General features: G+C 45.0%; 2 pseudogenes across 2 annotated transcripts; one reads left to right on the forward strand and one right to left on the reverse strand.

The window, feature by feature from the left end:
• Window positions 1-22990: 22990 nt before the first annotated feature.
• Window positions 22991-32386, reverse strand: LOC147108301 (perilipin-3-like; annotated as a pseudogene). The gene is made up of 7 exons (XR_015080566.1): window positions 32308-32386; window positions 31288-31483; window positions 29805-29887; window positions 26781-27018; window positions 24926-25110; window positions 24367-24507; window positions 22991-23426 (listed from the first exon to the last, which is right to left on the reverse strand). The product of XR_015080566.1 is annotated as a perilipin-3-like (transcript).
• A 439-nt stretch (window positions 32387-32825) lies between these two features.
• LOC147108302 (perilipin-3-like) lies at window positions 32826-42288 on the forward strand (annotated as a pseudogene). Its single transcript, XR_015080564.1, has 7 exons — window positions 32826-32903; window positions 33726-33921; window positions 35300-35382; window positions 38187-38424; window positions 40094-40278; window positions 40702-40842; window positions 41781-42288. The product of XR_015080564.1 is annotated as a perilipin-3-like (transcript).
• Window positions 42289-72089: the final 29801 nt, after the last annotated feature.

Consider the following 72089-nt stretch of genomic DNA (forward strand, 5'->3'; position numbering starts at 1 on the left):
CATGATGTTCTTCAATCGAAGACTAAGATGCTGCTTGGATTTGGTTAAGCCAAACATCAGAAGAGATGTGGAGAACAGGCAGTTTCAGAATATGAATGAAAGGCCGACCAGGAGTTTTAAGATAGTGTAGTGTATGTACCTTTAAGAGGAACTATGTTTTTGAAGCCCCTGTATACTGTAGTACCAGTAGTGACCACTCGGATATATAAGCCTGTGTAGCATCTTGTGTTGTTAGTTCACCTCCAGACTTTGTTCAGTAAACACTTGTTAAATCAACTCCTGCATTCCGTGTCTCCATTAACACACGGATCTAACAGTGGCGACGAGTTAGAAACGAACTTACCTGCAATTCGGCAGCACCTCAAGGGGATCGATTCCTCAGACAAAGGTCTAAGCCAGAAGCAAGGAAAAAAAAAACTCAAAAACGAGGGCCAGGCTTGGTCTCCAGTCTGTGGTTTCCCCAGCTAAACGGGCTGGTGGCAGGTAGTGCACTGATCCTTCCTGGGCTGCGGTGGGCTAGAGCTCGATCGGGTGGCTCTGCAACGGGGCCGGGCAGCGAGTCGGGAAGCAGAATCAAAGAGAGAGAGAGAGGGTGGAGCACTCAGGGCGCATCCGGTGCTGCAAAGCAGTTCGGCGTTCGGACTGAGCAGAGGGAGGGGAAAGTCCCAGAGGGTCCGCTCCACGACGGGAACGGTTCTCCAAGTAACGGAGAAACTATTGAAGCGATATAAAAAAAGATAGAAATACCGCGAAAAGCTGCAGGTCGCAACAGGAACCGCAGAGAACAGCGTTGGCAGCAGCGGCAGCGGCGGGAAAGCGTGGGAGGCACCATCTTAACTCGGCGGGGAAGAAAGAAAAGCGCGGGAAGCGCCATTTTAGATTTTCAAGATGCCGAAGACTGGCAATATTACTGCTTTCGATAGTGATATAGAAGATTGGACCACATATGTGGAAAGAGTGGAGGTATATTGCAAGGCGAATGAAGTAGCGGATGATAAAAAGGCATCGGTACTTCTAAATCTGATGGGCACAAGGACATACGGGCTGTTACGAAACTTGATCACTCCAGCCAAACCGATGGACAAGAATTTTAAGGAGATTGTTGATACCTTACAGGAGCACTTAGACCCAACACCGCTGCTGATAGCGGAACGATTCAAATTCTTCAGGAGGAATCAGCACAAGAATGAAAGTAACGCTGATTACCTCACCGAATTACGAAAGCTGTCAAAGCACTGCCAATTCAGGGCAGGACTGGCAGATTCTCTACGAGACAAATTCGTCTGTGGTCTCCTAAGCGAAGGAACACAGAAAAGACTACTTTCTGAGAAAGATTTGACACTGGACAAGGCTTTCAGTGTAGCTGTATCATACGAAGCAGCAGCAAGAGGAGCTGCAGAGATACAGCAAAAGCCACAGATCTTCAGCACCCATGAAATGACACGGGGTTTTGAGAGATGTTATCGCTGCGGCAGATCCACCCATGACCAGAAGGACTGCTGGTTAAAGGACAAAGTATGCAGGCAATGCGGAAAGATGGGACACATTGCACGTGTATGCAGATCTGGAAAGAAATCCGCTGACAGTAAAAAGGTCAATAAGGAAAAGTACAGAAAGGTACAAATGATGACGGACAGTAGCTCCGAAGACCAGAAGAGCGATAGCGACTCTGGAAATAAGAGACTAAACTGTCTCAAATTACATAATGTAATTGCCAAAGAAGATTACCAGACCATTTGGGTTACCCTCACGATAGCAGGGTCCCCAGTCAAAATGGAGCTAGATACAGAATCAGCTCTGACCGTCATGAGTCGACGGGATTACGAGCGGCTATTTCCGCATATACCTTTGAAAGACACATCCATTGTCTTGAAGACATATACGGGGCAGAAAGTATACCCCAGAGGGAAAATAAGGGTGCCTGTTGTATACAACGGCAAGGAAATACAGAAGTTGTATTTATACGTTCTGCAAGATGGTGGTCCACCGTTGTTGGGACATGAATGGATCAGAAAGATACGTTTAGACTGGCACTCCATTCAGGCACTGACGGTGACCAGTAAGAAAAAAAATGGTGACGACGTCATACCTGGACGATGAAAAGAAATCTTGGCTAACGCCAAAGAAGTGTTTCAACAGGAACTAGGAACCCTGAAAGGCGCCACCGCCTCAATAAAAGTGGAAGATGTGGCAATTCCCAAGTTTTTTAAGGCAAGGCCGGTGCCATACGCAATTCGTCCAGCCGTCGAGGCAGAGCTGGAGAATTTGGAAAAAGCAGGCGTGTTATCCAAGGTAGATTGGAGCGAGTGGGCAACACCCATCATCCCGGTCATGAAGAAAACGTTGAATAATGATAAATCTGAAGAACAGAGAAAAGTTCGCATCTGTGGGGACTTCAAGGTGACTGTAAACCCGGTTCTTCACACGGTACAGTATCCTCTTCCGAGGATAGAAGATATTTTCGCCTCACTATCCGGAGGGAAACGTTTCACCAAAATTGACTTAGCACAGGTGTTAAGTCTGTGTGTTCTAGTTGTATTTAAGATTAATTACTGACACAGACTACAAGAATAACGTTTCAACAGGTCTTTACTAGTTGGAGGTCAGGGCTATACTAACAGCAATATCACTACACAGTACTTATATACCGGTGGTCACCACCGGTATTACGTATACAGCAGCCAGAGAAAGTGGTACATCTCTTAAGGTGGAACAGGCTTAAGTTCTCTTAAGGTGGAACAGGTTACATACACCACAATAGGCATATCTACAGATGGAGGTTGAGGAGGCCTCTAAAAAGTATCTCACGATAAACACACACAAAGGCCTGTACCAGTACAATCGACTGGTTTTCGGAGTGGCATCAGCTCCGGCTATCTGGCAAAGAGCTATGGAGCAAGTCCTGCAAGGGATTCCGGGGACTCAATGCTATCTAGACAACATCCTTGTAACAGGAGAAAATGACAACGAGCACCTTGCCAACTTGGAGCAGGTGCTCACGAGGCCGAGAGAACGGGGCCTACGAGCAAATCGCCCCAATGCAAATTTTTCAAGAAACAAATATCATATTGTGGCCATGTCATTAACGAAGAAGGGTTGCATAAGTCACCTGAAAAAATTGAAGCGGTCGTAAAGGCCCCAGCGCCTGAAAATGTCTCACAATTAAGGTCGTTCCTGGGATTAGTAAATTACTATTGATGTAAGAAAAAGGAGTCTTACACATCAAGTAACTTTAAAGTAAGCTTTAAGTAACTTATAAACACACTATATACAAGAGAGGTCTTTACCATGCCTCTGGTAGAAGCCTCTTACAATACTGAACAGTCCAGTATTTATACCAGTCCAACAGGAAGTGACATATGACAGGAAGTGAGGTATGTACACAGTTCATAGTTCATAGTTCACAGTTCACAGGAAGTGATGACATAACTTCCCGGAAGTTATTATTATTATCACATTCTTCCCTCCTGCAGGATTAGGAGGCTGTGGTCTACCTTTTGTTCCGCAGCCGCCGAACGAGGAAGAGTCGCACCCGTTTGGATTCCTGTCGTAGAGGGTCGCTGGTCCGCTTACATGCGGTTGGCCATTGGTCAGAGCCTGTGTGGCCTGGATTACCCTGTGAAGGGTCGGGGAGATCATGGCTTCGTGTACGAGCCCCAATAGGTTCAAAGTCGGACTGCCTCTGTTCAGAGGGAGGTGCAGAGCTGGTCTGTGGCGGATCAGTACTTTCATGCGCGGTACTGGGAGGGTCGCAACTTTGAGTACGGGGTTCTACCGGCACCAATCTAGTTGGTGTCCGATCAGGATCCTGGAGAGGGGTACCCGATAGGTCCCAAGAGTTTCCTGGTGAAATGCCATCACCCGATGTCCCACTAGGTCCTGGTGGGCAGGGAGCCAGATCCCGTAATGATACGGTAGATTCTCGGCCGTCGGAATATCGTATGTTTGCATAGGTGGGGTTGGCATCGGTTAGTTCGACCTCGTCTATGAGAGGGTCATTTTTAGACGTCCGAACGTATCTTTGGAGTAATACAGGTCCAGGAGTAGTTAGCCATGATGGGAGTGATGTCCCATGAGATGAGCGACGCTGGAATCCAAAGAACCGCTCATGAGGTGTAGTATTTGTGGCTGTAGAAAGCAGGGACCGTATAGAGTGCAATGCATCCGGAAGCACTGTTTCCCATTGCTGGTCTGGTAGGCCCCGAGATCTTAAAGCGAGACGTACGGAATTCCAGATGATACCGTTATACCTCTCTACCTGCCCATTTCCGATGGGATGGTATGGTGTTGTTTTGCTTGTAGCAATTCCCCGTTCTGAGAGGTAGTCCTTGAGTTCCCTTGACATAAAGGATGGACCCCAATCCGAGTGAATATAAGCCGGCATACCACAGAGAGAATATACCTGCTCAAGGCAGCAGATTACTGTGGACGCCAGCATATTGGAGCAGGGGAAGGCAAACGGAAAACGTGAATATTCGTCGATCATGGTGAGCAAATATGTGTTCCGAGTTGAAGAGGGCACTGGGCCCTTAAAATCAATGCTAAGTCGTTGCATCGGTTGGGTTGCATGTATGAGTATACCAGCTGAGGGGCGGAAGAGCTGAGGTTTTAATTCCGCACAAAGCCGGCATTCTGAGCATATTTTCTTTACATCTCCAGTGGAAAAAGGGAGATTCCGTGATCGTACGAAATGTAGCATGCGCGTAACGCCAGGATGACACAATCCATTGTGGACATCCATGAGAGTAGAGGATGACATAGTGGAGCAGAATGCCCGTGTGAGGGTGTCCGGGGCCACATTCTCCTTGCCAGGCCGATAGAGAATGGTATAACCAAAAGAGGCCAGTTCCATCCTCCAAAGTTGTATTTTATTATTCTTAATTTTGGTTCGTTTTCGATTATTGAGCATGAAGGCGACTGATCGTTGGTCCATGATCAATGTAAAGTGCTGGCGAGCTAGAAAATGGTTCCACTTCCGTACTGCCTCTATGATGGCTGTGGCTTCTTTCTCAACCGGAGGATAATGTAGCTCGGCACCTTGTAAGGTCCTGGACATAAATGCTACAGGACGACCTTCCTGATTCAGAGTAGCCGAGATCGCCACCTCCGAGGCATCACATTCAACCACGAAAGGGAGATTCTCATCGATGGAGTGAAGAGCCGCTTTCTCCAACTGTTTTTTGAGAAGGTTAAAGGCTGCAACAGCCGCTGCTCCCAGTGGAAATGATCTAGCATGCAGCAAGGGTTGGATTTTGTCCGAAAAATGAGGAATCCATTTAGCGTAGTATGCAAACAGACCGAGAGCCCGACATAAAGAAGCCGGATTCTTAGGTGACGGGAGCTCTTGGAGCGGGCGAAGTCTTTCTGGGTCTGGCTTAATGATACCATTGCCTACGCAGTAGCCAAGGATGTTGATGGTCGGTTGCGACTCAACAGATTTGGATTCATTCAGGGTCAAATTACGGCGATGGAGGGCATACCGAAATTTTTGGAGGTTGGCGTCGTGTTCCTGTTGATCGTGACCTGCAATGGTAATGTTGTCAAGATAGGGAAAAGTGTCCCTTAGGCTTTCCTGCTTAACCAGGCCATCCATTGCCCGTTGGAAGACAGCCACTCCATTAGTAACCCCGAATGGGAGGCGACGAAATTGGTACAGCCGTCCATTAGCCTCAAAGGCCGCGTACTGCTTATCTGAGACCTTCAAGGGTACCTGATGATAGGCACTTTTTAAATCGTAAGTTGAGAACACTTTGTATTCGGCCAGTTTATTAACCATATCATCAATGCGTGGCAATGGGTAGGCGTCCAAGTCGGTATATTGATTGATGGTTTGTGAATAATCAATGCATAGTCGCTGTTTGTGAGGTTTTAGAGGGTTCTTGACAATGACGACTTGAGCCCGCCAGGGCGACGAACATGGTTCGATGATATCCTCTGCTAGAAGTCGAGAGATTTCAGCCTCAATAAAAGATTGGTCTTCCTGATTAAAGCGCCGCGATTTCGTTATTATTGGTTTGCATCGAGGCGGAATACTGGCAAATAATGAGGGTTCATCAAGTGAAGCTGCTGACAATGCACAAAACGGTAATTTAGACGGTATATTAGAAATAGTAAGTCCGGGTTTGGATCCACCGAACTCAATGGTGAGTTTCTTATGCTGTTTTTGGAAGTCCAGCCCTAAGAGGAGATCACTACATAAGTCCTTGAGCACCGAAAGTCGGGTGGAGGGATACATACGACCATGAAGTGTCACATCAACAACACAAAAGCCGGAGATTCTGGTATTAAGTGATGACTGAGCCATCGCAATTGCCTGGTCCGATGGGAAGACATGTAGTTTCAATTTCGCAACAATCTGTTCCTTAATGAAATTATCAGTACTTCCTGAGTCAATTAAGGCATCTAAGGTATGCCCTTTAATTGAAACTTTTGTAGCTGCATGAGACAGGTTCTGTGGGCAAGCAGCTGTAATTGGTGTCGTTGCACAGAGAGTGGCTAAAACTCTCGGTGTGCTTCTTCGGGAGAGAGCTCGAGAGGAAGCTTGATAGGTCCTAGCTGGAGCATCTTGATAGGCCCTAATTGGGGCAGTTCGGTAGGCCTTAGCTGGATTGGCCCTCGTAGAGGCCCTTGATAGGCAAACTTTAGCAAAAAGTGTCCATTTTTTTGCAATAACTGCAGATTGCATTGCGAGCAGGGCAGGTTTTCCTAGGGTGAAAAGCATCTCCACAAAAGAAGCATTTCTTCCTAGATTGCCAAGAGGCTGCTAAAGTGGGGTCATCCTCCTCTTCTTCATCAGAATTATTAGAATTAGATTCCCCCATGATAGGGTTCACCTGAGACCGCTTGAATTATCTGGTTGCAGTTACAGCAGCAGATCGAGATCTGGGCAGCTGATAGAGGTCTGCATTTCTCTTTGCCAAATCCAGAGAACAAGCTAGGTCAAAAGCTTTTTGTAGCTCAAGTGTTTTACTTTCTAGTAGACGCTGGCATATAAATGGTGAGGCAATCCCGCAGATGAAAGCATCACGAATCATTTCTTCGCGGTACAGCTCAGCTGAGGCTGCCTGAAAGTTACAATCTATGCTGAGCCTGCGAAGTTCTTGAAGGAATTCGTTAATCGATTCCCCTGGCCCTTGTTGGGCTGTGGCCAGTAGATGTCTAGCATAGACCTCATTTGGAGTTTTGGCATACAGTTTCTTAAGTGCCCGAATCACCTCATCGTAATTATCCCATTCATCAACATATTCGAACACTTTTGGGGTCACATAGTTGATAAGTATCCTCAATCTAGTAGGAGCATCCGCTTCACATTCATCCAGAAAATTCTCAAAAGTACGGTACCAATGCTTCCATACCCTGCCAGCTGCTGGTGTATTCGGGTCCAAGTCCAGACGAATAGGTCTAAGGATTCTCTCCATGATGGGTGGTTCCCTGGATCCTTAACTCCGAGTTTGTCCGAAGGTCTAGTATTTGTGAGTGTAAATACTAAGTTACTTAAATTGATGTAAGAAAAAGGAATCTTACACATCAAGTAACTTTAAAGTAAGCTTTCAGTAACTTATAAACACACTATACACAAGAGAGGTCTTTACCATGCCTCTGGTAGAAGCCTCTTACAATACTGAACAGTCCAGTATTTATACCAGTCCAACAGGAAGTGACATATGACAGGAAGTGAGGTATGTACACAGTTCATAGTTCATAGTTCACAGTTCACAGTTCACAGGAAGTGGTGACATAACTTCCCGGAAGTTATTATTATCATCACAACTATCATAAACTTTTACCAAACTTGTCGACGGTTCTGCACCCGCTTAACGCACTGCTACAAACAGGAGTAGTTTGGAAATGGAGCGAAGACTGTAAACGTGCCTTCCATAAATGCAAAGGTTTGATCACGTCCAGGGAAGTGTTGGCTCATTGCAACCCATCACTGCCAATCGGACTGGCGTGCGATGCATCCCCTTACAGCGTGGGAGGGGTATTATCGCATAGATTCCCTGATGACTCGGAGCGGCCGATAGCTTTTGCGTCACGCTCATTGAACTCAGCTGAGCGTAACTATGCCCAGATCGACAGGGAGGCACTCAGCCTGGTGTGGGGGGTGAAGAAATTCAACCATTACCTACACGGACAAAAGTTTACCTTGTTGACTAACCATCAACCCCTCGTCTCCATATTCAACCCTAAAAAGGGCGTTCCCATTATGACAGCGCAAAGGCTGCAGAGGTGATCCCTTTTCCTAGGGGCGCACCAATATGACATAGAGTACAAAGGAACAAAACAGCATGGGAATGCTGACGGGTTATCGCGCCTACCGTTGTCAACGATGGAAGAGGCGCCTACAGTGGACCCAGTGGAGATATTCCACTCGACCATAGTGGAATGTCTACCGGTGACAAATTCTACCATTGAAAAGGAAACGCGAAATGACCCGACTCTCTCACGAGTCTACGATTTAATGGTGAAGGGATGGCCAGCACATGGCGAACCACTGTTGCCAGCATTCTCGCAAAGAAGAGAACAGCTGTCAGTGTGCCGAGGAACCTTGATGTGTGGATCCAGAGTGGTGATTCCACCCAAACTCAAGGATAGAGTGCTAAAGGAGCTTCACGAGGGGCATCTGGGTGGAGTGAAAATGAAGAAGTTAGCCAGAGCGTTTGTGTGGTGGCCAGGTATCGATGGAGACATCGAAGAAATGACCAAGAGCTGTCTAGGATGCCAGAAGGTCCAAAACGCCCCACCACAAGCCCCTCTACATCCATGGGAGTGGCCCTCATCTCCATGGCAAAGGGTACATATCGACTTTGCTGGTCCATTTATGGACTCAATGTTCTTAATCGCGGTGGATGCACACTCCAAGTGGCCGGAGGTAATAAAGATGTCCTCCACCACCACGGAAAAAACCATCACTGTATTAAGGACCATATTCGCCAGGAATGGGCTGCCTGAACAGATCTGTTCTGATAATGGACCGCAATTTGTATCTGAAGAATTCAGGAAGTTCTTAAAAAACAATGGGGTTAAGCACTACACGTCCGCCCCATACCATCCCGCCACCAATGGATTGGCTGAAAGGTTTGTCCAGACCTTCAAGAAGGCCATAAAGGCCATGGGTAATGAAGACATAAATCTACAACATAAGGTAGATAACTTCTTGTTTGCGTACAGGAATGCAACACATGTGGTTACAAACCAAACCCCCGCCATGATATTTTTCAATAGAAGACTAAGATGCCGGCTGGATTTGGTCAAGCCAAACGTCAGAAGGGACGTAGAGAACCGGCAATTTCAAAGCATGAATGAAAGGCCAACTAGAACCTTCCAGATAGGTCAACCAGCTTTGGCCCGGGACTACCGTACCGAGAAATGGCAGCCTGGAACTATTTGCACACGACTAGGACCGCTGATGTATACCGTGGACATTGGAGAAAGCATAATAAGGCGCCATGCTGACCAGATCATAGAGTCATCCGAAAAAGGACAACCTACACCACAACTCTATACGCCTAGTGATGAAACAGAGATACCCATAGTATCTACCTCCGATCCGGTGATACTGGAACCAGATAAACCCGACACTAGCATTGAAGCCGAATCGATCTTGCCAAAAGAACCTACTACACCACCGAGGCGTTATCCGGACCGAGTCAGGAAGCCTCCAGAGAGACTGAATTTGTAATTGATTAACTTCAGCAAATGTGTATATTATTGTTCTTGTAAAAATGTTATTTAATGATTACTTAAAATGTTATGTACTATTTATCTAAAAGGGGAGGAATTGTAGTGTATGTACCTTTAAGAGGAACTATGTTTTTGAAGCCCCTGTATACTGTAGTACCAGTAGTGACCACTCGGATATATAAGCCTGTGTAGCGTCTTGTGCTGTTAGTTCACCTCCAGACTTTGTTCAGTAAACACTTGTTACATCAACTCCTGCATTCCGTGTCTCCATTAACACACGGATCTAACAGATAGGTCAACCAGTTTTGGCCCGGGACTACCGCACAGAGAAATGGCAGCCAGGAACGATCTGCACACGGCAAGGACCTCTAATGTATACTGTGGACGTTGGAGAGAGCATTGTAAGATGCCATGCTGACCAGATTCTAGAGTCACTGGAAAACATCAAATCCACACCACGATCCGATACACCTGGTGATGAAACCGAAGTACCAATTGCATCTACCTCCGAATCGGTGATATTGGAAGCAGACGAACCAAACAACGACGTTGATCCCGAATCAATTTTGCCAGAAGAACCTGATACCCCAAAGAGGCGTTATCCAGACAGAATCAGGAAGCCTCCTCAAAGACTGAACTTATAATTGCTTAACTTCAGCTAATGTATCTAGCAACTGTAATTGTAAATATGTTATTTAATTATTAATCGAATGTTATGCACTGTTTAGCTAAAAGGGGAGGAATTGTAGTGTATGTACTTTGCAGAAGGAACTATATTCTGCAGCCCCTGTATACTGCAGTACCAGTAGTGACCACCCCTGTATATAAGCCTGCGTATTAACTTTGCATAGTAGTTCCAGTTTTGTCTCCACTCAGTAAACACCTGTTGTAACCAGCTCCTGCAGTCCGTGTCTCAATTACACACGGACATAATACCTACTATCTGGACTACAAAGGTGGAGGAAGCCCTCAAAAGTTAATTACTTGGAAGATTTATTGCATTTGACCCAAGTTAATAGGGAAAGCTGGCCAGCAAAAAAACCTCCAACTGGGTTAGAGCAAAAACTAGCACAACTTTTGATTAGATACCGAACTTACTGTATATCCTGACACTTGGGAAACAAGTTTATTGGAAAGGAAGTGTGAAAAGTGAAGCATTCTGCCTATGATGAGTCATTGTATTAATATCTCGATGTCACTGCATATTGGGTTAAAAGCCAAGCTCACACAAAGTGGCCGAGCTTGCTTTGAAAAAGTAGACCCAGAATGTGATGCATGAGAGATGGAGCAACCAGTCACTTCAAATTGAAGGATAGGGTAAAAATAGATAAACAGGAGGTACTTAAAAGGTTGGCAGTCTTCATTGTAGAAATGCCAGTCGGGCCAGATGGAATGCATCCTAGGTTACTGAGGAAGTAAGAATTGAAATTACGGAGGCTCTGGCCACAACCTTCCAATCCTCCTTGGACAGGGGGGTGGTTCCAGAGGACTGGAAGATTGCAAATATTACATCCCTGTTTAAAAATGGAAAGAGGGATAAGCCCGGCAACTACAGGCCAGTCAGACTAACATCGGTGGTGGTGAGATAACAACCCAGGACAAAATTTATTGGCATTTGGAAAAGTATGAGCTAATAAATGAAAGTCAGCATGGATTTGTTAAAGGCAAATCATGTTTGACTAACTTGATCAAGTTCTTTGAAAAAGTAACGGAAAGGTTTGATGAGGTGAAGGGCTAATTACAAGTCCTATCCCTTTTCGGGCTACCCCAAATCAGGCGTATTCCCCAGACATTCACCTTCAACTGAAGTTAGAGATAGCCGAATTGTATAAGATGTTTAAATGGGTCTAAAGGTTCAGGCTATCTCTCCCTAAAGGAAAGGAATGACTGAATATGTTACCGTCCTCCGGATAGCACTTTTAATAAGTTTAACTGGACAGTAACCTTCCGGATATTATGAGGGTCCGGAATACCCCCCAGAATTCTGCAACTCCTTACAAAAGAGTGTACAGAAATTGAGTTCGCGAGATTGATACAGAAATACTCTGTGAGACAATTCAAAACTATATAGATTTATTAAAGAGCTGACATTCAGTTAACAGCTGTTGATTCAATCGCAACTTTTACAGTTCAAATCTTATTCTCAGAGATCCTTATTCTCAAATCTTAACTTCATTACATTTCCACACTTCTACTTATTCTTAATCCAGGATATCCACCAAAATCAATACCTTGATTACCCGAGACTCAGCGTTGTAGACTTACAGAGTGGTTCTGAAGCTGAGAATTGCTTGCCCATTTCCAGCGACTTCTGTTTTCCCATTTGAAAATCCTATCTGTTATACTCTTTTTTAGTGGTTTATTCTTTGAAGTTTTCTGCTGATGTAATTTAATTATCTTATTCATTCTCTCTGTTGAATTCTTTCTATTCTTACTGTCAATTTAGCTGCTGCATGCATAATTATGTATCTACCTTTAGGTGTTCCAAAAACTTATCATAAAACACTATGGCAGTAGTCTTTATTTGATGCCATTATTATTGAAGCTCTTTCATTCAATTCTTAATATTGGCTTAACTGTTTATAACCACAGACATTGTGACTCCGTGGTATTCCAAGTTCAATACAAAAACAATGTGATTGCTTGGTGTCATCTTTTGAAGCCATATCTTCAAAGTGTTCTGCAGGTATCATATTTACTACATGTAAATTAAAGACACATCAACTAGGGTGTTTGCTTGTTTTCTAGCTATCTCAATTGGTTGCATATTTTATCATGTTTCCTGTCTTATTTGATGTTACTTTTACAAAGACACATGGTTTTTCAATATTCTGTGTTTCTGTTTCACATGTTAGTTCTTAACACTTTTCTTGGGTCATTCCATTGTGTTTCTCCCAAACTCCAGACCTCCTGGAAGCGCCAAACTGCTATTTCAATAGGGCCATTGTTTTAGCATATTTAACCAATTCCCATTTCAAAAGCTTGTGGTGTTTACAACTCTGTTAACAACTGATCTTTATCTCAGAAGCCTGTTTTGACACAGCTTGTGTCGCCGAGGTTCAGATTTTTAAACCCAGTATATCAAGTATTAATAATGTCAGAGACCTGTTCATATTATGGTGTATCTCTTGGAATATGGCTTATTCCATCAGAGAGTGTGGTGCAGTTCATGTTGTGCATATGGACTTTCAAAAGGTGTTTGACAAAGTACCACATAATAGACTTGTTAGCAAAATTAAAGCCCATAGTTTATAGACAGTGACAGCATGGATACATAATTGGCTAAGGGACAGAAAGCAGACCGTAGTAGTGAACTACTGTTTTTCAGACTGGAGGGAGGTATACAGTGGTGTTGCTCAGGGTATTAGGACCACTGCTCGTTGATATATATTAATGAGCTGGACTTGCGTATACAGGGCATAATTTCAAAGTTTGCAGATGACACAAAACTCGGAAATGTAGTAAACAATGAGGAGGATAACAACAGCCTTCAGGAGGACATAGGCAGACTGGTGAAATGGGCAGACACATGGCAGGTGAAATTTAACGTAGAGAAGTGCGAAATGATACATTTTGGTCGAAAGAATGATGAAAGACAATGTGAACTAAATGGTACAATTTTAAAAGGGGTGCAGGAATAGAGAAACCTAGGGGTGCATGTGCACAAATCTTTGAAGGTGGCATGACAAGTTGAGAAGGCTGTTAAGTATTTGGGATCCTTGGCTTTTATTAAGAGAGGAATAGAGTGCAAAAGCAAGGAAGTTTTTTAAAATTCATTTATGGGCTGTGGGCATCGCTGGCAAGACCAGCATTTATTGCCCATCCATACTTGCCCTGGAGAAGGTGGTGGTGAGCCGCCTTCTTGAACCGTTGCAGTCCGTGTGGTGAAGGTACTCCCACAGTGCTGTTAGGGAGGGCGTTCCAGGATTTTGACCCAGTGACGATGAAGGATCGGCGATATACTTCTAATTCAGGGTGGTGTGTGACTTGGAGGGGAACTTGGAGGTGGTGGTGTTCCCATGCGCCTGCTGCCCTTGTCCTTCTAGGTGGAAGAGGTCGTGGGTTTGGGAGGTGCTGCTGAAGAAGCCTTGGCGAATTGCTGTAGTGCATCTTGTAGATGGTACACACTGCAGCCACGGTACGCCGGTGGTGGAGGGAGTGAATGTTTAAGGTGGTGGATGGGGTGCCAATCAAGCAGGCTGCTTTGTCTTGGATGGTGTCGAGCTTCTTGAGTGTTGTTGGAGCTGCACTCATCCAGGCAAGTGGAGAGTATTCCATCACACTCCTTACTTGTGCCTTGTAGATGGTGGAAAGGTTTTGGGGAGTCAGGGGGCGAGACACCCGCCGCAGAATACGTAGCCTCTGACCTGCTCTTCTTGCTACAGTATTTATGTGGCTGGTCCAGTTAAGCTTCTGTTAATGGTGACCCCCAGGATGTTGCTGGTGGGGGATTCAGTGATTTTAATGCTGTTGAATGTCATGAGGAGGTGGTTAGACTCTCGCTTGTTGGAGATAGTCATTGCCTGGCACTTCTATGGCGCAAATGTTACCTGCCACTTATCAGCCTAAGCCTGAACGTCGTCCAGGTCTTGTTGCTTGCGGGCATGGACTGCTTCTTTATCTGAGGAGTTGTGAATGGAGCTGAACACTGCACTCATCAGCAAACATCTCCATTTCTGACCTTATGTTGGAGGGAAGGTCAATTGATGAAGCTGCTGAAGATGTTTGGGCCTAGGATACTGCCCTGAGGAACTCCTGCAGTGGTGTCCTGGGGCTGTGATGATAGACCTTCAACCACCACAACCATCTTCCTTTGTGCTAGGTATGACTCCAGCCAGTGGAGCGTTTTCCCCCCCCGATTCCTATTGACTTCAGTTTTACTAGGGCTCCTTGATGCCACACTTTTTCAAATGCTGCCTTGACGTCAGGGGCAGTCACTCTCACCTTCCCTCTGGAATTCAGCTCCTTTGTCCATGTTTGGACCAAGGCTGCAATGAGGTCGGGAGCCAAGTGTTCTTGGAGGAACCCAAACTGGGTATGAGGGAGCAGGTTATTGGTAAATAAGTGCTGCTTGATAGCACTCTCAATGACGCCTTCCATCACTTTGCTGATGATTGAAAGTAGACTGATGGGGTGCAAAACCATCATTAAATACAGCCCAAGTTCTTTAGGAAGGATGTCAAGGCCTTGGAGAGGGTGCAGAAGAGATTTAAGAGAATGGTACCAGGCATGAGAGACTTCAGGTATATGGAGACACTGGAGAAGTAAGGGTTGTTCTCCTTAGAGCAGGGATGGTTAAGAGGCGATTTAGTAGAGATGTTCAAAATCCTGAATGGTTTTGATAGAGTAAATGAGAAACTGTTTCCACTGGCTATAATGTCAGTAATCAGAGGACACAGATTTAAGGCGATTGGCAAAAGGAGCAGAGACGACAGAAGAAATTATTTTAAAATATATTAACGCTACGATCTGAAATGCACTGGCTGAAAGGGTGGTGGAAGTATATTCAACAGATAATTGGCTAAGTGCATGAAGGGAGCAACATTACACGGGAATAGCGAAAACAGCAGAGGTATGAAAAAATTTGATAGCTCTCCCTAAGAGCCAGCCCGGGTATGATGAGCTGAATAGCCTGCTTCTGTGTTGTACCATTAGAATTCTATGATGCATCTGGTGGGTTTTATTTGTATGTTTAATTGACAACTGAGCTGAAGAGACACATTTAAATTTAGTTTGTTGTTGTTCCTATGATTAATTGGTATGAAGCCAGAGATAGGCCAGATGCAACAAATTCCAGCATCTGGTGCCAATAATACAGTAGCAGCTGTTCAATGCACCTGAGTAAACAGGGCCCTTGGTTCCCTGAAACTTTCAATGTGCCGATCACTTACCAAAGGGACCAACAACTGGCACCACGCTCAGGTATTCACCCAAAGATGCATCAGTGGTGCTCTACACAGTAGGCACTGAAAGGATTTTCAAATTGAGGCATTGTTACCCTTTACACTGGTGTTCTCCAACCTCTCCCTCCAGCCAGAAACGTGCCCAATGCACCCAGCAGCCCTTTAAGGGTTGCTGGTGTTGGATACTGCAGCTCTAGTGTCACAAGATATGCCTGATGCACTTGGTAAGTTGTCCAACACAAAATCAACTCACATCTAGTCAATACTCATTAATAAAACCTTCTCAACAGCACTGACAGTGGCCTGTGTCCAGTCTCCTTTGCAGTTTAAAAAGTAGTCAAAATGATTAATTTTTGTACCTTGAGGAATAGAAGAAAATTTGTCTGCTGTAATTCTACAGAGTCATTGCTTCTGATCACCGTTTTCACTAGCCGTTTGGCCCAACCAAGAATTTTTTTTTATTCTACTGTCTCTCAAATAAGATCGTTTCGTAAGGCTTGTTAAGAAACAGCAACCCAAAATTACTTTATTTTTGGATCCCTAGGCTCACTACAAAGATTACAGGTGTAAGCACATACTGGGTCATAGAAGTCAGGGCTGATTTACAGGTCCTAGACGCAAGTTGACCTTTTGAAAATGTTTCATATTCAAGATTAAGACTGGACTTGATCACCAAGCTTCGGCTGCAGCACATTTTTCTCAAACACGAGAGAGAAATCCTAAATTTAGGAATTGGGAGAAAACATTAGGCTCCAATATACAGCACTGCAGGTGAGACAGATAAATAAGTAACTCTTCAATAAGAGATTGTGCATAAAGTTCCATTAGCATAAATTAAAATTCTGTCAAATAAAAACTTAAGCAGAATTAGTGAACATTTGATTCATACCAAATTAGCCATAATTTGGCCAGTTCTAGCCCTGAACCACTAGTTTTGAACCTTTCAAAGCCATTTTGCCCTTCCACTGTTGCCATATGGCCCCTGGCATTTTAAATGTCATCACTGCCTTTTTGTCAACCTATAGGATGAAACACAGCACTCAATGTTCTCATTTACAACCGAACAAGTTGACAATAGTTGAAGCAGACTGTGTCAAGGTTTAGTTGCACATCTGTACAGCTCAAATTCAGGTTTAAACCTCACTCCAGAGCTTCCCAAGGGAGTGCTATATGGTCAGACGTGTTAGCTTTCGGCTGTATTATTCCCAAGACTGCCTGCTTGTCACAACTATGATAAATCACTATTTCTTGGGGGAACAGAGATGGTCAGTGGTAATATGATAAATATCAACGTAGGCAATTGATGCAACTGCTGTGAGATCTGGGCTTTGAACAAAGGACATTTGCATGCAGTACACAGAACAGATACCAATAATCCCAAATATGTCAGCTCTGATGAGGAAAGGAGGCTTCTGATGGTTTGGAAGCAGCCAGCTGCCTCCAGGGATTTAATCAGCACAAGGATCTCTATCCTATATAGAGAACTCCAGGTTTTCCAACATTCAATTCAACAGACTATAGGACATTGTGTCTCAAGAATCCCCTTGCATAGATTAGACTGGTTTTGCCCCTTCAGCCACCAGGAATGTTGGCATGTCAAGTGCATAGATAGAATTAGGTATTGATACCTTTCAAGATGGAGGACCATTTCCACACAGACATTTCCATTTGTTAAAGAACACAGCCAAATAGACATTTAAGTGAGCACCTACAATGGTAGAAAGATAGATCCTACTGAGAACTAGTGTGCATAGTGAGGGCCAGCACTTCGTGAGGAGAAAGTTAATACCTTCCCAGGCAGCCCCAATAGGATTCAGACTAGCCTCGGGAAAAGGTTAAGTGCCTTGACGTTAGTAGGGATTTTTGCTTTAAGCCAACCTGGGAAACAGTGGCCCAGAATTTGCAGTCAGTGGTGAAACAAGAGGAGTTTGCTGCTGACCCCGCAGTAAGCTTCGCACGAGGATCTCTATCCTGTAGAGAACTTCGGGTTTTCCAACATTCAATTCAACAGACTGGGAATCCCCTTGTGGGAACTGCTGTAACATCAACCAGCTGTCTAAGCAGCCAATCTAAAAGCAGAATTCAGGTAGCAAACAAGGAAGTGAGCAAGCTCTTAATATTCTAATGTGGCGGTACCACTGGGTGTCCCTTATAATACATAATTCCCTTTAACTTAACTGTGGGATATATAGCTTACCTGTTCGGGCCGTTGACCCATTAAGAATGCGTACTAACGTCACGTGACTCACCTAGATGCGAGCCGGCCCAGCTCGACCATCCACTCCTGCGGAGGCCGCCGGCCCAATTTGGCCTCCCGCTCCCACGATGGCCGCCGGCCCAGTTCGGCCTCCTGCTCCCACGACTTCGGCCGCAACGGCCAGCTACAGTTCCGGGTAGACGTGCTGACGTGACCGCCCAAGCGTGGGCAAACGCGGCCGGGCGTGATGACATCATCACGCAATCCACAGGACTGTGGACTCGGTCCTTGTGGTGTCCCTGCTGGGTTAAGACGTACCTACTAGCTCTCCTGCATCCATCTATATTGGCACTGTATTTCATCTGTTTCCTGCATTAAAGAACTTCTTGATTGTTCTCCTGAAGCTGAACTCGATTATTTAGTAGGCATTCATCCAATACCTACTTAATTGAACCCGAATACCTACACTAAGTTGTCAAAAATATTGGAGCAAAACAAAGAATGGTGTTCTCACATGGGGAAAAACCCTAAAATAAAAATACAGAAACTTAGTTTGAAAATTCTTGAATTTAAAAGGGACAAATTTCACTAAAATTGAAATGAGTTTTCCAGGCCCATTTGTTTAGCAGCCAATTCACTGTGAAAACCCCAGTTACATTGTTGAAGTGCCTTATTTCTTAGCTCTGGGTAATGACTCAATACACTCTTGGATTCGTCAGACGGACAGGCCTTTTATTTCACTTGCAAGGGGAATCAGTACCTCCACTCAAGGGGTGGGGCTACTATTCCAATGATACAGCGTAAGCGTTCCATATTTATACAGTGTAACAAACAAGTTTAATTGACATTCCTTTGTTCCTCAATCAGGATACATTTTAGATTAATCATCAGGTCTTACGACATATTGACAGAAGGATCCTGGACACATAAGTCAACCGTTAATCTATAACAGGACATGAATCGTATAACCAGAGGTCCTCTTTAATCTTAATCATGTATCGGGATGCTAGGTTTGCTTACGGTCGCAAGTTGTCAGGTCACTGGGTACTTCAAACGGAACCCATTGTTTCACTTCTACATTCTCATTAGGTGGGCAGACATCTGTCCTTGGCTGTAATCAAAGTACGTGCAATAGCTCTAGTTACACATCGACTCTTGACCGGTGTCAAGTCTGAAAACTTTTACCCAGCAAGCACCTGAAATTAACCCCTTATAATATGTAGATTTCCTCAACATCTAATCCTTTTAGGTTTAACTTTTAGTGGGGAATTTGTGTACTTTCTGCAGCAGAGCCAAAGTTTGTCAGTTTCCTGGATTTGGGTGATTAGATTGTCCACACACAGGGCAGGATTTGGTGCATGAGGAAATCCTGAAGTTGGTCAGTTTCAAAGGCAGAATTATGGCAAACACTGCCAATTCAGTCATCCTGACCACAAATTCCAGGCTAATGTATTCTTTCCACTCAGCTAGGTTGGTCAACTTATGCTGGGCACCTCAGTATTGCAAATTAGTTTATACTAGCAAGTGTCCTAATGACTTTACATGACAAGTTGACATTCCTCAAATCCCATTCTGGGATGGCCGACAGTTCAGTGGCATTTATAAGTGCCATCTCTATAGCAGAGACGGTGGCATAGTGGTTAGCACTGTTGCCTCACAGCCGGCCTCGGGTGACTGTGCAAACTCCACACAGACATTCTCTCCGTGGGTTTCCTCCGGGTGCTCTGGTTTCCTCCCACAGTCTGAAGATGTGCGGGTTAGGTTGATTGGCTATGATAAATTGACCCTTAGTGTTAGGGGGATTAAATACGTGGGGTTACGGGGATCGGGTGGGATATGTGCCGGTGCAGGCTCGATGGGCCGAAATGGCCTCTATCTGCACTGTGGGGTTTCTGTGATTTCAAACAATTTGTACAACTCTGGTTGAATTTCCAACCCATCAATTGTCATGTCAGATACAAGTCAAAGATTTTTGCCAATGACACCACAGTGGGTGTATAACCATCAGGAATGTCATTGATGATCAGTAACCATCCTGACTATAGTTATAAGCTCTGAAGTAGCAGCCTCAATCTCCCATTAGATTTGAAATTGGTCAGGTCCCAGTTGGTGAAAGACATTCAACATGGAGTAAGGCTTTCCATAGAGAATGGTAAGAATCTTGCAACTATGCACAAGCTAAATCATTATAAATCAGGAGAGGTTAGCTGAAGAGCTGAAACTAGAGGACTGTGGTCAGTGACTACTGTAACATCCAAAGCAAATGCTATTGCACAAGTGTTTAATCATCTGCAAAACTGTCAGCAGCCTTGATCTGATCACCAACCACAATAGGCAATTGCTTGGATTGGGGGGGGGGGGGGAAGAAACATCAGTCTGCATTTCTCCAGCCTAAAGCAAATAGAAAATTACCTTTACACAACTCCTATTAACACTAAACCCTTTATTTAAAAACCAGAATAAACCTGCCCAGGACAAGAACTGACAAGTGAAATAGTAACTTAAATTGCATTATACAGCACCAAGGATAAAATGTATGCCACAAGTTAAAGAAAAGCTCAATTAACATTGTGCTAAAGATATTGGGGGAAAATGCGGTTGGTTAGTGCTGGGTGGGGGGGGGCACTTGGTGCTAAAAACTTAGTGCCCAAACTGTTACGTCCGTGTATAATGAGACACGGACTGCGGTGAACGGTACAAACAGGTGTTTACTCAACGTGGCTCACACTGCAACTGATCTGTACAGATTACTACTCAGTTATATACAGGTGTGGTTACTGCCGGTACTGCAGTATACATGAGCTGTAAAACTAGTTTCCCCCCCTTAAAAGGTATATACATTACTTGAACGTGGCAATTTTAGCACCGCCCACAAAATTGAGCAGTCATTTTGCAGCGGCACTGAACTACCGCCACGAACTCCTGCACATTGAGACGTCAGTCAAGCGTGCAACACCCCGGACCAGATATTGAGTCACGCCCCCTGCCTTAGCGCCTGCCATTAGGAACAGGTAGAGGGGAACTTTAGGTCAGGAAGGGGCTGGGGAGCACTATTTAAAGGTGGGCAAAATTTTTGGTACACAGGTTGAGGGAGACATTTAACACTGTCCCAAGGAGTTTGGGCTTCAGCACCAGTTGATGTTCCCAAGCAACAAGCTCTTTCCCTGGGCCTATTCATTAGCGCTGCCATCACTCCCACCCCCCCCTCCCCGGAAAATCCAATTCGGAATCCCCAAAGCAAATCAAAGAGCTCAGGTGACCTAGAGGCACATCATCCAAAACCATCTATCTTTTCTGCACAGCCACCACCAGAAACACATCCAGCTCCCTTTAAACCAAGCCTGCTCTCACCACAAGTCAAAATAATTGAAATGGCTGCAAAACCACATGTCAAAATGAAGTTTAATGCCACCAGCACGGTAGTCATCAAAATATAAACAGTCCTACATTGAGAAAGAGCACGTGCGAGAGAAAAAAAAAAACCCACTTTATTCTTTGCATGTTGAGGAGACTCAGTCACAAGTCTGTAGATTCAAGTCCACTACAGACTCAAGCATAATGTAAGCAGACATTTCAGCAGTGCCAAACAAGCTATATTTAGTCTAAACCTAATAGTTTTCCAATTGTACATGGTTGCATCATTCAGATCTCTGCTGGAGATTCTAGTTCAAATGCAACTTGGTCTTTGTGCCTTTAGGACAGTGTGCTCTAGGCTCACTTCATTTACTCCAGCTCTTGTGGAACCCATTGAATAATCCTATGACACTGAAGTCTGTGGAGCAGGTGTTCAAGCATTGTCCAAGGGCCACTTGGAAACCTGGAAGTCAGGGGGTGGGGCACACAGCACTGTTCATTTGCTTAGAACCTAGGGTTTAGAATTCATCCACTGCTGAGGTAGTGCCAAGAACAGCACCTATTTAATATCTGTTAGTCTGTCATGTTTGAATTTAAGACCAAGTCACCCAGGCTTCAAAGACCAGAATCCCAGTGGTCAGGACCTCAATTTTGAACAGCTGCTTCAGAAGGAGTACAGGATGCAAACTAAATATTCAGTCTCATTGCTACTGGTCAAAAATTTGCAAGGATAGTCCTTAAATATTTGGGAAACATTGAAGTAAAGGGAATTAAACATTTTCTTCATCCCTGCAATGTCCTTCATAAGCCCAGTGGCACTGCACCAATAGGAACATTTTCCCATTGGTTTGGACGGACTTAACCAAGGTCCTAGAGCTGAAGCATGTTGATCAGCCATACTACTCCATGTAGTAAAGTGTGGATGTTAATTGAAAAGCATCTTCAGTCAAGACACAGCAAGGTGCAGCCATTTACTTGACCCAAAAAACCCTTACCTAGGCAAGTGAATGTTACATTTGCAGAATGAATTGGATAGCTTCTGACTTCACAATCACATTCCACAAGATTACAATCTAGTCAGTCATCCTGGTCAGTTCCCCAAATAGCAATGTATTGAGAGTTACCAAAGAGCCTGAAATGCAAGGGCTACCCAAGGCCTGCAAGAAGATGCAAAGGAAAGTTTGGCAAATGCAAAACCTAAAGATTTACTCCATAATCTACAAACCACAGTTAGTGTGAAAGCCAGTACTAAGAAAAGTAAACTGAAGACAATTATAAAGTTATTGCACCAATTAGGTCATAAGCTAGACCCCAGAAAACAATCAGTAGCTGAATTTTTTGGAATGCCACTGCAAGTAGGTGGTTAGTAATTTTTAATTAATGCAGTCACTTCAGTAATGAGAACAGATGTGATGGTCTGATGAAACAGTCACCATAGGAATGGAGGTCTGGGGGTTTACTTACAGCAAGTAGGCATAAGCTAATCCAATATCCTACAGCTGCTTTATAGGGTTTCTGTACTGGAGTCAGATGGGTAGAATTAGATTTGCACTACACTGGTTCATTTTACATGCAATGGTTTATTACAATAATTACAAAATTGCATAGAGCCATTAGTCAGTATCTTCATATTAAGGCAGACTAGTTGCAATTGCAAGACACTTGTTCACTGCATTTAGTGTAAACTAGTCACATGTTTACAAATTACCAAGCTGCAAAAAACACTAGATACAAATGAAGTTGCTTCAAAACCCTAAAGAGTTAGCCCACTAAATAAAGCCAGCCAAGATTAAGGCAACGTTATACTGAATGTATTTGCAGTCAATGTACTTTAGTTTGGAAAGAAGTGCTAGAGATAAACAACTACGCCAGCGAGGCTTTCAATTCAAGCATCCAGCCTAACAAGGAAAAGACCCCAATCTATTGAGACTTGTCAATTCCAGTGGGTTTCATTTCTACTGGCTCCTGGCCTTCTGTCAGCTGTGGAAAAAAGGGTCCCACCAGCCAGCTAAGGGGAGTGTTGTGAAGCACATAATCCATCACCCCATCCATTGCCTCACGGATCTTCAGCAGTTGCTCTTTACTCTGCTAGGAATGGTGTAGACAGATCCTGGAAGGAGCTGGCAGATGAAAGAGCGGTTGATCTCTTTTGCTAGTTTACAGATATGCTGCACTTGATCTTCAATATTCTGAGGAAGACCATGAACATTCGAAGCCAGGGTCCAGCAGATGGTTTGTAGCCGATCAGAGAAATTCTGAATCATAGCCAGTGTTTTGGATTCAATTTGCTAGAATTAAAAAAAAGTTTAAGTTTCAATCTGTACCCAATGTTGCACAAGCAAGTTTTATATTTATCCTGGTATTACTTGCCCATTGGAAGGCAATGAAAACAGTCAAATTGCTTGCAAACTTCATGGAATTTCCCAAGGGGGTGGGGGGGGGGGGTTGACAAGGGGGCAGAGTGCCTGGCCATTGACAAGTTAGTGAATATCAAGAAGAATGGATCCAAGAACATTGAAGTGTGCCCTACTACCATTAAATGCTTGTGTGCCAACCAAATAGTTCCTCACTAATCCAAACTGGTGCAAGTTTAAACAGATATCTTCTTGCTTTCTGATCTAAAAAAGGGAAATCCTGAAGTGTAGTTAGTTTTAGACAAATGCTCTCAAGGAGGCAACACAAATGAAGTTGTTGGGTAGGTGAGAAACTTCTCTTGGATCAAGGCCATTGCATGTTTTATGTTCATCTTTAACTAGCTCAGACAATATTGGTTTAATGCCTCTTCAGGATTGCAACACTGATACTACACCAAATTATCCAAGTTATGTTGAAGTCTCACGAGTGGGGCTACTAACAGCCAAGCTGACAGTTATGCTTTTAAAGTGGTACCATACATTGTATTTGAACTGAACTAGGTGGACATGGTACATGCATATGGGTAATGTAATATACGAAAATGCAGACAGTTGGAGCTATTGAACACAAAATGCCATGTGTTGGTGCAGGGCAAGTCACCTGCTGAAATAGCAGTGCTGATCCAGTTACTGCAGGTAGAAATGGCCTAGGTGGCATTTATCAAAAATCCTTCACAAGGAGGGTGAAGAGACAGTGGTTGCCTCTTTAACATCTCAATTGCTAGACATCATGAACTTCCAGGGGAGAAGAGGATGGGAAAAGACAAATTACACATCAGACTGCCTCTGCATTAGCAATTGCTCAAGTTCTTACTTCAGGTTTCTCAGACAGCTCCTCTTTTGCTTTGCCATCTGGCTGCTGCTTTCTCCAGTCAAGCAGAATCAGATTCAAAGTTGCTCAAACATCCTGTAGCTTGAAATGTGCTGATTCTGCTCCTTTCTTGGCCATTTCAATCTAGAAGTACATGAGTCACATTTAGTCAGGATAGTCATGCATTCTAGCAATCAAGGTTAAAGGGTGAATTAGTGTATTCAGAGGAAAAGCCAACCAGAATGGGGTGAAGCGTGAACTTAGCTACTATGCAAAAGGAGCAGACACTTTTTGGGGGGGGGGTAAAGAGGAAAAACGTCAACTTGAACAAGATCTCCAGTAGGACAATCTTTCAGGCATGTTGAAGCTACACAGTGTACAAGTCAGACTTATCTAGGGCATAATGTTATTGTAGTCTCCAATCTTTATCCTTGAAGGTGAAATGAAACAGGAATCAATCTCAGTTGATTAGTGATGTTGAACTTTATGCAAAATTGGCAGTGCAAGAGCACAGCTAATATGGCATCCACATACAGACTGCACAAGACAGTTTTTTCCTTACCAGATTTACAAGGTTGTGGAGATGAGAGAGGGTCTCCTGACCATTCTGCTTGGCTTGCTGTATCTTGGCTATGGAACACTGGTATGCACGATTACAAACCTTTGAGGACAAAGAGCCCAAGCGTACATAATAACTCTGCTCCTGTACTGTTGCAGTGTCAGAACCTTCAGAAGTAGCCACTTTTGCTGAAAGAAAAATCAGAATCTTTAGGCTAGATATCAGGAGGCAGCACTTTGTTACTGCAATATATGAACCATGTACAATCAAGACAATAATGGACTCTATCCACCCATTTCATCTCTGGGAAAGATCTGGATAAATACTGCCTAATCTCCCCCAAAATCAATCAAGCAACAACTAACAATATGAAGCCACTTCTACATTTCTGATATTCAGCCTTGGCCAGCCATCCTCCACAGATATCAAGACCATCCATGCTCAAAGCACCCTCTGCCACCACAATCCCAGCAGCACAGGACTTCCTCTGTCCCCTTGGAATATTTGGTCATCGCCATCTATATTTATCCCTATAACACCCAGTTCACTTTCCAACCATATATGTATACAACTCATTTTCTGTTCGTGTCAGATTTCCAACATCCACAGCATTTTGATTATATCTACATCGACTGTCTTTCAGCATTCTAAAGACTTATATTGTGCCTCCTCAATGTTTTGTTCCTCAGTGAATGAAACTTGCATGAATCTGCTCATAACAGAGGCCCAAATATGGGAATCAGCCTCATCACATCATGGTGTGAGATAGAAGGTAATCATGTGAGGACTTGCCGAGAATGGTTGTATGACACTCTTGACTGCTGAGCTACCCCAGACTAGACTGAGCATTGTATATAGTTAGCAGATTGGAAGGATCCTGCCCTGGGAGTGTATGCTAGGCTGAAGTAGCAGAGCCTGGTCTCCAATCTTGTATCCCCTTGCCATTGGACCAAGACCTTGCTCTGTCAAGCCCATGTGGTAGCTGGTGTGCAATGGCCACCCCACATTAAGAACTCCCACAGGCATCATCACGCTTGAAAATGAAGTTCAGGACCTGGAACATCAGGGCCCTCATGGACAACTCCAACAGCAACAGACCGGAATGCCATACTGCTATAGAGACTAGGTCCCGCATTGGACTCAAGTCACCAGAGAACTTGGTGTGGAAGCAAGTCAGCCTCAGTTCAGAGGGGCTGCCTAAGAGGAGAAGACACCTGCAAGAATATTCCTTCCTCCCCAGGAGATAGTTGCAAGTTCATGGTCTTCTTCGGCAGTCCCTCAGAACCAAGGATGACTTGCTTCCAATTTAAAAATGAGTTCGCAGGTGACTGAGGAGTCCAATGTGGGACCTACAGTCTGTCACAGGTGGGGCAGACGGTGGTTGAAGGGGCGGGATGCTTGGGTTGACGTGCGCTCCTTGCACTTGGCTTCCGCTTGCTCCCGGCGAAGAGACTCGAGGTGTTCGGCGCCTTCCCGGATGCTTCTCCTCCACTTTGTGCGGTCTTGGGCCAGGGATGCCCAGGTGTCGGTGGGGATGTTCCACTTTTTCAAGGAGGCTTTGAGGGTGTCCTTGAAGCGTTTCCTCTGCCCACCTGGGGCTCTTGCTGTGCCAATAGAAGGGGCAACAGGAGAACTCAAGCTGGGTTGGTCAAGGATTAGCCATGCCCTAAGCAAGATTTGATTTTTGGAAAAACCTCAAGCAGCATTTATTACTTAATAGCAGAAGATGACACTACCCAACCTGGCGTATTCAATATGGGCTCATTGAAGCAGATTGAAATGCAACACAGTCAAGGGCATTCAGTCATTTTAACTAGCAGAGAGTGACATGTAGTAAAGGTTTCAGGTTTGTAGTTACCTAGCTCTTCCTTGGTCATGGGAAGATAGTGATCAACCAGCTCCTCAGATTTGGAGAGAGAAATATCCAGACCAGTAGCCACCAGCTGACCCACAGCACTGGCACCTTCAACCACAACTGCTTTAGTTCTTTCCAAGTTGCCTTGTACTGCAGTTGTCATCATGTCTACAACCCCCATCATTGATTCTTTTACATCAGTCATGGTTGATGTCACTAGTGCCTTTGTTTCAGCAAGGACCTGTAATATCATGGAATAGCAGGTCAAAAAATATAGGCTAGCAAGTATGAAGTTATTCCATTCTAAAGAAGGTTTAATTCCAACTGATCAAGTGAGCATTTGAATAGAGGCTTCAGCTATGAGTGACTTAATCATGGAGACAATTGTCACCCAACGTCTACTAAAAATGGTCACAGGATCAAAGTCCAGGGCTTAAATAATCTAGGTTAATTATTTAGAGGGGGTGTCCTCTGGTTGAGATGTTAATCAGAGGCCATTTGCCTGTTCAAGTGCACAATTCACAGGTACTATAGAACCAGGAGAGCTCACCTGGACTCCCATTAGTTATTTAAGAAAAAAAGGAGATAGGACCAAACAGATAGCTGACAAGTCAGCACAGAAGATTATCAATTAAAGATACTAAAAGTAGTGTTTTCCTTTTATTTGTTTTTATGGGATCAGGGTGTTTCTGGCCATGCCAGCATTTATTGCCTACTTCTAGTGGCCCTCGAGAAGGTGGCAGTGAGCTGCCTTCTTGAACCGCTGCAGTATATGTGATGATGGTACTCCCACAGTGCTGTTAGGTAGGGAGTTCCAGGATTTTGACCCAGCGATGAAGGATTAGCGATATACTTCTAAGTCAGGATGGTGTGTGGCTTGGAGGTGGTGGTGTTCCCATGCACCTGCTGCCCTTGTCCTTCTAGGTGGAAGAGGTAGTGGGGTTGGGAGATGCTGCCGTGCATCTTGTAGATGGTACACACTACAGCCATGGTACGCCAGTGGTGGAGGGAGTGAATGTTTAAGGTGGTGGATCAGGTGCCAATGAAGCAGGCTGCTGTGTCTTGGATGGTGTCAAGCTGAGTGTTGTGGGAGATGCACTCATCCAGGCAAGTAAGGAGTATTCCATCACTCCTTACTTGTACCTTGTAGATGGTGGAAAGGTTTTGGGGAGTCAGGAGGAGAGACACTCACTACAAAATACCTAGCCTCTAACCTGCTCTCGTTTCCACAGTGTGTGTGGCTGGTCCAGTTAAGCTTCTGGTTAATGGTGACAGCCACGATGTGGATAGTGGGGGATTTGGCGATGGTAATGCCATTGAATGTCAAGGGGAGGTGGTTAGACTCGTGTGTTAGAGAGTCATTGCCTGGCACTTGTGGCATGAATGTTACCTGCCACTAATCAGCCCAAGCCTGAACATCATCCAGGTCTTGTTGCATGCACTGCTTCATTAAATCGGAGTTGTGAATGGTGCTGAACATTGTGCAGTCATCAGCATCAGCTCCCATTTCTGACCTTATGTTGGAGGGAAGATTAATTGATGAAGCTGCTGATGGTTGGGCCTAGGACACTGCCCTGAGGAACTCCTGCAGGTGATGTCCTGGGGCTGTGATGATTGACCTTCAACCACCACAACCAGCTTCCTTTGTGCTAGGCATGACTCCAGCCAATGGAGCATTTCTCCCCTCCCCCAATGCCATGGACTTCAGTTTTACTAGGGCTCCTTGATGCCAGACTGTCAAATGCTGCCTTGATGTAAAGGGCAGTCACTCATCTCACCTCTGGAATTCAGCTCCTTTGTCGATGTTTGGACCAAGGCTGTAATGAGGTTGGGTGCAGAGTGGTCTTGGTGGATCCCAAACTGGGCATCAGTGAGCCGCTTATTGGCAAGTGCCGCTTGATAGCACTGTCGATGACACTTTCCATCACTTTGCTGATGATTGAGAGTAGACTGATGGGGCGGTATTTGGCCGGGTTGGATTTGTCCTGCTTTTTGTGGACAGGACATATCTGGGCAGTTTGCTACATCGTCAGACAGATGCCAGTGTTGTAGCTGAACTGGAACTGCTTGGCCAGAGGCACAGCTAGTTCTGGAGCACAGCCTTCAGTACGATAGCTGGGATGTTGTTGGGCCTATAGCCTTTGCTGTATCCAGTGCACTCAACCATTTCTTGATATCACATGGAGTGAATTGAATTTGCTGAAGACTGGCTTCTGTGATGGTGGGGACCTCAGGAGTAGGCCAATGTGGATCATCCACTCGGCACTTCTGGCTGAAGTTGGTTGCAAATGCTTCAGCCTTGTCCTTTGCACAGGTGCTGGGCTTCACCATTGAGGATGGGGATATTCTTGGAGCCTACTCCTCCCCCTCCCCTGTAAGTTGTTTAATGGTCCACCACCATACATGACTGGATGTGGCAGGACTGGTGTGCTTTGATCTGATCTTGATTGTGGGAATTGCTTTGCCCCCATCTATAGCATGCTGCTTCTGCTTTTTAAGCATGCATGTAGTCCGGTGTTGCAGCTTTCCAGGTTGGCACCTCACTTTTAGGTACACTTGGTGCCATTCCTGGCATGCTCTTCTACACTCGTTGAACTAGGGTTGGTCCCCTGGCTTGGTGGTAATGGTAGAGCGAGTTATATGCTGGGCCGTGAGGTTACAGATTGTGGTGAAATACAATGCTGCTGTTGATGGCCCACAGTGCCTCAGATGCCTAGTTTTGAGCTGCTATATCTGTTCTGAATCTATCCCATTTAGCACAGTGGTAGTGCCGTACCACATGGAGGGTGTTCAGTGTGAAGACGGGACTTCACTTGGTCGCAGGCCCAGACTGGCGGTTATGTCCTTTAGGACTCTGCCAGCTCTGGTGCTACTGAGCCACTTTTGGTGATGGACATTGAAGTCCCCCACCCAGAGGACATTCTGTGCCCTTGCTACTCTGGATTAGGACCTATTAAGCTACAAGTTTCCATAAGAGCAAATAGCATTTTCTCCTTTGATGTTATAAACCAACTATACAACACTAACCTGGTCTGTCGGCTGATGCAGGATAGGAAGCTTCTCCTCCAGCTTGTCCAAGCCTTTGCAGGCATAGTCATTGGCTGCTGCAACTGAACATAGTCAAAAAAAAATCCAGGACAGAGTGGCTGCAGTTCTGCCATTTGCCTGTAAAGAGAATTGCCATATACTGGCAGCAGAAGTAATGTCATGGCACTGCTCCAGGAAGGACAATGCAAATGTATTCATGATGCCAGTTAGCATGAATTCAAAACATAAAATGCTCTCAATTTCAAATTAGGATGAAAGTTTGACTAGAGCAGTCTCAATGCATGTGTGGTTAGCCACCTTTCACATCTATAACCAAGCCTCGCACATTACTAAATAACAGAAAATGCTGGATAAACTCAGCAGGCCAGGCAACATCCATGGAGAGAAATTAGAGTTGACGTCTCAGGTCAAAACCCTTTATCAAGACTAAAGAGGCACAGGGAATGAAATAGATCAAGAGGCCGGGCTGGGAGAGAACAAGAGACAAGACATTAAGAGGTATTCAAAACGAGATGGTGATAGGACTAGTGGAGACAAAAGACAGCTCTAGATTAGGTATGAAATGCACTGGCAGAATGGGAGACAGCTGCCATGTGGGGGAGAGAGAAGGGGCCAGGGGGAAGGGGGTGGGAAGGAGGAAACCAAAACAAAGGTGTGGATAAAAAAAGTAATACAGGCCAAGGTTATGATCTGAAATTGTTGAACTCTATAGAGTGTCCGGAAGGCTGTGAAGTGCCTAATCAGAACATGAGGTGCTGTTCCTAGAGTTTACGGTCACCCAATCTGCATTTGGTTTCCCCAATGTAGAGGAGACTGCATCGTGAGCAGCGAATACAATATACTAGATTGCAAGAAGTACAAGTAAATGGCTGTTTCACCTGGAAGGGGTGTTTGGGGCCCTGGACAGTGGGAGGGGAGGGTGGTTTGGGGGGGAGGGGGGAAGAGGAGGTATAAGGGGAGGTGTTACATCTCTTGCACAGGAAGCAGCCAGGCAAAGGGGAAGGGGTGCTGGGGGTGATAGAGGACTGGATTAGGGTGTCTCGGAGGGAGCGGTCCCTACGGAATGCTGAAAGGGGAGGGGAAGATGTGTTTGGTGGCAGGATCACTTGTGGTGGTGGAAAATGATCCATTGAATGTGGAGGCTGGTGGGGTGAAAGGTGTGGACAAGGGGAACCCTATTGTGGTTCCGGGAGGGAGGGGCAGGAGCTTATAGTTGGGTACATCTCATCCAATAGCCTGGGAAAAGCAGCAACAACTGCATTTATTTGAACTGGACCTTATCTACAAGGAGCCAAAATTATGCATAGCTGTGACTGCTCAGATTCAAGTGAAGTGTACATTTACTTCATTTCAATTTACTCCCAGCCAAGGAGCACTGTATACCACACTGTTTCTTCTGTATTGTCTAGTATGGTTATTGATGGCATGCCTAGTGTTTATAAAAACCCTCATGACTCCTTACTTTGAGGCTCCAGCTTGTCCATAATTGGTTTAGCACCACTGGCAGCTACAGCTGAAATAGTTTTCACTCCCTGCTCTGCCAGATCACAAACAGTCTTCACAGCAGGGTAGCTCTCCTTGGTGCTAGTGTATGCAGCAGATACCTGGTCACAGGCAGAGCTCACAAGCGGCAGGCTCGTCACCCGATCAACCACATTCTGAAACAGAAGTCAAAATCATTGCCCAGGCATTGGTATATTGAAAGAATAGCATCTGCTTACATCAAAGTATCTATTCTACAATTATTCCATGGTCCAACTTATGAACATTAATTTTCACCATCTACATATAGTTAGTATCAAAGTATATCCTCAAAACTAGTAACTATGGGCAGGACATGAAATCAAGATGCTTTCAGGAAACTAAAAAACAGCTCACCAGTCACAAACCAAGGAACAGCACCATTTTCAGTTCAGGGTGCAGGACAGTCAAGATATAGATCTCTGCTTCAACTAGTTTAAACTAACTGGCCCTGAACCCAGCCCACTATACAAGTGATAACAATGTGTGTTAACTAGCTAGCTACGAAACTGTAATTAGTTATTTTTAGAAAAGTGTGAGTGCAGGTAAACATTTAGGTGCAATCAGGAGATTTGTAGCACGAGCACATTCTGGTCTTGAGCGGCACTCATGGAGCCAAGCCATCACACCCAACCAGGATTCAAGGTTGTAGTTAGTAGCAGTCTTGCCATAGCTAGCAGAGGAGACAGCCAGTCATCTCTCAACTTGGGGAAAGGCAAGGCCAACAGTCACTGGATTAAGTAATGGGCATTAACTACTGGAACAGCATATTATAGCAAATTTACTCATGCTTATACTTAGCAGAGAACAGGCAATTACTTAAAAAAAGGCAAACCCTAACTCAGTAACCCCTTATTTTTCTATAGTGCGTCCATAGCTTTACAAGTTGGCAGATTAAGCAAGTGAACATTACACCCAAAAAAGCGTTATCACATTCCCTCCACACACACACACGCTGTACCTGTTGGCTCCCATTTTCTTTGTCTTCTGCAGTTTTTGGAACAATTTCTGCTGTTGCCGATGCCATGATGAGCCACAAAACCCTAGAGATGGGGAGAGGGGGAAGAGGGGGAGAGAGACACACACAGACAGAGATGAAAACATTTCTTCCAAGTTTTCTAGGACACCAATCCCCTAAAGTATTGGAAATTGTGGAAGAAATTTAATCTTGTTAAGGTTCTGCTAGAACAATGCTTGCAAATTACTTTTTAGGATATGTTTTGGTCCTAGGTCTGTACAGAAGCTAAGTAAATGGTAGATCTGTTGTGTTAGTTTAACTTTTCAAGCTTGTGTACAGGCAGTTTGCATATGCAGTATTCTTGGCTCCTTTTGAGGACCTTTCCTGTTCTATACTGTTGAAGTTTCTGTAATACTTTAGGGGATTGGTGTCCTAGAAAACTTGGAAGAAATGTTTTCATCTCTGTCTGTGTGTGTCTCTCTCTCTCTCCCCCTCTTCCCCCTCTCCCCATCTCTAGGGTTTTGTGGCTCATCATGGCATCGGCAACAGCAGAAATTGTTCCAAAAACTGCAGAAGACAAAGAAAATGGGAGCCAACAGGTACAGCGTGTGTGTGTGTGGAGGGAATGTGATGACGCTTTTTTGGGTGTAATGTTCACTTGCTTAATCTGCCAACTTGTAAAGCTATGGACGCACTATAGAAAAATAAGGGGTTACCGAGTTAGGGTTTGCCTTTTTTTAAGTAATTGCCTGTTCTCTGCTAAGTATAAGCATGAGTAAATTTGCTATAATATGCTGTTCCAGTAGTTAATGCCCATTACTTAATCCAGTGACTGTTGGCCTTGCCTTTCCCCTAGTTGTGAGATGACTGGCTGTCTCCTCTGCTAGCTATGGCAAGACTGCTACTAACTACAACCTTGAATCCTGGTTGGGTGTGATGGCTTGGCTCCATGAGTGCAGCTCAAGACCAGAATGTGCTCGTGCTACAAATCTCCTGATTGCACCTAAATGTTTACCTGCACTCACTTTTCTAAAAATAACTAATTACAGTTTTGTAGCTAGCTAGTTAACACACATTGTTATCACTTGTATAGTGGGCTGGGTTCAGGGCCAGTTAGTTTAAACTAGTTGAAGCAGAGATCTATATCTTGACTGTCCTGCACCCTGAACTGAAAATGGTGCTGTTCCTTGGTTTGTGACTGGCAAGCTGTTTTTTAGTTTCCTGAAAGCATCTTGATTTCATGTCCTGCCCATAGTTACTAGTTTTGAGGATATACTTTGATACTAACTATATGTAGATGGTGAAAATTAATGTTCATAAGTTGGACCATGGAATAATTGTAGAATAGATACTTTGATGTAAGCAGATGCTATTCTTTCAATATACCAATGCCTGGGCAATGATTTTGACTTCTGTTTCAGAATGTGGTTGATCGGGTGACGAGCCTGCCGCTTGTGAGCTCTGCCTGTGACCAGGTATGTGCTGCATACACTAGCACCAAGGAGAGCTACCCTGCTGTGAAGACTGTTTGTGATCTGGCAGAGCAGGGAGTGAAAACTATTTCAGCTGTAGCTGCCAGTGGTGCTAAACCAATTATGGACAAGCTGGAGCCTCAAAGTAAGGAGTTATGAGGGTTTTTATAAACTAGGCATGCCATCAATAACCATACTAGACAATACAGAAGAAACAGTGTGGTATACAGTGCTCCTTGGCTGGGAGTAAATTGAAATGAAGTAAATGTACACTTCACTTGAATCTGAGCAGTCACAGCTATGCATAATTTTGGCTCCTTGTAGATAAGGTCCAGTTCAAATAAATGCAGTTGCTGCTTTTCCCAGGCTATTGGATGAGATGTACCCAACTATAAGCTCCTGCCCCTCCCTCCCGGAACCACAATAGGGTTCCCCTTGTCCACACCTTTCACCCCACCAGCCTCCACATTCAATGGATCATTTTCCACCACCACAAGTGATCCCGCCACCAAACACATCTTCCCCTCCCCTTTCAGCATTCCGTAGGGACCGCTCCCTCCGAGACACCCTAATCCAGTCCTCTATCACCCCCAGCACCCCTTCCCCTTTGCCTGGCAGCTTCCTGTGCAAGAGATGTAACACCTCCCCTTATACCTCCTCCACCCTCCCCTCCCACTGTCCAGGGCCCCAAACACCCCTTCCAGGTGAAACAGCCATTTACTTGTACTTCTTGCAATCTAGTATATTGTATTCGCTGCTCACGATGCAGCCTCCTCTACATTGGGGAAACCAAATGCAGATTGGGTGACCGTAAACTCTAGGAACAGCACCTCATGTTCTGATTAGGCACTTCACAGCCTTCCGGACTCTCTATAGAGTTCAACAATTTCAGATCATAACCTTGGCCTGTATTACATTTTTTTTACTTTTTTTTTATCCACACCTTTTGTTTTGGTTTCCTCCCCCTTCCCCCTGGCCCCTTCTCTCTCCCCCACATGGCAGCTGTCTCCCATTCTGCCAGTGCATTTCATACCTAATCTAGAGCTGTCTTTTGTCTCCACTAGTCCTATCACCATCTTGTTTTGAATACCTCTTAATGTCTTGTCTCTTGTTCTCTCCCAGCCCGGCCTCTTGATCTATTTCATTCCCTGTGCCTCTTTAGTCTTGATAAAGGGTTTTGACCTGAGACGTCAACTCTAATTTCTCTCCATTGATGTTGCCTGACCTGCTGAGTTTATCCAGCATTTTCTGTTATTTAGTAATGTGCAAGGCTTGGTTATAGATGTGAAAGGTGGCTAACCACACATGCATTGAGACTGCTCTAGTCAAACTTTCATCCTAATTTGAAATTGAGAGCATTTTATGTTTTGAATTCATGCTAACTGGCATCATGAATACATTTGCATTGTCCTTCCTGGAGCAGTGCCATGACATTACTTCTGCTGCCAGTATATGGCAATTCTCTTTACAGGCAAATGGCAGAACTGCAGCCACTCTGTCCTGGATTTTTTTTGACTGTTCAGTTGCAGCAGCCAATGACTATGCCTGCAAAGGCTTGGACAAGCTGGAGGAGAAGCTTCCTATCCTGCATCAGCCGACAGACCAGGTTAGTGTTGTATAGTTGGTTTATAACATCAAAGGAGAAAATGCTATTTGCTCTTATGGAAACTTGTAGCTTAATAGGTCCTAATCCAGAGTAGCAAGGGCACAATGTCCTCTGGGTGGGGGACTTCAATGTCCATCACCAAAAGTGGCTCAGTAGCACCAGAGCTGGCAGAGTCCTAAAGGACATAACTGCCAGTCTGGGCCTGCGACCAAGTGAAGTCCCGTCTTCACACTGAACACCCTCCATGTGGTACGGCACTACCACTGTGCTAAATGGGATAGATTCAGAACAGATATAGCAGCTCAAAACTAGGCATCTGAGGCACTGTGGGCCATCAACAGCAGCATTGTATTTCACCACAATCTGTAACCTCACGGCCCAGCATATAACCTCACGGCCCAGCATTACCACCAAGCCAGGGGACCAACCCTAGTTCAACGAGTGTAGAAGAGCATGCCAGGAACGGCACCAAGTGTACCTAAAAGTGAGGTGCCAACCTGGAAAGCTGCAACACAGGACTACATGCATGCTTAAAAAGCAGAAGCAGCATGCTATAGATGGGGGCAAAGCAATTCCCACAATCAAGATCAGATCAAAGCACACCAGTCCTGCCACATCCAGTCATGTATGGTGGTGGACCATTAAACTTACAGGGGAGGGGGAGGAGTAGGCTCCAAGAATATCCTCAATGGTGAAGCCCAGCACCTGTGCAAAGGACAAGGCTGAAGCATTTGCAACCAACTTCAGCCAGAAGTGCCGAGTGGATGATCCATATTGGCCTACTCCTGAGGTCCCCACCATCACAGAAGCCAGTCTTCAGCAAATTCAATTCACTCCATGTGATATCAAGAAATGGTTGAGTGCACTGGATACAGCAAAGGCTAGAGGCCCAACAACATCCCAGCTATCGTACTGAAGGCTGTGCTCCAGAACTAGCTGTGCCTCTGGCCAAGCAGTTCCAGTTCAGCTACAACACTGGCATCTGTCTGACGATGTAGCAAACTGCCCAGATATGTCCTGTCCACAAAAAGCAGGACAAATCCAACCCGGCCAAATACCGCCCCATCAGTCTACTCTCACTTTCCATCACTTTGCTGATGATTGTCATCGACAGTGCTATCAAGCGGCACTTGCCAATAAGCGGCTCACTGATGCCCAGTTTGGGATCCACCAAGACCACTCTGCACCCAACCTCATTACAGCCTTGGTCCAAACATCGACAAAGGAGCTGAATTCCAGAGGTGAGATGAGTGACTGCCCTTTACATCAAGGCAGCATTTGACAGTCTGGCATCAAGGAGCCCTAGTAAAACTGAAGTCCATGGCATTGGGGGAGGGGAGAAACGCTCCACTGGCTGGAGTCATGCCTAGCACAAAGGAAGCTGGTTGTGGTGGTTGAAGGTCAATCATCACAGCCCCAGGACATCACCTGCAGGAGTTCCTCAGGGCAGTGTCCTAGGCCCAACCATCATCAGCAGCTTCATCAATTAATCTTCCCGCCAACATAAGGTCAGAAATGGGAGCTGATGCTGATGACTGCACAATGTTCAGCACCATTCACAACTCCGATTAATGAAGCAGTGCATGCAACAAGACCTGGATGATGTTCAGGCTTGGGCTGATTAGTGGCAGGTAACATTCATGCCACAAGTGCCAGGCAATGACCCTCTAACACACGAGTCTAACCACCTCCCCTTGACATTCAATGGCATTACCATCGCCAAATCCCCCCACTATCAACATCGTGGCTGTCACCATTAACCAGAAGCTTAACTGGACCAGCCACACACACTGGAAACGAGAGCAGGTTAGAGGCTAAGTATTTTGTAGTGAGTGTCTCTCCTCCTGACTCCCCAAAACCTTTCCACCATCTACAAGGTACAAGTAAGGAGTGATGGAATACTCCTTACTTGCCTGGATGAGTGCATCTCCCACAACACTCAGCTTGACACCATCCAAGACACAGCAGCCTGCTTCATTGGCACCTGATCCACCACCTTAAACATTCACTCCCTCCACCACTGGCGTACCATGGCTGTAGTGTGTACCATCTACAAGATGCACGGCAGCAACTCGCCAAGGCTTCTTTGGCAGCATCTCCCAACCCCACTACCTCTTCCACCTAGAAGGACAAGGGCAGCAGGTGCATGGGAACACCACCACCTCCAAGCCACACACCATCCTGACTTAGAAGTATATTGCTAATCCTTCATCGCTGGGTCAAAATCCTGGAACTCCCTACCTAACAGCACTGTGGGAGTACCATCATCACATGTACTGCAGCGGTTCAAGAAGGCAGCTCACTGCCACCTTCTCGAGGGCCACTAGAAGTAGGCAATAAATGCTGGCATGGCCAGAAACACCCTGATCCCATAAAAACGAATAAAAGAAAAACACTACTTTTAGTATCTTTAATTGATAATCTTCTTCTGTGCTGACTTGTCAGCTATCTGTTTGGTCCTATCTCCTTTTTTCTTAAATAACTAATGGGAGTCCAGGTGAGCTCTCCTGGTTCGATAGTACCTGTGAATTGTGCACTTGAACAGGCAAATGGCCTCTGATTAATATCAACCAGAGGACACCCCCTCTAAATAATTAACCTAGATTATTTAAGCCCTGGACTTTGATCCTGTGACCATTTTTAGTAGACGTTGGGTGACAATTGTCTCCATGATTAAGTCACTCATAGCTGAAGCCTCTATTCAAATGCTCACTTGATCAGTTGGAATTAAACCTTCTTTAGAATGGAATAACTTCATACTTGCTAGCCTATATTTTTTGACCTGCTATTCCATGATATTACAGGTCCTTGCTGAAACAAAGGCACTAGTGACATCAACCATGACTGATGTAAAAGAATCAATGATGGGGGTTGTAGACATGACGACAACTGCAGTACAAGGCAACTTGGAAAGAACTAAAGCAGTTGTGGTTGAAGGTGCCAGTGCTGTGGGTCAGCTGGTGGCTACTGGTCTGGATATTTCTCTCTCCAAATCTGAGGAGCTGGTTGATCACTGTCTTCCCATGACCAAGGAAGAGCTAGGTAACTACAAACCTGAAACCTTTACTACATGTCACTCTCTCTGCTAGTTATAATGACTGAATGAATGCCCTTGACTGTGTTGCATTTCAATCTGCTTCAATGAGCCCATATTGAATACGCCAGGTTGGGTAGTGTCATCTTCTGCTATTAAGTAATAAATGCTGCTTGAGGTTTTTCCAAAAATCAAATCTTGCTTAGGGCATGGCTAATCCTTGACCAACCCAGCTTGAGTTCTCCTGTTGCCCCTTCTATTGGCACAGCAAGAGCCCCAGGTGGGCAGAGGAAACGCTTCAAGGACACCCTCAAAGCCTCCTTGAAAAAGTGGAACATCCCCACCGACACCTGGGCATCCCTGGCCCAAGACCGCACAAAGTGGAGGAGAAGCATCCGGGAAGGCGCCGAACACCTCGAGTCTCTTCGCCGGGAGCAAGCGGAAGCCAAGTGCAAGGAGCGCATGTCAACCCAAGCATCCCGCCCCTTCAACCACCGTCTGCCCCACCTGTGACAGACTGTAGGTCCCACATTGGACTCCTCAGTCACCTGCAAACTCATTTTTAAATTGGAAGCAAGTCATCCTTGGTTCTGAGGGACTGCCGAAGAAGACCATGAACTTGCAACTGTATCTCCTGGGGAGGAAGGAATATTCTTGCAGGTGTCTTCTCTTAGGCAGCCCCTCTGAACTGAGGCTGACTTGCTTCCACACCAAGTTCTCTGGTGACTTGAGTCCAATGCGGGACCTAGTCTCTAGCAGTATGGCATTCCGGTCTGTTGCTGTTGGAGTTGTCCATGAGGGCCCTGATGTTCCAGGTCCTGAACTTCATTTTCAAGCGTGATGATGCCTGTGGGAGTTCTTAATGTGGGGTGGCCATTGCACACCAGCTACCACATGGGCTTGACCGAGCAAGGTCTTGGTCCAATGGCAAGGGGATACAAGATTGGAGACCAGGCTCTGCTACTTCAGCCTAGCATACACTCCCAGGGCAGGATCCTTCCAATCTGCTAACTATACAATGCTCAGTCTAGTCTGGGGTAGCTCAGCAGTCAAGAGTGTCATACAACCATTCTCAGCAAGTCCTCACATGATTACCTTCTATCTCACACCATGATGTGATGAGGCTGATTCCCATATTTGGGCCTCTGTTATGAGCAGATTCATGCAAGTTTCATTCACTGAGGAACAAAACACTGAGGAGGCACAATATAAGTCTTTAGAATGCTGAAAGGACAGTCGATGTAGATATAATCAAAATGCTGTGGATGTTGGAAATCTGACACTAACAGAATCAGTTGTATACATATATGGTTGGAAAGTGAACTGGGTGTTATAGGGATAAATATAGATGGCGATGACCAAATATTCCAAGGGAACTGGGGAAGTCCTGTGCTGCTGGGATTGTGGTGGCAGAGGGTGCTTTGAGCATGGATGGTCTTGATATCTGTGGAGGATGGCTGGCCAAGGCTGAATATCAGAAATGTAGAAGTGGCTTCATATTGTTAGTTGTTGCTTGATTGATTTTGGGGGAGATTAGGCAGTATTTATCCAGATCTTTCCCAGAGATGAAATGGGTGGACAGAGTCCATTATTGTCTTGATTGTACATGGTTCATATATTGCAGTAACAAAGTGCTGCCTCCTGATATCTAGCCTAAAGATTCTGATTTTCTTTCAGCAAAAGTGGCTACTTCTGAAGGTTCTGACACTGCGACAGTACAAGAGCAGAGTTATTATGTACGCTTGGGCTCTTTGTCCTCAAAGGTTTGTAATCGTGCATACCAGTGTTCCATAGCCAAGATACAGCAAGCCAAGCAGAATGGTCAGGAGACCCTCTCTCATCTCCACAACCTTGTAGATCTGGTAAGGAAAAAACTGTCTTGTGCAGTCTGTATGTGGATGCCATATTAGCTGTGCTCTTGCACTGCCAATTTTGCATAAAGTTCAACATCACTAATCAATTGATTCCTGTTTCATTTCACCTTCAAGGATAAAGATTGGAGACTACAATCTAACATTATGCCCTAGATAAGTCTGACTTGTACACTGTGTAGCTTCAACATGCCTGAAAGATTGTCCTACTGGAGATCTTGTTCAAGTTGACATTTTTCCTCTTTACACCCCCCCCCCCCCCCGCAAAAAGTGTCTGCTCCTTTTGCATAGTAGCTAAGTTCACGCTTCACCCCATTCTGGTTGGCTTTTCCTCTGAATACACTAATTCACCCTTTAACCTTGATTGCTAGAATGCATGACTATCCTGACTAAATGTGACTCATGTACTTCTAGATTGAAATGGCCAAGAAAGAAGCAGAATCAGCACATTTCAAGCTACAGGATGTTCGAGCAACTTTGAATCTGATTCTGCTTGACTGGAGAAAGCAGCAGCCAGATGGCCAAGCAAAAGAGGAGCTGTCTGAGAAACCTGAAGTAAGAACTTGAGCAATTGCTAATGTAGAGGCAGTCTGATGTGTAATTTGTCTTTTCCCATCCTCTTCTCCCCTGGAAGTTCATGATGTCTAGCAATTGAGATGCTAAAGAGGCAACCACTGTCTCTTCACCCTCCTTGTGAAGGATTTTTGATAAATGCCACCTAGGCCATTTCTACCTGCAGTAACTGGATCAGCACTGCTATTTCAGCAGGTGACTTGCCCTGCACCAACACATGGCATCTTGTGTTCAATAGCTCCAACTGTCTGCATTTTCGTATATTACATTACCCATATGCATGTACCATGTCCACCTAGTTCAGTTCAAATACAATGTATGGTACCACTTTAAAAGCATAACTGTCAGCTTGGCTGTTAGTAGCCCCACTCGTGAGACTTCAACATAACTTGGATAATTTGGTGTAGTATCAGTGTTGCAATCCTGAAGAGGCATTAAACCAATATTGTCTGAGCTAGTTAAAGATGAACATAAAACATGCAATGGCCTTGATCCAAGAGAAGTTTCTCACCTACCCAACAACTTCATTTGTGTTGCCTCCTTGAGAGCATTTGTCTAAAACTAACTACACTTCAGGATTTCCCTTTTTTAGATCAGAAAGCAAGAAGATATCTGTTTAAACTTGCACCAGTTTGGATTAGTGAGGAACTATTTGGTTGGCACACAAGCATTTAATGGTAGTAGGGCACACTTCAATGTTCTTGGATCCATTCTTCTTGATATTCACTAACTTGTCAATGGCCAGGCACTCTGCCCCCTTGTCAACCCCCCCCCCACCCCCTTGGGAAATTCCATGAAGTTTGCAAGCAATTTGACTGTTTTCATTGCCTTCCAATGGGCAAGTAATACCAGGATAAATATAAAACTTGCTTGTGCAACATTGGGTACAGATTGAAACTTAAACTTTTTTTTAATTCTAGCAAATTGAATCCAAAACACTGGCTATGATTCAGAATTTCTCTGATCGGCTACAAACCATCTGCTGGACCCTGGCTTCGAATGTTCATGGTCTTCCTCAGAATATTGAAGATCAAGTGCAGCATATCTGTAAACTAGCAAAAGAGATCAACCGCTCTTTCATCTGCCAGCTCCTTCCAGGATCTGTCTACACCATTCCTAGCAGAGTAAAGAGCAACTGCTGAAGATCCGTGAGGCAATGGATGGGGTGATGGATTATGTGCTTCACAACACTCCCCTTAGCTGGCTGGTGGGACCCTTTTTTCCACAGCTGACAGAAGGCCAGGAGCCAGTAGAAATGAAACCCACTGGAATTGACAAGTCTCAATAGATTGGGGTCTTTTCCTTGTTAGGCTGGATGCTTGAATTGAAAGCCTTGCTGGCGTAGTTGTTTATCTCTAGCACTTTTTTCCAAACTAAAGTACATTGACTGCAAATACATTCAGTATAACGTTGCCTTAATCTTGGCTGGCTTTATTTAGTGGGCTAACTGTTTAGGGTTTTGAAGCAACTTCATTTGTATCTAGTGTTTTTTGCAGCTTGGTAATTTGTAAACATGTGACTAGTTTACACTAAATGCAGTGAACAAGTGTCTTGCAATTGCAACTAGTCTGCCTTAATATGAAGATACTGACTAATGGCTCTATGCAATTTTGTAATTATTGTAATAAACCATTGCATGTAAAATGAACCAGTGTAGTGCAAATCTAATTCTACCCATCTGACTCCAGTACAGAAACCCTATAAAGCAGCTGTAGGATATTGGATTAGCTTATGCCTACTTGCTGTAAGTAAACCCCCAGACCTCCATTCCTATGGTGACTGTTTCATCAGACCATCACATCTGTTCTCATTACTGAAGTGACTGCATTAATTAAAAATTACTAACCACCTACTTGCAGTGGCATTCCAAAAAATTCAGCTACTGATTGTTTTCTGGGGTCTAGCTTATGACCTAATTGGTGCAATAACTTTATAATTGTCTTCAGTTTACTTTTCTTAGTACTGGCTTTCACACTAACTAACTGTGGTTTGTAGATTATGGAGTAAATCTTTAGGTTTTGCATTTGCCAAACTTTCCTTTGCATCTTCTTGCAGGCCTTGGGTAGCCCTTGCATTTCAGGCTCTTTGGTAACTCTCAATACATTGCTATTTGGGGAACTGACCAGGATGACTGACTAGATTGTAATCTTGTGGAATGTGATTGTGAAGTCAGAAGCTATCCAATTCATTCTGCAAATGTAACATTCACTTGCCTAGGTAAGGGTTTTTTGGGTCAAGTAAATGGCTGCACCTTGCTGTGTCTTGACTGAAGATGCTTTTCAATTAACATCCACACTTTACTACATGGAGTGAGTAGTATGGCTGATCAATATGCTTCAGCTCTAGGACCTTGGTTAAGTCAGTCCAAACCAATGGGAAAATGTTCCTATTGATGCAGTGCCACTGGGCTTATGAAGGACATTGCAGGGATGAAGAAAATGTTTAATTCCCTTTACTTCAATGTTTCCCAAATATTTAAGGACTATCCTTGCAAATTTTTGACCAGTAGCAATGAGACTGAATATTTAGTTTGCATCCTGTACTCCTTCTGAAGCAGCTGTTCAAAATTGAGGTCCTGACCACTGGGATTCTGGTCTTTGAAGCCTGGGTGACTTGGTCTTAAATTCAAACATGACAGACTAACAGATATTAAATAGGTGCTGTTCTTGGCACTACCTCAGCAGTGGATGAATTCTAAACCCTAGGTTCTAAGCAAATGAACAGTGCTGTGTGCCCCACCCCCTGACTTCCAGGTTTCCAAGTGGCCCTTGGACAATGCTTGAACACCTGCTCCACAGACTTCAGTGTCATAGGATTATTCAATGGGTTCCACAAGAGCTGGAGTAAATGAAGTGAGCCTAGAGCACACTGTCCTAAAGGCACAAAGACCAAGTTGCATTTGAACTAGAATCTCCAGCAGAGATCTGAATGATGCAACCATGTACAATTGGAAAACTATTAGGTTTAGACTAAATATAGCTTGTTTGGCACTGCTGAAATGTCTGCTTACATTATGCTTGAGTCTGTAGTGGACTTGAATCTACAGACTTGTGACTGAGTCTCCTCAACATGCAAAGAATAAAGTGGGTTTTTTTTCTCTCGCACGTGCTCTTTCTCGTAATGTAGGACTGTTTTTTTATATATTTTGATGACTACCGTGCTGGTGGCATTAAACTTCATTTTGACATGTGGTTTTGCAGCCATTTCAATTATTTTGACTTGTGGTGAGAGCAGGCTTGGTTTAAAGGGAGCTGGATGTGTTTCTGGTGGTGGCTGTGCAGAAAAGATAGATGGTTTTGGATGATGTGCCTCTAGGTCACCTGAGCTCTTTGATTTGCTTTGGGGATTCCGAATTGGATTTTCCGGGGAGGGGGGGTGGGAGTGATGTTGGCAGCGCTAATGAATAGGCCCAGGGAAAGAGCTTGTTGCTTGGGAACATCAACTGGTGCTGAAGCCCAAACTCCTTGGGACAGTGTTAAATGTCTCCCTCAACCTGTGTACCAAAAATTTTGCCCACCTTTAAATAGTGCTCCCCAGCCCCTTCCTGACCTAAAGTTCCCCTCTACCTGTTCCTAATGGCAGGCGCTAAGGCAGGGGGCGTGACTCAATATCTGGTCCGGGGTGTTGCACGCTTGACTGACGTCTCAATGTGCAGGAGTTCGTGGCGGTAGTTCAGTGCCGCTGCAAAATGACTGCTCAATTTTGTGGGCGGTGCTAAAATTGCCACGTTCAAGTAATGTATATACCTTTTAAGGGGGGGAAACTAGTTTTACAGCTCATGTATACTGCAGTACCGGCAGTAACCACACCTGTATATAACTGAGTAGTAATCTGTACAGATCAGTTGCAGTGTGAGCCACGTTGAGTAAACACCTGTTTGTACCGTTCACCGCAGTCCGTGTCTCATTATACACGGACGTAACAGTTCGGGCACTAAGTTTTTAGCACCAAGTGCCCCCCACCCAGCACTAACCAACCGCATTTTCCCCCAATATCTTTAGCACAATGTTAATTGAGCTTTTCTTTAACTTGTGGCATACATTTTATCCTTGGTGCTGTATAATGCAATTTAAGTTACTATTTCACTTGTCAGTTCTTGTCCTGGGCAGGTTTATTCTGGTTTTTAAATAAAGGGTTTAGTGTTAATAGGAGTTGTGTAAAGGTAATTTTCTATTTGCTTTAGGCTGGAGAAATGCAGACTGATGTTTTCCCCCCCCGCCGCCCCCCTCCAATCCAAGCAATTGCCTATTGTGGTTGGTGATCAGATCAAGGCTGCTGACAGTTTTGCAGATGATTAAACACTTGTGCAATAGCATTTGCTTTGGATGTTACAGTAGTCACTGACTGCAGTCCTCTAGTTTCAGCTAACCTCTCCTGATTATAATTAGCTTGTGCATAGTTGCAAGATTCTTACCATTCTCTATGGAAAGCCTTACTCCATGTTGAATGTCTTTCACCAACTGGGACCTGACCAATTTCAAATCTAATGGGAGATTGAGGCTGCTACTTCAGAGCTTATAACTATAGTCAGGATGGTTACTGATCATCAATGACATTCCTGATGGTTATACACCCACTGTGGTGTCATTGGCAAAAATCTTTGACTTGTATCTGACATGACAATTGATGGGTTGGAAATTCAACTAGAGTTGTACAAATTGTTTGAAATCACAGAAACCCCACAGTGCAGATAGAGGCCATTTCGGCCCATCGAGCCTGCACCGGCACATATCCCACCCGATCCCCGTAACCCCACGTATTTAATCCCCCTAACACTAAGGGTCAATTTATCATAGCCAATCAACCTAACCCGCACATCTTCAGACTGTGGGAGGAAACCAGAGCACCCGGAGGAAACCCACGGAGAGAATGTCTGTGTGGAGTTTGCACAGTCACCCGAGGCCGGCTGTGAGGCAACAGTGCTAACCACTATGCCACCGTCTCTGCTATAGAGACGGCACTTCTAAATGCCACTGAACTGTCGGCCATCCCAGAATGGGATTTGAGGAATGTCAACTTGTCATGTAAAGTCATTAGGACACTTGCTAGTATAAACTAATTTGCAATACTGAGGTGCCCAGCATAAGTTGACCAACCTAGCTGAGTGGAAAGAATACATTAGCCTGGAATTTGTGGTCAGGATGACTGAATTGGCAGTGTTTGCCATAATTCTGCCTTTGAAACTGACCAACTTCAGGATTTCCTCATGCACCAAATCCTGCCCTGTGTGTGGACAATCTAATCACCCAAATCCAGGAAACTGACAAACTTTGGCTCTGCTGCAGAAAGTACACAAATTCCCCACTAAAAGTTAAACCTAAAAGGATTAGATGTTGAGGAAATCTACATATTATAAGGGGTTAATTTCAGGTGCTTGCTGGGTAAAAGTTTTCAGACTTGACACCGGTCAAGAGTCGATGTGTAACTAGAGCTATTGCACGTACTTTGATTACAGCCAAGGACAGATGTCTGCCCACCTAATGAGAATGTAGAAGTGAAACAATGGGTTCCGTTTGAAGTACCCAGTGACCTGACAACTTGCGACCGTAAGCAAACCTAGCCTCCCGATACATGATTAAGATTAAAGAGGACCTCTGGTTATACGATTCATGTCCTGTTATAGATTAACGGTTGACTTATGTGTCCAGGATCCTTCTGTCAATATGTCGTAAGACCTGATGATTAATCTAAAATGTATCCTGATTGAGGAACAAAGGAATGTCAATTAAACTTGTTTGTTACACTGTATAAATATGGAACGCTTACGCTGTATCATTGGAATAGTAGCCCCACCCCTTGAGTGGAGGTACTGATTCCCCTTGCAAGTGAAATAAAAGGCCTGTCCGTCTGACGAATCCAAGAGTGTATTGAGTCATTACCCAGAGCTAAGAAATAAGGCACTTCAACAATGTAACTGGGGTTTTCACAGTGAATTGGCTGCTAAACAAATGGGCCTGGAAAACTCATTTCAATTTTAGTGAAATTTGTCCCTTTTAAATTCAAGAATTTTCAAACTAAGTTTCTGTATTTTTATTTTAGGGTTTTTCCCCATGTGAGAACACCATTCTTTGTTTTGCTCCAATATTTTTGACAACTTAGTGTAGGTATTCGGGTTCAATTAAGTAGGTATTGGATGAATGCCTACTAAATAATCGAGTTCAGCTTCAGGAGAACAATCAAGAAGTTCTTTAATGCAGGAAACAGATGAAATACAGTGCCAATATAGATGGATGCAGGAGAGCTAGTAGGTACGTCTTAACCCAGCAGGGACACCACAAGGACCGAGTCCACAGTCCTGTGGATTGCGTGATGATGTCATCACGCCCGGCCGCGTTTGCCCACGCTTGGGCGGTCACGTCAGCACGTCTACCCGGAACTGTAGCTGGCCGTTGCGGCCGAAGTCGTGGGAGCAGGAGGCCGAACTGGGCCGGCGGCCATCGTGGGAGCGGGAGGCCAAATTGGGCCGGCGGCCTCCGCAGGAGTGGATGGTCGAGCTGGGCCGGCTCGCATCTAGGTGAGTCACGTGACGTTAGTACGCATTCTTAATGGGTCAACGGCCCGAACAGGTAAGCTATATATCCCACAGTTAAGTTAAAGGGAATTATGTATTATAAGGGACACCCAGTGGTACCGCCACATTAGAATATTAAGAGCTTGCTCACTTCCTTGTTTGCTACCTGAATTCTGCTTTTAGATTGGCTGCTTAGACAGCTGGTTGATGTTACAGCAGTTCCCACAAGGGGATTCCCAGTCTGTTGAATTGAATGTTGGAAAACCCGAAGTTCTCTACAGGATAGAGATCCTCGTGCGAAGCTTACTGCGGGGTCAGCAGCAAACTCCTCTTGTTTCACCACTGACTGCAAATTCTGGGCCACTGTTTCCCAGGTTGGCTTAAAGCAAAAATCCCTACTAACGTCAAGGCACTTAACCTTTTCCCGAGGCTAGTCTGAATCCTATTGGGGCTGCCTGGGAAGGTATTAACTTTCTCCTCACGAAGTGCTGGCCCTCACTATGCACACTAGTTCTCAGTAGGATCTATCTTTCTACCATTGTAGGTGCTCACTTAAATGTCTATTTGGCTGTGTTCTTTAACAAATGGAAATGTCTGTGTGGAAATGGTCCTCCATCTTGAAAGGTATCAATACCTAATTCTATCTATGCACTTGACATGCCAACATTCCTGGTGGCTGAAGGGGCAAAACCAGTCTAATCTATGCAAGGGGATTCTTGAGACACAATGTCCTATAGTCTGTTGAATTGAATGTTGGAAAACCTGGAGTTCTCTATATAGGATAGAGATCCTTGTGCTGATTAAATCCCTGGAGGCAGCTGGCTGCTTCCAAACCATCAGAAGCCTCCTTTCCTCATCAGAGCTGACATATTTGGGATTATTGGTATCTGTTCTGTGTACTGCATGCAAATGTCCTTTGTTCAAAGCCCAGATCTCACAGCAGTTGCATCAATTGCCTACGTTGATATTTATCATATTACCACTGACCATCTCTGTTCCCCCAAGAAATAGTGATTTATCATAGTTGTGACAAGCAGGCAGTCTTGGGAATAATACAGCCGAAAGCTAACACGTCTGACCATATAGCACTCCCTTGGGAAGCTCTGGAGTGAGGTTTAAACCTGAATTTGAGCTGTACAGATGTGCAACTAAACCTTGACACAGTCTGCTTCAACTATTGTCAACTTGTTCGGTTGTAAATGAGAACATTGAGTGCTGTGTTTCATCCTATAGGTTGACAAAAAGGCAGTGATGACATTTAAAATGCCAGGGGCCATATGGCAACAGTGGAAGGGCAAAATGGCTTTGAAAGGTTCAAAACTAGTGGTTCAGGGCTAGAACTGGCCAAATTATGGCTAATTTGGTATGAATCAAATGTTCACTAATTCTGCTTAAGTTTTTATTTGACAGAATTTTAATTTATGCTAATGGAACTTTATGCACAATCTCTTATTGAAGAGTTACTTATTTATCTGTCTCACCTGCAGTGCTGTATATTGGAGCCTAATGTTTTCTCCCAATTCCTAAATTTAGGATTTCTCTCTCGTGTTTGAGAAAAATGTGCTGCAGCCGAAGCTTGGTGATCAAGTCCAGTCTTAATCTTGAATATGAAACATTTTCAAAAGGTCAACTTGCGTCTAGGACCTGTAAATCAGCCCTGACTTCTATGACCCAGTATGTGCTTACACCTGTAATCTTTGTAGTGAGCCTAGGGATCCAAAAATAAAGTAATTTTGGGTTGCTGTTTCTTAACAAGCCTTACGAAACGATCTTATTTGAGAGACAGTAGAATAAAAAAAAATTCTTGGTTGGGCCAAACGGCTAGTGAAAACGGTGATCAGAAGCAATGACTCTGTAGAATTACAGCAGACAAATTTTCTTCTATTCCTCAAGGTACAAAAATTAATCATTTTGACTACTTTTTAAACTGCAAAGGAGACTGGACACAGGCCACTGTCAGTGCTGTTGAGAAGGTTTTATTAATGAGTATTGACTAGATGTGAGTTGATTTTGTGTTGGACAACTTACCAAGTGCATCAGGCATATCTTGTGACACTAGAGCTGCAGTATCCAACACCAGCAACCCTTAAAGGGCTGCTGGGTGCATTGGGCACGTTTCTGGCTGGAGGGAGAGGTTGGAGAACACCAGTGTAAAGGGTAACAATGCCTCAATTTGAAAATCCTTTCAGTGCCTACTGTGTAGAGCACCACTGATGCATCTTTGGGTGAATACCTGAGCGTGGTGCCAGTTGTTGGTCCCTTTGGTAAGTGATCGGCACATTGAAAGTTTCAGGGAACCAAGGGCCCTGTTTACTCAGGTGCATTGAACAGCTGCTACTGTATTATTGGCACCAGAGTCTGGAATTTGTTGCATCTGGCCTATCTCTGGCTTCATACCAATTAATCATAGGAACAACAACAAACTAAATTTAAATGTGTCTCTTCAGCTCAGTTGTCAATTAAACATACAAATAAAACCCACCAGATGCATCATAGAATTCTAATGGTACAACACAGAAGCAGGCTATTCAGCTCATCATACCCGGGCTGGCTCTTAGGGAGAGCTATCAAATTTTTTCATACCTCTGCTGTTTTCGCTATTCCCGTGTAATGTTGCTCCCTTCAAGCACTTAGCCAATTATCTGTTGAATATACTTCCACCACCCTTTCAGCCAGTGCATTTCAGATCGTAGCGTTAATATATTTTAAAATAATTTCTTCTGTCGTCTCTGCTCCTTTTGCCAATCGCCTTAAATCTGTGTCCTCTGATTACTGACATTATAGCCAGTGGAAACAGTTTCTCATTTACTCTATCAAAACCATTCAGGATTTTGAACATCTCTACTAAATCGCCTCTTAACCATCCCTGCTCTAAGGAGAACAACCCTTACTTCTCCAGTGTCTCCATATACCTGAAGTCTCTCATGCCTGGTACCATTCTCTTAAATCTCTTCTGCACCCTCTCCAAGGCCTTGACATCCTTCCTAAAGAACTTGGGCTGTATTTAATGATGGTTTTGCACCCCATCAGTCTACTTTCAATCATCAGCAAAGTGATGGAAGGCGTCATTGAGAGTGCTATCAAGCAGCACTTATTTACCAATAACCTGCTCCCTCATACCCAGTTTGGGTTCCTCCAAGAACACTTGGCTCCTGACCTCATTGCAGCCTTGGTCCAAACATGGACAAAGGAGCTGAATTCCAGAGGGAAGGTGAGAGTGACTGCCCCTGACGTCAAGGCAGCATTTGAAAAAGTGTGGCATCAAGGAGCCCTAGTAAAACTGAAGTCAATAGGAATCGGGGGGAAAACGCTCCACTGGCTGGAGTCATACCTAGCACAAAGGAAGATGGTTGTGGTGGTTGAAGGTCTATCATCACAGCCCCAGGACACCACTGCAGGAGTTCCTCAGGGCAGTATCCTAGGCCCAACCATCTTCAGCAGCTTCATCAATTGACCTTCCCTCCAACATAAGGTCAGAAATGGAGATGTTTGCTGATGAGTGCAGTGTTCAGCTCCATTCACAACTCCTCAGATAAAGAAGCAGTCCATGCCCGCAAGCAACAAGACCTGGACGACGTTCAGGCTTAGGCTGATAAGTGGCAGGTAACATTTGCGCCATAGAAGTGCCAGGCAATGACTATCTCCAACAAGCGAGAGTCTAACCACCTCCTCATGACATTCAACAGCATTAAAATCACTGAATCCCCCACCAGCAACATCCTGGGGGTCACCATTAACAGAAGCTTAACTGGACCAGCCACATAAATACTGTAGCAAGAAGAGCAGGTCAGAGGCCACGTATTCTGCGGCGAGTGTCTCACCTCCTGACTCCCCAAAACCTTTCCACCATCTACAAGGCACAAGTAAGGAGTGTGATGGAATACTCTCCACTTGCCTGGATGAGTGCAGCTCCAACAACACTCAAGAAGCTCGACACCATCCAAGACAAAGCAGCCTGCTTGATTGGCACCCCATCCACCACCTTAAACATTCACTCCCTCCACCACCGGCGTACCGTGGCTGCAGTGTGTACCATCTACAAGATGCACTACAGCAATTCGCCAAGGCTTCTTCAGCAGCACCTCCCAAACCCACGACCTCTTCCACCTAGAAGGACAAGGGCAGCAGGCGCATGGGAACACCACCACCTCCAAGTTCCCCTCCAAGTCACACACCACCCTGAATTAGAAGTATATCGCCGATCCTTCATCGTCACTGGGTCAAAATCCTGGAACGCCCTCCCTAACAGCACTGTGGGAGTACCTTCACCACACGGACTGCAACGGTTCAAGAAGGCGGCTCACCACCACCTTCTCCAGGGCAAGTATGGATGGGCAATAAATGCTGGTCTTGCCAGCGATGCCCACAGCCCATAAATGAATTTTAAAAAACTTCCTTGCTTTTGCACTCTATTCCTCTCTTAATAAAAGCCAAGGATCCCAAATACTTAACAGCCTTCTCAACTTGTCATGCCACCTTCAAAGATTTGTGCACATGCACCCCTAGGTTTCTCTATTCCTGCACCCTTTTAAAATTGTACCATTTAGTTCACATTGTCTTTCATCATTCTTTCGACCAAAATGTATCATTTCGCACTTCTCTGCGTTAAATTTCACCTGCCATGTGTCTGCCCATTTCACCAGTCTGCCTATGTCCTCCTGAAGGCTGTTGTTATCCTCCTCATTGTTTACTACATTTCCGAGTTTTGTGTCATCTGCAAACTTTGAAATTATGCCCTGTATACGCAAGTCCAGCTCATTAATATATATCAACGAGCAGTGGTCCTAATACCCTGAGCAACACCACTGTATACCTCCCTCCAGTCTGAAAAACAGTAGTTCACTACTATGGTCTGCTTTCTGTCCCTTAGCCAATTATGTATCCATGCTGTCACTGTCTATAAACTATGGGCTTTAATTTTGCTAACAAGTCTATTATGTGGTACTTTGTCAAACACCTTTTGAAAGTCCATATACACAACATGAACCACACCACACTCTCTGACGGAATAAGCCATATTCCAAGAGATACACCATAATATGAACAGGTCTCTGACATTATTAATACTTGATATACTGGGTTTAAAAATCTGAACCTCGGCGACACAAGCTGTGTCAAAACAGGCTTCTGAGATAAAGATCAGTTGTTAACAGAGTTGTAAACACCACAAGCTTTTGAAATGGGAATTGGCTAAATATGCTAAAACAATGGCCCTATTGAAATAGCAGTTTGGCGCTTCCAGGAGGTCTGGAGTTTGGGAGAAACACAATGGAATGACCCAAGAAAAGTGTTAAGAACTAACACGTGAAACAGAAACACAGAATATTGAAAAACCATGTGTCTTTGTAAAAGTAACATCAAATAAGACAGGAAACATGATAAAATATGCAACCAATTGAGATAGCTAGAAAACAAGCAAACACCCTAGTTGATGTGTCTTTAATTTACATGTAGTAAATATGATACCTGCAGAACACTTTGAAGATATGACTTCAAAAGATGACACCAAGCAATCACATTGTTTTTGTATTGAACTTGGAATACCACGGAGTCACAATGTCTGTGGTTATAAACAGTTAAGCCAATATTAAGAATTGAATGAAAGAGCTTCAATAATAATGGCATCAAATAAAGACTACTGCCATAGTGTTTTATGATAAGTTTTTGGAACACCTAAAGGTAGATACATAATTATGCATGCAGCAGCTAAATTGACAGTAAGAATAGAAAGAATTCAACAGAGAGAATGAATAAGATAATTAAATTACATCAGCAGAAAACTTCAAAGAATAAACCACTAAAAAAGAGTATAACAGATAGGATTTTCAAATGGGAAAACAGAAGTCGCTGGAAATGGGCAAGCAATTCTCAGCTTCAGAACCACTCTGTAAGTCTACAACGCTGAGTCTCGGGTAATCAAGGTATTGATTTTGGTGGATATCCTGGATTAAGAATAAGTAGAAGTGTGGAAATGTAATGAAGTTAAGATTTGAGAATAAGGATCGCTGAGAATAAGATTTGAACTGTAAAAGTTGCGATTGAATCAACAGCTGTTAACTGAATGTCAGCTCTTTAATAAATCTATATAGTTTTGAATTGTCTCACAGAGTATTTCTGTATCAATCTCGCGAACTCAATTTCTGTACACTCTTTTGTAAGGAGTTGCAGAATTCTGGGGGGTATTCCGGACCCTCATAATATCCGGAAGGTTACTGTCCAGTTAAACTTATTAAAAGTGCTATCCGGAGGACGGTAACATATTCAGTCATTCCTTTCCTTTAGGGAGAGATAGCCTGAACCTTTAGACCCATTTAAACATCTTATACAATTCGGCTATCTCTAACTTCAGTTGAAGGTGAATGTCTGGGGAATACGCCTGATTTGGGGTAGCCCGAAAAGGGATAGGACTTGTAATTAGCCCTTCACCTCATCAAACCTTTCCGTTACTTTTTCAAAGAACTTGATCAAGTTAGTCAAACATGATTTGCCTTTAACAAATCCATGCTGACTTTCATTTATTAGCTCATACTTTTCCAAATGCCAATAAATTTTGTCCTGGGTTGTTATCTCACCACCACCGATGTTAGTCTGACTGGCCTGTAGTTGCCGGGCTTATCCCTCTTTCCATTTTTAAACAGGGATGCAATATTTGCAATCTTCCAGTCCTCTGGAACCATCCCCCTATCCAAGGAGGTTTGGAAGGTTGTGGCCAGAGCCTCCGTAATTTCAATTCTTACTTCCTCAGTAACCTAGGATGCATTCCATCTGGCCCGACTGGCATTTCTACAATGAAGACTGCCAACCTTTTAAGTACCTCCTGTTTATCTATTTTTACCCTATCCTTCAATTTGAAGTGACTGGTTGCTCCATCTCTCATGCATCACATTCTGGGTCTACTTTTTCAAAGCAAGCTCGGCCACTTTGTGTGAGCTTGGCTTTTAACCCAATATGCAGTGACATCGAGATATTAATACAATGACTCATCATAGGCAGAATGCTTCACTTTTCACACTTCCTTTCCAATAAACTTGTTTCCCAAGTGTCAGGATATACAGTAAGTTCGGTATCTAATCAAAAGTTGTGCTAGTTTTTGCTCTAACCCAGTTGGAGGTTTTTTTGCTGGCCAGCTTTCCCTATTAACTTGGGTCAAATGCAATAAATCTTCCAAGTAATTAACTTTTGAGGGCTTCCTCCACCTTTGTAGCCCAGATAGTAGGTATTATGTCCGTGTGTAATTGAGACACGGACTGCAGGAGCTGGTTACAACAGGTGTTTACTGAGTGGAGACAAAACTGGAACTACTATGCAAAGTTAATACGCAGGCTTATATACAGGGGTGGTCACTACTGGTACTGCAGTATACAGGGGCTGCAGAATATAGTTCCTTCTGCAAAGTACATACACTACAATTCCTCCCCTTTTAGCTAAACAGTACATAACATTCGATTAATAATTAAATAACATATTTACAATTACAGTTGCTAGATACATTAGCTGAAGTTAAGCAATTATAAGTTCAGTCTTTGAGGAGGCTTCCTGATTCTGTCTGGATAACGCCTCTTTGGGGTATCAGGTTCTTCTGGCAAAATTGATTCGGGATCAACGTCGTTGTTTGGTTCGTCTGCTTCCAATATCACCGATTCGGAGGCAGATGCAATTGGTACTTCGGTTTCATCACCAGGTGTATCGGATCGTGGTGTGGATTTGATGTTTTCCAGTGACTCTAGAATCTGGTCAGCATGGCATCTTACAATGCTCTCTCCAACGTCCACGGTATACATTAGAGGTCCTTGCCGTGTGCAGATCGTTCCTGGCTGCCATTTCTCTGTGCGGTAGTCCCGGGCCAAAACTGGTTGACCTATCTGTTAGATCCGTGTGTTAATGGAGACACGGAATGCAGGAGTTGATGTAACAAGTGTTTACTGAACAAAGTCTGGAGGTGAACTAACAGCACAAGATGCTACACAGGCTTATATATCCGAGTGGTCACTACTGGTACTACAGTATACAGGGGCTTCAAAAACATAGTTCCTCTTAAAGGTACATACACTACAATTCCTCCCCTTTTAGATAAATAGTACATAACATTTTAAGTAATCATTAAATAACATTTTTACAGAAACAATAATATACACATTTGCTGAAGTTAATCAATTACAAATTCAGTCTCTCTGGAGGCTTCCTGACTCGGTCCGGATAACGCCTCGGTGGTGTAGTAGGTTCTTTTGGCAAGGTCGATTCAGCTTCAATGCTAGTGTCGGGTTTATCTGGTTCCAGTATCACCGGATCGGAGGTAGATACTATGGGTATCTCTGTTTCATCACTAGGCGTATAGAGTTGTGGTGTAGGTTGTCCTTTTTCGGATGACTCTATGATCTGGTCAGCATGGCGCCTTATTATGCTTTCTCCAATGTCCACGGTATACATCAGCGGTCCTAGTCGTGTGCAAATAATTCCAGGCTGCCATTTCTCGGTACGGTAGTCCCGGGCCAAAGCTGGTTGACCTATCTGGAAGGTTCTAGTTGGCCTTTCATTCATGCTTTGAAATTGCCGGTTCTCTACGTCCCTTCTGACGTTTGGCTTGACCAAATCCAGCCGGCATCTTAGTCTTCTATTGAAAAATATCATGGCGGGGGTTTGGTTTGTAACCACATGTGTTGCATTCCTGTACGCAAACAAGAAGTTATCTACCTTATGTTGTAGATTTATGTCTTCATTACCCATGGCCTTTATGGCCTTCTTGAAGGTCTGGACAAACCTTTCAGCCAATCCATTGGTGGCGGGATGGTATGGGGCGGACGTGTAGTGCTTAACCCCATTGTTTTTTAAGAACTTCCTGAATTCTTCAGATACAAATTGCGGTCCATTATCAGAACAGATCTGTTCAGGCAGCCCATTCCTGGCGAATATGGTCCTTAATACAGTGATGGTTTTTTCCGTGGTGGTGGAGGACATCTTTATTACCTCCGGCCACTTGGAGTGTGCATCCACCGCGATTAAGAACATTGAGTCCATAAATGGACCAGCAAAGTCGATATGTACCCTTTGCCATGGAGATGAGGGCCACTCCCATGGATGTAGAGGGGCTTGTGGTGGGGCGTTTTGGACCTTCTGGCATCCTAGACAGCTCTTGGTCATTTCTTCGATGTCTCCATCGATACCTGGCCACCACACAAACGCTCTGGCTAACTTCTTCATTTTCACTCCACCCAGATGCCCCTCGTGAAGCTCCTTTAGCACTCTATCCTTGAGTTTGGGTGGAATCACCACTCTGGATCCACACATCAAGGTTCCTCGGCACACTGACAGCTGTTCTCTTCTTTGCGAGAATGCTGGCAACAGTGGTTCGCCATGTGCTGGCCATCCCTTCACCATTAAATCGTAGACTCGTGAGAGAGTCGGGTCATTTCGCGTTTCCTTTTCAATGGTAGAATTTGTCACCGGTAGACATTCCACTATGGTCAAGTGGAATATCTCCACTGGGTCCACTGTAGGCGCCTCTTCCACCGTTGACAACGGTAGGCGCGATAACCCGTCAGCATTCCCATGCTGTTTTGTTCCTTTGTACTCTATGTCATATTGGTGTGCCCCTAGGAAAAGGGATCGCCTCTGCAGCCTTTGCGCTGTCATAATGGGAACGCCCTTTTTAGGGTTGAATATGGAGACGAGGGGTTGATGGTTAGTCAACAAGGTAAACTTTTGTCCGTGTAGGTAATGGTTGAATTTCTTCACCCCCCACACCAGGCTGAGTGCCTCCCTGTCGATCTGGGCATAGTTACGCTCAGCTGAGTTCAATGAGCGTGACGCAAAAGCTATCGGCCGCTCCGAGTCATCAGGGAATCTATGCGATAATACCCCTCCCACGCTGTAAGGGGATGCATCGCACGCCAGTCCGATTGGCAGTGATGGGTTGTAATGAGCCAACACTTCCCTGGACGTGATCAAACCTTTGCATTTATGGAAGGCACGTTTACAGTCTTCGCTCCATTTCCAAACTACTCCTGTTTGTAGCAGTGCGTTAAGCGGGTGCAGAACCGTCGACAACTTTGGTAAAAATTTATGATAGTTGTGATGATAATAATAACTTCCGGGAAGTTATGTCACCACTTCCTGTGAACTGTGAACTATGAACTATGAACTGTGTACATACCTCACTTCCTGTCATATGTCACTTCCTGTTGGACTGGTATAAATACTGGACTGTTCAGTATTGTAAGAGGCTTCTACCAGAGGCATGGTAAAGACCTCTCTTGTATATAGTGTGTTTATAAGTTACTTAAAGCTTACTTTAAAGTTACTTGATGTGTAAGATTCCTTTTTCTTACATCAATTTAAGTAACTTAGTATTTACACTCTCAAATACTAGACCTTCGGACAAACTCGGAGTTAAGGATCCAGGGAACCACCCATCATGGAGAGAATCCTTAGACCTATTCGTCTGGACTTGGACCCGAATACACCAGCAGCTGGCAGGGTATGGAAGCATTGGTACCGTACTTTTGAGAATTTTCTGGATGAATGTGAAGCGGATGCTCCTACTAGATTGAGGATACTTATCAACTATGTGACCCCAAAAGTGTTCGAATATGTTGATGAATGGGATAATTACGATGAGGTGATTCGGGCACTTAAGAAACTGTATGCCAAAACTCCAAATGAGGTCTATGCTAGACATCTACTGGCCACAGCCCAACAAGGGCCAGGGGAATCGATTAACGAATTCCTTCAAGAACTTCGCAGGCTCAGCATAGATTGTAACTTTCAGGCAGCCTCAGCTGAGCTGTACCGCGAAGAAATGATTCGTGATGCTTTCATCTGCGGGATTGCCTCACCATTTATATGCCAGCGTCTACTAGAAAGTAAAACACTTGAGCTACAAAAAGCTTTTGACCTAGCTTGTTCTCTGGATTTGGCAAAGAGAAATGCAGACCTCTATCAGCTGCCCAGATCTCGATCTGCTGCTGTAACTGCAACCAGACAATTCAAGTGGTCTCAGGTGAACCCTATCATGGGGGAATCTCATTCTAATAATTCTGATGAAGAAGAGGAGGATGACCCCACTTTAGCAGCCTCTTGGCAATCTAGGAAGAAATGCTTCTTTTGTGGAGATGCTTTTCACCCTAGGAAAACCTGCCCTGCTCGCAATGCAATCTGCAGTTATTGCAAAAAAATGGACACTTTGCTAAAGTTTGCCTATCAAGGGCCTCTACGAGGGCCAATCCAGCTAAGGCCTACCGAACTGCCCCAATTAGGGCCTATCAAGATGCTCCAGCTAGGACCTATCAAGCTTCCTCTCGAGCTCTCTCCCGAAGAAGCACACCGAGAGTTTTAGCCACTCTCTGTGCAACGACACCAATTACAGCTGCTTGCCCACAGAACCTGTCTCATGCAGCTACAAAAGTTTCAATTAAAGGGCATACCTTAGATGCCTTAATTGACTCAGGAAGTACTGATAATTTCATTAAGGAACAGATTGTTGCGAAATTGAAACTACATGTCTTCCCATCGGACCAGGCAATTGCGATGGCTCAGTCATCACTTAATACCAGAATCTCCGGCTTTTGTGTTGTTGATATGACACTTCATGGTCGTATGTATCCCTCCACCCGACTTTCGGTGCTCAAGGACTTATGTAGTGATCTCCTCTTAGGGCTGGACTTCCAAAAACAGCATAAGAAACTCACCATTGAGTTCGGTGGATCCAAACCCGGACTTACTATTTCTAATATACCGTCTAAATTACCGTTTTGTGCATTGTCAGCAGCTTCACTTGATGAACCCTCATTATTTGCCAGTATTCCGCCTCGATGCAAACCAATAATAACGAAATCGCGGCGCTTTAATCAGGAAGACCAATCTTTTATTGAGGCTGAAATCTCTCGACTTCTAGCAGAGGATATCATCGAACCATGTTTGTCGCCCTGGCGGGCTCAAGTCGTCATTGTCAAGAACCCTCTAAAACCTCACAAACAGCGACTATGCATTGATTATTCACAAACCATCAATCAATATACCGACTTGGACGCCTACCCATTGCCACGCATTGATGATATGGTTAATAAACTGGCCGAATACAAAGTGTTCTCAACTTACGATTTAAAAAGTGCCTATCATCAGGTACCCTTGAAGGTCTCAGATAAGCAGTACACGGCCTTTGAGGCTAATGGACGGCTGTACCAATTTCGTCGCCTCCCATTCGGGGTTACTAATGGAGTGGCTGTCTTCCAACGGGCAATGGATGGCCTGGTTAAGCAGGAAAGCCTAAGGGACACTTTTCCCTATCTTGATAACATTACCATTGCAGGTCACGATCAACAGGAACACGACGCCAACCTCCAAAAATTTCGGTATGCCCTCCATCGCCGTAATTTGACCCTGAATGAATCCAAATCTGTTGAGTCGCAACCGACCATCAACATCCTTGGCTACTGCGTAGGCAATGGTATCATTAAGCCAGACCCAGAAAGACTTCGCCCGCTCCAAGAGCTCCCGTCACCTAAGAATCCGGCTTCTTTATGTCGGGCTCTCGGTCTGTTTGCATACTACGCTAAATGGATTCCTCATTTTTCGGACAAAATCCAACCCTTGCTGCATGCTAGATCATTTCCACTGGGAGCAGCGGCTGTTGCAGCCTTTAACCTTCTCAAAAAACAGTTGGAGAAAGCGGCTCTTCACTCCATCGATGAGAATCTCCCTTTCGTGGTTGAATGTGATGCCTCGGAGGTGGCGATCTCGGCTACTCTGAATCAGGAAGGTCGTCCTGTAGCATTTATGTCCAGGACCTTACAAGGTGCCGAGCTACATTATCCTCCGGTTGAGAAAGAAGCCACAGCCATCATAGAGGCAGTACGGAAGTGGAACCATTTTCTAGCTCGCCAGCACTTTACATTGATCACGGACCAACGATCAGTCGCCTTCATGCTCAATAATCGAAAACGAACCAAAATTAAGAATAATAAAATACAACTTTGGAGGATGGAACTGGCCTCTTTTGGTTATACCATTCTCTATCGGCCTGGCAAGGAGAATGTGGCCCCGGACACCCTCACACGGGCATTCTGCTCCACTATGTCATCCTCTACTCTCATGGATGTCCACAATGGATTGTGTCATCCTGGCGTTGCGCGCATGCTACATTTCGTACGATCACGGAATCTCCCTTTTTCCACTGGAGATGTAAAGAAAATATGCTCAGAATGCCGGCTTTGTGCGGAATTAAAACCTCAGTTCTTCCGCCCCTCAGCTGGTATACTCATACATGCAACCCAACCGATGCAACGACTTAGCATTGATTTTAAGGGCCCAGTGCCCTCTTCAACTCGGAACACATATTTGCTCACCATGATCGACGAATATTCACGTTTTCCGTTTGCCTTCCCCTGCTCCAATATGCTGGCGTCCACAGTAATCTGCTGCCTTGAGCAGGTATTTTCTCTCTGTGGTATGCCGGCTTATATTCACTCGGATCGGGGTCCATCCTTTATGTCAAGGGAACTCAAGGACTACCTCTCAGAACGGGGAATTGCTACAAGCAAAACAACACCATACCATCCCATCGGAAATGGGCAGGTAGAGAGGTATAACGGTATCATCTGGAATTCCGTACGTCTCGCTTTAAGATCTCGGGGCCTACCAGACCAGCAATGGGAAACAGTGCTTCCGGATGCATTGCACTCTATACGGTCCCTGCTTTCTACAGCCACAAATACTACACCTCATGAGCGGTTCTTTGGATTCCAGCGTCGCTCATCTCATGGGACATCACTCCCATCATGGCTAACTACTCCTGGACCTGTATTACTCCGAAGATACGTTCGGACGTCTAAAAATGACCCTCTCATAGACGAGGTCGAACTAACCGATGCCAACCCCACCTATGCAAACATACGATATTCCGACGGCCGAGAATCTACCGTATCATTACGGGATCTGGCTCCCTGCCCACCAGGACCTAGTGGGACATCGGGTGATGGCATTTCACCAGGAAACTCTTGGGACCTATCGGGTACCCCTCTCCAGGATCCTGATCGGACACCAACTAGATTGGTGCCGGTAGAACCCCGTACTCAAAGTTGCGACCCTCCCAGTACCGTGCATGAAAGTACTGATCCGCCACAGACCAGCTCTGCACCTCCCTCTGAACAGAGGCAGTCCGACTTTGAACCTATTGGGGCTCGTACACGAAGCCATGATCTCCCCGACCCTTCACAGGGTAATCCAGGCCACACAGACTCTGACCAATGGCCAACCGCATGTAAGCGGACCAGCGACCCTCTACGACAGGAATCCAAACGGGTGCGACTCTTCCTCGTTCGGCGGCTGCGGAACAAAAGGTAGACCACAGCCTCCTAATCCTGCAGGAGGGAAGAATGTGATAATAATAATAACTTCCGGGAAGTTATGTCATCACTTCCTGTGAACTGTGAACTATGAACTATGAACTGTGTACATACCTCACTTCCTGTCATATGTCACTTCCTGTTGGACTGGTATAAATACTGGACTGTTCAGTATTGTAAGAGGCTTCTACCAGAGGCATGGTAAAGACCTCTCTTGTATATAGTGTGTTTATAAGTTACTTAAAGCTTACTTTAAAGTTACTTGATGTGTAAGACTCCTTTTTCTTACATCAATAGTAATTTACTAATCCCAGGAACGACCTTAATTGTGAGACATTTTCAGGCGCTGGGGCCTTTACGACCGCTTCAATTTTTTCAGGTGACTTATGCAACCCTTCTTCGTTAATGACATGGCCACAATATGATATTTGTTTCTGGAAAAATTTGCATTTGGGGCGATTTGCTCGTAGGCCCCGTTCTCTCGGCCTCGTGAGCACCTGCTCCAAGTTGGCAAGGTGCTCGTTGTCATTTTCTCCTGTTACAAGGATGTTGTCTAGATAGCATTGAGTCCCCGGAATCCCTTGCAGGACTTGCTCCATAGCTCTTTGCCAGATAGCCGGAGCTGATGCCACTCCGAAAACCAGTCGATTGTACTGGTACAGGCCTTTGTGTGTGTTTATCGTGAGATACTTTTTAGAGGCCTCCTCAACCTCCATCTGTAGATATGCCTATTGTGGTGTATGTAACCTGTTCCACCTTAAGAGAACTTAAGCCTGTTCCACCTTAAGAGATGTACTACTTTCTCTGGCTGCTGTATACGTAATACCGGTGGTGACCACCGGTATATAAGTACTGTGTAGTGATATTGCTGTTAGTATAGCCCTGACCTCCAACTAGTAAAGACCTGTTGAAACGTTATTCTTGTAGTCTGTGTCAGTAATTAATCTTAAATACAACTAGAACACACAGACTTAACACCTGTGCTAAGTCAATTTTGGTGAAACGTTTTCCTCCGGATAGTGAGGCGAAAATATCTTCTATCCTCGGAAGAGGATACTGTACCGTGTGAAGAACCGGGATTACAGTCACCTTGAAGTCCCCACAGATGCGAACTTTTCTCTGTTCTTCAGATTTATCATTATTCAACGTTTTCTTCATGACCGGGATGATGGGTGTTGCCCACTCGCTCCAATCTACCTTGGATAACACGCCTGCTTTTTCCAAATTCTCCAGCTCTGCCTCGACGGCTGGACGAATTGCGTATGGCACCGGCCTTGCCTTAAAAAACTTGGGAATTGCCACATCTTCCACTTTTATTGAGGCGGTGGCGCCTTTCAGGGTTCCTAGTTCCTGTTGAAACACTTCTTTGGCGTTAGCCAAGATTTCTTTTCATCGTCCAGGTATGACGTCGTCACCATTTTCTTTCTTACTGGTCACCGTCAGTGCCTGAATGGAGTGCCAGTCTAAACGTATCTTTCTGATCCATTCACGTCCCAACAACGGTGGACCACCATCTTGCAGAACGTATAAATACAACTTCTGTATTTCCTTGCCGTTGTATACAACAGGCACCCTTATTTTCCCTCTGGGGTATACTTTCTGCCCCGTATATGTCTTCAAGACAATGGATGTGTCTTTCAAAGGTATATGCGGAAATAGCCGCTCGTAATCCCGTCGACTCATGACGGTCAGAGCTGATTCTGTATCTAGCTCCATTTTGACTGGGGACCCTGCTATCGTGAGGGTAACCCAAATGGTCTGGTAATCTTCTTTGGCAATTACATTATGTAATTTGAGACAGTTTAGTCTCTTATTTCCAGAGTCGCTATCGCTCTTCTGGTCTTCGGAGCTACTGTCCGTCATCATTTGTACCTTTCTGTACTTTTCCTTATTGACCTTTTTACTGTCAGCGGATTTCTTTCCAGATCTGCATACACGTGCAATGTGTCCCATCTTTCCGCATTGCCTGCATACTTTGTCCTTGAACCAGCAGTCCTTCTGGTCATGGGTGGATCTGCCGCAGCGATAACATCTCTCAAAACCCCATGTCATTTCATGGGTGCTGAAGATCTGTGGCTTTTGCTGTATCTCTGCAGCTCCTCTTGCTGCTGCTTCGTATGATACAGCTACACTGAAAGCCTTGTCCAGTGTCAAATCTTTCTCAGAAAGTAGTCTTTTCTGTGTTCCTTCGCTTAGGAGACCACAGACGAATTTGTCTCGTAGAGAATCTGCCAGTCCTGCCCTGAATTGGCAGTGCTTTGACAGCTTTCGTAATTCGGTGAGGTAATCAGCGTTACTTTCATTCTTGTGCTGATTCCTCCTGAAGAATTTGAATCGTTCCGCTATCAGCAGCGGTGTTGGGTCTAAGTGCTCCTGTAAGGTATCAACAATCTCCTTAAAATTCTTGTCCATCGGTTTGGCTGGAGTGATCAAGTTTCGTAACAGCCCGTATGTCCTTGTGCCCATCAGATTTAGAAGTACCGATGCCTTTTTATCATCCGCTACTTCATTCGCCTTGCAATATACCTCCACTCTTTCCACATATGTGGTCCAATCTTCTATATCACTATCGAAAGCAGTAATATTGCCAGTCTTCGGCATCTTGAAAATCTAAAATGGCGCTTCCCGCGCTTTTCTTTCTTCCCCGCCGAGTTAAGATGGTGCCTCCCACGCTTTCCCGCCGCTGCCGCTGCTGCCAACGCTGTTCTCTGCGGTTCCTGTTGCGACCTGCAGCTTTTCGCGGTATTTCTATCTTTTTTTATATCGCTTCAATAGTTTCTCCGTTACTTGGAGAACCGTTCCCGTCGTGGAGCGGACCCTCTGGGACTTTCCCCTCCCTCTGCTCAGCCCGAACGCCGAACTGCTTTGCAGCACCGGATGCGCCCTGAGTGCTCCACCCTCTCTCTCTCTCTTTGATTCTGCTTCCCGACTCGCTGCCCGGCCCCGTTGCAGAGCCACCCGATCGAGCTCTAGCCCACCGCAGCCCAGGAAGGATCAGTGCACTACCTGCCACCAGCCCGTTTAGCTGGGGAAACCACAGACTGGAGACCAAGCCTGGCCCTCGTTTTTGAGTTTTTTTTTTCCTTGCTTCTGGCTTAGACCTTTGTCTGAGGAATCGATCCCCTTGAGGTGCTGCCGAATTGCAGGTAAGTTCGTTTCTAACTCGTCGCCACTGTTAGATCCGTGTGTTAATGGAGACACGGAATGCAGGAGTTGATTTAACAAGTGTTTACTGAACAAAGTCTGGAGGTGAACTAACAACACAAGATGCTACACAGGCTTATATATCCGAGTGGTCACTACTGGTACTACAGTATACAGGGGCTTCAAAAACATAGTTCCTCTTAAAGGTACATACACTACACTATCTTAAAACTCCTGGTCGGCCTTTCATTCATATTCTGAAACTGCCTGTTCTCCACATCTCTTCTGATGTTTGGCTTAACCAAATCCAAGCAGCATCTTAGTCTTCGATTGAAGAACATCATGGCTGGAGTTTGGTTGGTAACCGCATGTGTCGCATTCCGGTAGGCAAAAAAGAAGTTATCCACCTTGTGTTGTAGGGGTATGTCTTCATTACACATTGCCTTGATAGCCTTCTTGAATGTTTGAACGAACCTCTCAGCCAATCCATTAGTGGCTGGATGATATGGGGCGGATGTGTAATGCTTAACACCATTGTTCTTTAAGAACATCCGGAACTCTTCAGACACAAACTGTGGTCCATTGTCAGAGCAAATCTGTTCAGGCAGCCCATTTCTGGCGAATATGGTTCGTAAGACTGTGATAGTTTTTTCTGTGGTGGTTGAGGACATTTTTATTACCTCTGGCCACTTTGAATGTGCATCCACCGCAATTAAAAACATCGAGTCCATAAATGGACCAGCAAAATCAATGTGCACCCTTTGCCATGGAGATGAGGGCCACTCCCATGGATGTAGAGGGGCTTGTGGTGGGGCGTTTTGGACCTTCTGGCATCCTGTACAGCTCTTGGTCATCTCTTCGATTTCTCTATCGATTCCCGGCCACCACACAAACGCTCTGGCTAAGTTCTTCATTTTTACCCCTCCCAGATGACCCTCATGAAGCTCATTGAGCACTCTATCCTTCAATTTGGGTGGAATTACTACTCTGGATCCACACATCAAGGTTCCTCGACACACTGACAGCTGTTCTCTTCTCGCCGAGAATGCTGGCAACAGTGGTTCGCCATGTGCTGGCCATCCCTTCACCGTTAAATCATAGACCCTGGAGAGTGTCGGGTCATTTCGTGTTTCCTTTTCTATGTTTGCATTCGTCACAGGTAGACATTCGACTATGGTCGAGTGGAATATCTCCATTGGATCCACTGCAGGTGCTTCTTCCACCGTCGGCAACGGTAGGCGCGACAATCCATCAGCATTCCCATGCTGTTTAGTTCCTTTGTACTTGATGTCATATTGGTGTGCCCCTAGGAAAAGGGACCACCTCTGTAGCTGTTGTGCTGTCATTATCGGGACTCCCTTCTGAGGGTTGAAAATGGAGACAAGAGGTTGATGATCAGTTAGTAGAGTAAATTTCTGACCGTGCAGGTAGTGATTGAACTTCTTCACCCCCCACACCAGGCTGAGGGCCTCTCTGTCAATCTGGGCGTAGTTACGCTCGGCTGAAGTTAACGAGCGTGACGCAAAAGCTATCGGCCTCTCTGAACCATCAAGGAGTTTATGTGACAGTACCGCTCCAATGCCGTAGGGAGACGCATCACACGCCAGTCTTATCGGTAGTGATGGGTTGTAGTGAGCCAATACTTCTCTTGAAGTGATTAGGTCTTTACTCTTCTGAAAGGCCCACTTACATTCATCGCTCCATTTCCAAGCTACTCCAGTTTGTAGTAGGGCGTTCAGTGGGTGCAGAATTGTGGACAAATTCGGCAAAAACTTATGGTAGTAATTCACCAATCCTAGAATGACCTCAGTTGCGACACATTTTCAGGCGCTGGAGCCTTAACTACCGCTTCAATTTTGTCAGGGGACTTATGTAACCCCTCTTCATCAATTACGTGGCCACAATACGATATCTGTTTCTTAAAAAACTCGCACTTGGGGCGATTGGCTCGTAGCCCATGTTCTCTTAGTCTAGTGAGCACCTGCTCTAGGCTGGCAAGGTGTTCACTGTCATTTTCACCTGTCACTAGGATGTCGTCCAAGTAACACTGGGTCCCCGGAATCCCTTGCAGGACTTGTTCCATCGCTCTTTGCCATATCGCCGGAGCTGATGCTACTCCGAATACCAGTCGATTATACTGGTAAAGACCTTTGTGAGTGTTTATCGTGAGATACTTCCTGGAGGATTCTTCAACCTCCATCTGCAAATATGCTTGTGCTAGGTCAATTTTTGTAAAACGCTTCCCTCCAGATAGTGAGGCAAAAATATCTTCTATCCTCGGAAGAGGATACTGTACTGTGTGAAGGACTGGATTCACCGTCACCTTGAAGTCCCCACAGATGCAAACCTTCCTTGGCTCCTCAGACTTATTGTTTAACGTTTTTTTCATGACAGGAACGATGGGTGTCGCCCATTCGCTCCAGTCTACCTTAGATAACACGCCTGCATTCTCCAGATTCTCCAGCTCTGCCTCGACAGCTGGGCGAATTGCATACGGTACTGGTCTTGCTTTGAAAAACTTGGGGATTGCATTCTCTTCTATTTTTATCGAGGCGGTTACGCCTTTAAGAGTTCCCAGTTCTTGATGAAATACCTCTTTAGCGTTAGCTAAGATTTTTGACAATCGTCCAGGTGTGGCGTCGTCATCCTTTTTACCAGCCACAGTCAGTGCCTGAATGGAGTGCCAGTCTAAACTTATCTTTCTGATCCATTCACGTCCCAATAACGGTGGTCCACCGTCTTGCAGTATGTACAGATACAATTTCTGTATTTCTTTGCCGTTATATTCGACAGGCACCCTTATTTTCCCCCTGGGGTATACTTTCTGCCCCGTGTACGTCTTCAAGACAATGGATGTCTCTTTCAAGGGTATGTGTGAGAATAGCCGCTCGTAGTCTCGTCGATTCATGACGGTCAGGGCTGATCCTGTATCCAATTCTATTTTGACTTGGGACCCTGCTATCGTGAGGGTGACCCAAATGGTTCGGTGATCCTCTTTCGCGATTACGTTGTGAAGTTTGAGACAGCTTAGTCTCTTGTTCCCGGATTCACTATCGCTCTTCTGGTCTTCGGAACTACTGTCCGTCATCTTTTGTACTTTCCTGTGCTGTTCCTTAGTAGCCTTTTTGTTGTCGTTAGTCTTCTTTCCAGACCTGCATCTCGTGCAATGTGTCCCATCTTTCCGCATTGCCTGCATATTTTGTCTTTGGACCAGCAGTCCTTCTGGTCATGGGTTGTTCTGCCGCAGCGATAACATTTTTCAAATCCCCGTGTCATTTCATGGGTGCCGTATTCCTGTGGCTTTTGCTGGATTTCCGCAGCTCCTCTTGCTGCTGCTTCATACGATACTGCCAAGCTGAAAGCCTTATCCAGCATCAGCTCTTTCTCTGAGAGTAGCCGCTTCTGGGTTCCTTCACTCAGGAGTCCACAGACAAATTTGTCCCGTAGAGTGTCTGTCAGTCCTGCTCCGAACTGGCAGTGCTTTGATAGCTTGCGTAGTTCCGTAAGGTAATCAGCATTGCTCTCATCTTTATGCTGATTTCTCCTGTGGAATTTAAATCTTTCTGCTATCAGCAGCGGTGTAGGATTTAGGTGTTCCTGTAGGATATCAACAATTTCGTTAAAACTCTTCGCCATCGGTTTGGCTGGAGTGATCAGGTTCCGCAATAGGCCATACGTTCTTGCGCCCATTAAGTTTAGTAGTACCGATGCCTTTTTCTCATCGGCTACTTCGTTTGCCTTGCAATATACTTCGACTCTTTCCACATACGTGGTCCAGTCTTCTATTGCATTATCGAAGGCACTGATATTGCCAGTCTTCGGCATCTTGGAAATCTAAGATGGTGCCTCCCGCGCTTTGCCTTCTTCCCCGCTGGATTAAGCTGGCGCCTCCCGCGCTTTCTGTCTTCTCCGCTGCTGCTAGCACTGTTGCTGGCGTTTTTATGCCTTGATGGCGACGCCCTATGGTCTTCGCGCACCTCCCCCCTGCGCTGCTGCTAACGCCGCTCTCCGCGGTCCCCGTGGCAAACTGCAGCTCCTCGCGGCTTTCTGCGCTTCTAATTTCTTTTATTTTCCCGTTGTCAGAGCAAACCCTATGGAACACTTTCCTCCCTCTTCTCGGGTCTGTACGCTGCCCGGCTTCGTAGCACCGGCCGCGCCCTGTGTGCTCCACCCTCTCTCTCTCTCTCCTCTTCCCGACAACGCTGCTCGGCCCCATTGAAAACCCACCCGATCGAGCTCTAGCCCGCCGCAGCCCAGGAAGGATCAGTGTACTACCTGCCACCAGCCCAATTAGCTGGAACACCATAGACAGGATAACCAAACCCCGCTCTCGACAGCCTCTCCTGCAATCTTCAAATCCGATGAATCAGAGGCGGTTGCCCACGGTCGACGCTCGTTTCTTCTGTTTGTTTGTTTTTTTGGTTTTTTTTTTGTTCCTTCTTCCTTCTGGCCTCGACCTCGGACAACTTCGCTTCAGGGATGGGTCCCCATGAGGTGGTGCAGACTGTAGGTAAGTTCGGATCTGCTCGTCGCCAGTATTATGTCCGTGTGTAATTGAGACACGGACTGCAGGAGCTGGTTACAACAGGTGTTTACTGAGTGGAGACAAAACTGGAACTACTATGCAAAGTTACTACACAGGCTTATATACAGGGGTGGTCACTACCGGTACTGCAGTATACAGGGGCTGCAGAATATAGTTCCTTCTGCAAAGTACATACACTACAGTAGGAATTCTACAACGAGAAAGCAAAAATACAGACAGCCTAGTAGGACTCTTTTTAACTTCTACTTTTCTTGCCATGTAAAACTGGCTGCAATCACTAGGGAAGTTTACTAAACTTACCAGAGAATTGGCAAGTGATCTTACACGTATCTTACAGATACAAGTATGTGAGACATCCAAGAATGTTTCGGCTAATGTGTCACAATTCTATTACTATCCTGAGAATCTTGTAGTTCAGGGTGTGCCATCTTTGTCTTTGTCGGCTGCACGGTTAGGCACCATGGTGCCTCAAGGCTACAAAATGTAAATGCTATAAAACTATTAACTTGCATATTCCATTAATTTGCTTAATCAGGTTCGTGACAGACTTTGGAGTTCTGATTTAGAAATTATCCACCAACAAAGCAACAATAGTAAGAATGGCCCGTTCCATACCTCCAGGTCCAAAAATGCCAACGAGACAAACCAGTGAGCAAGAAATAGAAGCACAAAGGAGATTAGGTTACCTAGGCTTCAAGGGCCAGATTGCCAGTGTTTCAGGACGCTTGTGATTAAAGTGCTGCAGTTTACACATCCCAGCTGTAGATTATGGTTGTATTGTTGAGATACCGCGGCAAACGTGGGAGTCGAGACCAGAGCTATTGAAAACACAACTGCTTTATTCCAACCACATGACAAACAGGAACTAGAAAAGCCCGCGCATCCACTTAAATACTTCCCAGACAGGAAGTGCTCCCGGCAGCCTGTCCCTGTGGGAAACAAGCTGCTGGAGGAAAGGGCCCCCGGCTGGGGGCTTCTGCTTAGACTGTCTGTGCCGCCGTGAGCGGATTATGTCCAGTGGTGGCGTGTCGCCACAGTATAACATTTCCTGAACAAGGCTTCAAAAGAAATTCCTTTCCTGCTTATAATACTTCCCACTTGTGAAAATGGATACTGTTTGGATTTGTATCCCATGGAGGAAATTGACCAGTTTCCTTCAAGTGATGAAGTAAATTCAAACACCACCACTCCATGTTGCTGCTCCAAAAGGAACAGTGACCAGCAACTTAAGCAGGATGCCATTTTCCAAACTAGAAGCCTCAACAGGTATCATTTTGTTGTGCTTAGAAAATAAGATGCTGCCATTCATGGGGGAGCAGTCATAATCTTGGTAGCTGACATAATTGAAATTTGAAACACTATGCACTCCAGGCCCTCCAATGCCCACCGGTCGCGGAAGGCCTCAAGCTTACCAGTGGACACCGCATGCTCCCTCTCCAGGGATACCCGGGCGGGGACAGAGCCACGGAAGAGAAGCAGGCAGTTGGGCCAAACGACCGCCCGCTGCCTGGACCAGTGGGTGGCCACCTTGGCCAGGCCCAGGAGCACTCCCACAAGGAGGTCCTCCGATCTGCCCGCTCCCCTCCGCACCGTGTGACCAAAGAGCAGGAGCATGGGACTGAAATGCAGCCAGAAATTGAGGAGCAGCCCCTTCAAATAGTGAAAGAGGGGCTGCAACCTCTCACACTTCGTGTATATGTGAAACACGGACTCATCTGTGTCGCGAAAATTCCAGGCTGCCTGGCAGTCCCTGAACCTGTTCAAAAACCAAATGACGGGATTGCTCCATGCAACACTCTCCACGGCAGGTCCCCAATGGAACAGGAGAGGACTCCCGCACTGGGGACCCCCACCTTTGCCGGACGGCAAGATGAAATGCCAGGGCGAGGCTTGATGGACCAGATGGAATCTAACCAGAGCTCTGTACTGCTGTAACATAACTTCCACGGCTTTGTATTCCAGCCCTCTCAAGATAAAGGCCAGCATTTCATTAGCGTTTAAATTAATTTTTGAATCTGTGCACTGGCTTTTAGTGATTCAGTACTTGGACCCTAAATCTCTCGGCTCCACCACAGCTCCTCGCTTCTCACCATTTAGAAAATACTCTGATCTACCTTTCTTGGGTCCAAAGTGGATGACCTCACACTATCCTACATTGAACTCCATGTGCCCATTCACTTAATCTATCGATGTACCTTTGCAACTTTCTGCTCCCATCTACACTATTTACTGAAATAACAACAGAAAATGCTGGAAACACTCAGCAGGCCAGGCAGTATCCGTGGAGAGAGAAACAGAGTTAACGTTTCAGGTCTGGGACCCGTCATCAGAACTGGAAAAAGCTGGAGATGTAACAGATTTTAAGCAGGTGCAGAGACAGGGAGAGGGGGGAGGGTGGGAGGGGAGGAAGACATTGAAGGAATATTCTGTGCTAAGGTAAGAGGCAGGAAAGATAAAATGTTGCAAATGTGGATGGCAAAATCATATAGCATGAAAAATGGGAGATGGGGTTATTGTCTGAAATTGTTGAACGCTATGTTGAGTTCAGAAGGCTGTAAAGTGCCTAATCGAAAGATGAGGTTCTGTTCCTCGAGCTTACGTTGAGCTTCATTGGAACAATGTAAGAGGCCGAGGACAGAGAGATCAGAGTGGGAGTGAAGCGGAGAATTATAGTACCAGCGACCGGAAG

This window comes from Somniosus microcephalus, chromosome 13 (assembly GCF_052327205.1).
Source record: "Somniosus microcephalus isolate GS21.2 chromosome 13, FLI_Smic_1.0, whole genome shotgun sequence".
NCBI lineage: Eukaryota > Metazoa > Chordata > Chondrichthyes > Squaliformes > Somniosidae > Somniosus > Somniosus microcephalus.